Genomic DNA, 72089 nt, shown 5'->3' on the forward strand with positions numbered 1-72089 from the left:
TTGAGAACTTCTGTAGTAGAACTTGCGTAGTAGAACAGAATGTGGGGTAAGAAAACATTTCCAAAAGATTCCAGTGTTCAAGGGGCTTCAGTTTTGCACTGACTGCATCCAAGAAAGGAACACTACTAAAATGTGGAGTGAGGTCTTCACTCTAGCTTAACTTTGTATTCCATGAGAACCTGCCCTTCTAACAACTGCCAAGTGGTACTATTTCATCATTCATAATGATTCTAAAGACATCATGGATGACAGAATAGCTATTACGCAATATTATGAAGGCAACCATTTACTGAATGAAAGACAAGTATGTAAAAGAAAATTGAACTTTGATAAGAGCTTATGCACTATGCTTTCTTTCAAGGGATTTCTTAAGGGAATTATTCTAGCCTCTTCTACTGTGAGTTCTTTTTCTGCATCTTAAGCCTATGGATAGCATGATAAGGGGAAGCATGGCAAGGGAGAATCCTTTTGCCAACAGCAGGTATACTTAGCAAAATGGACAATACTTATTTATTCAGAAGCCTTTATAAGCCTACCTCTGTTTTGGATATTTACTTACGGTCTGATTTGAGACCAAAAGAAGTCTTGTTAAAGCTCCAGTATACTTCAAGGTTCTAAAAGGGACCCTAAATAGTTTCTGTGGTTAGTGAATGAGATAGGAGGTGTAGGGAGAGGTGTAAATATACCCAGAATAGACATAGCTTATAACTGATGTGAAAGCAGACATCAGGGGAACAAAATCCTCTGGTAATGGCACAAAGCTTTTCATTACTCCTGCATTTTTGTCTAGAGATCTATTGTCAGGGGCTGCACTGGTCATTTGCTATCCATACTATTTTTTGTTCGTGTGTTTCCTTGTTTGTTTTTGCTGTTTAATTTTGTTTTGGTGCAATATTTTAATGTTTTCTTCCTCAGGTCATTTAGAACAGTGGGAGTTTGTTGCTGCTAAGAGTGAAGGCACAGCATTTTACTTGGCCCTTCTGCTGCCTTCATTTAAAGTAGAATGTTTGCTTCCTGACAAGCATCAATTGGAATAAGTAAGCCACCATCAATATCACTTAAAGGAACAGAAACACAGCATTCTTAAAACGCATGTTTACAGTCGAGTCTTTAAACTACAGGGGATTTTGAACTACTAGAACTACTCCATATGTCTTACAGAAGGGTTTGGGTTTAAAACCCGGTGCTTCATGTGGTAAAACATTGTACTTTCTGATAACTCTAAGAATAGTAATTGAGTTTCCATCATTTCATCAATAACTGCAGTTTAAAAAAGTTTAAATGGTTTTTTATGAAATCTGTCTTCATTTAAGAAGCAGGGATTTTTCTACAGGCATATGCGGATATATATTTTTAGTCTTCTTTTAGTATGACTTCCTTACATTGTCTGATTTCTAGCACTTCACCTCAAGTCACTTTTACATCAGTGTAAGAGACATACTGGTTGAGATTCATGTTTCCAAACTGCAGTTATTTTTTTCATTTGCAACTTTAAGTATTGTCTTCTATAGCAAATGCAGCTTTAACCAAAATTTGAGTGCATGTTTTAGAAAGGACATTCTAAAAATTAGTATTTATCTTGAGTCTCAAGATGTAGCTCTCATGCCTTTTTATTTAAGTGAGGGTGTGCCCATACAATCAATGCAGGATTTTCATTCATGTCACCTGGAAAGGGAACAAGCGTATTTTCCTCAAAACAGATACCATTATAGTTACTTGAAAAGTAATGTGGCTGTGTATTAACTTGCATGTTAATAATGCAGAATATTAGCTTAAAGAACATTAGGTGCTTTTTTGGACTGTAATACCTAATAGGTGATGTGTGCTACCTGGTGTAAACATGGTCAAGCAAACGAGCATGAAGGGTAAAGATGTGCTTCCCCCCCCCCCAAAAAAAATCTTTGAGTTGTTTTATTATTTGCAGATAAACTGTGGCCTTAGATTGTTTGCTGCAAAAAAAGACAACTAGAATGTGTTTCTTAGGAAGCACCCATGGCCCTTCAGAGGAAGGGTGAAAACAAGATTAAATTCTGCTCTCTGACACTTGGCATAGTGCAGAAATTGATCCTTAAAATGATGACTGTTTGCACAATAATAAGTTCAATATGCAGGGGCTTTGTTTTGATAACTGTGAAACAGTTTAAAAGAGATGAAATAAAAAAAAATGCTGTTTAACATACAGAAACATGATTGTATTTTGTACTAATGAATGAGCCCCATGGGTTCTTTGTTAATAAAAGTGTCAAACCTACGTAGTACTGTGTTGTGGTTTAACCCCAGCTGGTAACTAAGCACCACGCAGCTGCTCACTCACTTCCTCCCACCCAGTGGGATGTGGGAGAGAATTGGGAAGAAAAAAAAAAGTATAATTCTTGGATTGAGATAAGAACAGTTCAGTAGAACAGAAAGGAAGAAACTAATAATGATTATAACAATAATAAGATGACAATAATATTAAAAGAATTGGAATATCCAAAACAAGTGATGCACAATGCAGTTGCTCACCAACAGATGCCCAGTCTGTTCCCAAGCAGTGAGTCCCCCCAGCCAACTCCCCGCATTTATATACTAGACATGATGTCCCATGGTATGGAATATCTCTTTGGCCAGTTTGAGTCAGCTGTCCTGGCTGTGTCCCCTCCCAACTTCTTGTGCCCCTCCAGCCTTCTTGCTGGCTGGGCATGAGAAGCTGAAAAATCCTTGACTTAGTACAAACACTACTTAGCAACAACTGAAAACATCAGTGTGTTACCAAGATTCTTCTCATACTGAACCCAGAACATGACACTATACCAGCTACTAGACAGAAAATTAACTCTATCCCAGCCAAAACCAGCACATGCTGTTCATCTGTGTTTTGGTGTCTCTTAAGACAAATGGCTGCAATGCCAAGAAATAGCCGTATTCTGTCAACTTTGAACACATGCAGATTGCCTAATTCTTTTCTGATCTGGGAACTTTGTCTTCATCTGTCACTGCTTTAGTTCCCTCAACTAACCATAACCAAGAATTAGAACAAATTTATTAAACATGGCCTGCTCCCACCTATAGTTATTATGTAATATAGAGGACTTAATTGCAGGTATCTTGCCCATAATGATTGAAGTGGCAGGATGTGTGCTCTAATTGGCTTCTCATCTCGGGTATTAATCTTACAGGATATTTTACTGTGTTTCCTTTAGACAAGATTATCTTTACTGTGTAGTTCATTGATCTAAATACATCGGAACAACCTTATAACCATAGCACAGAATGAGTAAAACAGAGTACCTCTTACCATGGGGAAAGAGATGACAAATTTTATCTACCACATAGCTCACCTAAGCCGTAAATGAGATGAAGTCTCTGACAGGGTCCTGCCTCCCAAAGATTTGAGGAACGACAGAACAGTTGATTTCTTCTTCCTGTTTCCACTTCGAGGGAAGACAGCAAACCTCTCCTTGGAAAATCCAGGCGAAGCTGCTGTTCAGGATCATGTGTTCAAGCACTGGAGCGTGCAGAAGGGGTCATGACTCGCAGAAAGGAAAGGGCAAAACCTCAAGTTCTGGGCTTAGATTTCTAAAAGGTGTCTTACTAATGATCCTAAAATATCCTATCACTAAGTTCACAGTAGCAATTCCACTTCATCCACTGTTAAGTTTTATAGGGGACTATTTCTGTTGACAAATGTAATTATCTATTCAAATTTGTTTAGTGTTTAAACGGGTAGTAAACAATGTGCTCTGTCATACAGGGATAGAGCAGATGATAGATAGTGCAGGCTTGTGTTTGCAGCTCTGATAATTCTGATGCTTGCATGGAAACGCACAGTTCACATACAGAGTAAAAGACATCATTTAATCAACTCCTGGAGCATGTTCCAAACTACCAAAATAGCATGTTCTGTTACTTCACCACCCAATTTGAGCAGCAAAAGAGAACATCTAAGCCATTTTGTAAAATCTCTACTATATATCAATAAAGAAGTGTTTGGAGACCACAGTTTTCAGACAAAGTTGATTTGAAGATAATCGATTGCTCTACTACTCCCCCCAAAACCCCCAAAAATGCCTACCTTTTAGTAAAATTCCGCTGATTTTCAGTACTCTCCTTAGGGTATTGAACAGGGACACAGAAGCCAGCTTTCAGACTGCTGCATTTTCTAAAGCTGATTATATAATATGTTAACATCAATAGTGATAGTACAGGCTGCTGCACAAAGATTCTCTAAAGAGCTAATTGGGTCTATGAGGAACCCAGTCACTTTTAATATTAAAATTTTATATAAGGCATAGACAGGGTGACAGTCTTATTCCAAATTATGTAGTGGTCATAATTTCTAAACAATTAATATGAAATGATAGTACACAAAAGCTGTACTAGAACATCACCACATTATTGGCATTTTAGGACAACTAGTAAGTCAGAAAAACATAAAGCACAGTTTTATGTGGAATGCAAAATGGCAACTCAAGTGGGACTTCACCAGAGTAGCTGCTTATGCCAGCAACATGCTGTGGGCCTTCTTAGTTACACAGGACAGACTCTTATCTGATTAAGTACAACTGTATTACTGATAAATCTCTGAACACCCATCCCTTCAAAAGAAAAGAGGAAATCCTTCTTAGTTTTGGCTTACATTCAACCATCTGGCTGCCCGTAGGGTGAGGAGAACATGAAATGCGAGTGAAAGTAGGAGCAAGTGCTGGTGCTTGACAGACACCTACAAATAGATTGCCTCAAATAATCTGAAGAATGCAGAGCAGCCCAAAACATTTTTGTACAAATGCACAAGATATTTGCTGTGTCAATTGATGGCAGAGATTATTATCTGTGGTCTCAAATAACAAGTGACTGTGGTCAGATTAAGGATACCTAAGCAAGTAGCACATCTGGCATATTTTCACTTAGCACTCAGTAACTGTGACAGCCTAACAAAAAGCATCACCCAAACATCAGACCAGCCCTTCTGCTTTGCTTCTAGCTCTACTCAGTGTCCCAGACCTCTCTGGACACCCTTGCCCTTCCCTTCCCTTCCCTCTCCAGCAAAACTGCTCCTTGAGTCTTTGCTTGTAGCATAAGACTCAGATGGAAGTCTCTGTAGGCTCACACAGATGGGGAGAGCAGCATAAAGACATTTCTGGTCTTATTAAACAGAAGGAGAATAGAGGTAAAAATGGTAGGCAGCCTTGGTGTGGTGGTTGTGGGCTGGAAGCTGGATGAGTGGGGAAATGGGGAAGGTATGGAAAGCAGAAGGGGTTGGTGTCGAGCAGAGGACACACACATGGCAGCGAGCACTCCTCTTGGAGGTGTTTTAACCTGAACACCAAAACCAACCACTCGCCCCCAACTCCTTTTACTAGCAGGACTTGGTATCAGACATCGTGACACACAATGTGTGCAGACAGGATGCAGATATGTAGGCTAAACACAGCCAAATATTTTTGGCTATGAAAAACTCTCATTATTTTACAGCGCCTTGGAACAGCATCAGCCTTCCCATAAATTAGGCATTGAGCACAGAGAGAGGTGGCTTGCCAATGACAGTCACAGACACCAACAGAAGGTGATTGATTGTACCTGTGTTTCAGTACCCAGTTGTATGATATTTATATCCACATGCAAAGGCTTTTCCAAAAATGAGCAGCATATCTTGTATAATAGCAACTTCTTACAAATTAACTTCAGCAGATCAGACTGTAATTGCGACCTGACCTTCTGTCGTACACATCTTCAGGTCAGACCTGGCAGTGCCGGTGTATTGTGAACAGCAGTACCTTGGTTTTGGCCAACACGAACACACACTTTCGTCAGCCCTGCTTCAGGGAAAATGAAAGAGTCGGTGTAAGGGCTGATGGTGGGAATTGAAGCATGGGCAACAGGGTAATACTTTGACTGCAAGGTCTTAAACAAGATTGTTGCATACCCAGAAAGATCCCAGGTTTCTGTATAGGCCAGTCCTATGTGATGTCATGTCTAGAATCAGGCTGTGTCAGTCACAACATATCAGACCACAGCATGAGGAGAAAGTGATTCTTATTGCTGAACTAATTAGATTAATCAATGCACAAAAGACAGCACAAGTGACAAAAAGTTAATTTTCATTCAAATAATTTAAGCCCTGAAGTGCTTTTCTCCTGTGTCTTAATGTGATGTGACCAATGCATTAGCCTTAACAGATTAGAAGGATACTAAAATGAAAAATACTCTGCTGTCCTGAGTGTAAAATGATAGCAGAAAAGGAAAAGCATTAACTGATCCGACAGATTCTCATGCTACGGTGTCCTGGAGGAGGAGAGAAGTGTCTGACAGGGTTTAGTGTCCATACAGACCTATCAAGTTTTGCATGCTGCGTGCAAGGCTGGTACCACTTGCCCCAACAGCAGCATTTCGGTGTCAGCACATCTCTCCCTCACGCTGAGATCCTAGAGCAGGTTGACCTGATCCTGTATCTGCAATGCAGCAATCAATCAGATCTGCTTAACACAAGGGAGCAAGATCAGAAAGAAAAGCTGTAACACGAAGGAGCCCTCACAAGCTGCAGCCAGTCCCTCTCCCATCTCGTGGCCCAGAGCAGCTGTGCTGTCATCTGCAAGGACATGAGCTTACGCGCAAGCAGCACAACCTGCTCCTCCGACCCCATGCAGGATTCTCGTACATCGGGGGCAAAGAATTTGAGAGTTCTGTTTGCAGGAGGTGTTAAATAGAAAGGTCCACAGGAAGGGCAGCTTCGCAGGCTTTTTCTCATGTGATCCCACCTGCCATCACTGGGAGAGGACTTTACACTCATCCAAACAAATTAACAATTCATTTCCAACCCTGACATAAAGATTAACCCTGCCAATTAATTCCTTAATCTCTTGCTGCCTACAAGGTTCACAGTTGCCATGTGGATGCTTGTCCATTGGGGCCTGAAGCAGGGCCATTCTGTTTAATTAATGCTGCGTCCAGGATGTGGTGTAGCTGATACTCAAACATATTCCAACTACACAAACCAGAGCTGTATCTCACACTTCACTGATGTGCCAGACAGCATTGGATGGATACCTTGAGAAGGGCGTAGATTATCTCAATGCTTATGGCAGCTTTTGCTGCATAAAGGAGATACATTAACCAGTACAGGGTCATTTAGCCATGGTAGAGTTGTAGCAAATGCTTCTTGGTCATTTCCACAATAGATGTGGTAGCATTACAAGTTCAACAGGATTGGAAGTTTTTTTAAGATGATTGTAGGAAATAGTTGACCTTTATGATGAGACAGTGCTGTGACAACAGCAGCCTCCAGTTGAAACACAGGCACACACTGCTGCATTGGGAAAGGCATCCACCCAGGCTTCTGGCAAAGAAGAATTTCTCTCTTATTTTGCAGTTTGTTTGCCTGTGACAGAGAGAAAAAGAAAAGCAGAGAAACAAGATGGCAGTGAGAGCAAGCATCAGGTCTGTAGCCTCGAGAAGAACGCAGGAAAATCATTTTAGGGCAAGGTACTGCATGCCAAGCATTTGGATCCATGAGTGCAAAGTCTTGCAGTATGCAGCAGCATTCAGAAAAACAGCATTTTGCACATTTCCAGTAAGCAGCAGGAAAAGAAAACTCCACAAGACTATGTCAGTCTTCTTCCTGCTGCCTAAAATAACTGACAAGATGTTCGGTTTTGGCTCAGTGCTGGAGGGAGAAGGGGCAGCCACACTGCATGCGGAGGCTGCTTCAGGAAAGAGAGGTTAGATGTGATCTGAATTGACAGGAGTTGAGAAATGTGTGAAGTACAATAAAAAGGGAAAGTGATGATCAGTTACCTCAAGGGCTCTTTGTAAACCAGCTATAACTAATTGGGTCAATTTTCCTTTGTTTCTATAGGTTTTGCCATATACAATTAAAAAGATACTGCCCGTTAAGGTGCTTTACAAAGTTAACTAATGCTCAATAAAATCTATGAATAATTTTAAATTAAAGACTACAAAACCTCTCTGGACATGTAAACCAGGAAATTGCCAGCATATAAAGTAAGCAAGCAACAAAACCCCCATAATTGAGTGCCTGTTACAACTAGTCCAGCGGGTGGAACAATTGAAGGTATCACAGAATGCAAGGAGCGTATGGATTGTATAAACACACAACATAAATGGTGTTTACAGAGACGTGCTGGGAAGGAGGCAGTATGATATACTGGACAGGACTCTCTGCTCCACATAGAAGTTAGGTCATGTCTGGTTTGGGGTTTTGGTTGGGGTTTTGTTACTGTTGTTTTTATGCATTTGGGTACAAGGCTCAATTACACCCCCTCCCTTAGCCCAGGAAGGGTCAAGGTTACCCTGTTGCAATAGCCAGCCAAGCAGAGTGAAAAATAAAGTCTGGATTTCCCTGCAGACCTCTGCCCACCAGCTCCTGACAAGGCAAGAGAAACAACTGCTGTCTCTGAGTTATGAAAGGGGAAACAACATTTGATGCAAAAATTGCATCTACCGGATTGGAACAACCACTCCAAGAGCTGTACAGGTACCCATTTCAGAGGTCAAACTAGAGAGGTATTATCTTCTTTAGTAGATCCTGGTTTTTAAGATGTGCAGCAAAACCAAGAAAGGTTTGAGGACTGGAAGAATCTGAAGCACAGATCGCCATTTACATAGCAGAGGCGTCTTCAAAGACCTGTGCCATCTTGCTGGAGAATCGAGACTTCGTGTCCTCGGGGTTTGTTTCCACAGGATTTGTCAGAAGGACAAAAAGCTCACATAATCTTTTGCATGGGCTGTTGCTTGTGACATGGCATTTTGTGCAGGGCTCCTAAGTTCTCCTTGTCGATTCTTGGTGGTGTTTCCTTCATTAAGTCACTTGGTACCGATTCTCACTAGGATTTTGGGCTACGGGTGTGTGTGGTGGGGGGTTAATTTGCTGCTCTCTACAGGATTATTTGCGATTCCTTGTTTTCTGAAGTTGTAACACTTTCTTCTAGGAACTCCTGCTATAAATAGCTCTTGGGTGGGTGCCAGGTACGTATTTTTTTTCCAGGCAGAAGCCCAAACCAAGCAGTGAAACACTTTACTATCAAACACTGCACATAGCAGAGTGTACTGGTGCATGGACATGGGGAGAGGGAGGTAATCTGGTGGTTATGCACCACGGGAGTTGGTAGGAAAACACAAGCAGTGCTAAGAGCACCATCCTTCCCTCTTGCACTCAATTTATGCTTAAAATTATTTATCAAATGCAATTTTTTCAAAGCCACACCAAACACTGGCAGAGCTCGGAGTCCTGCTCAAGCCATGCGCATACATTTTGTCCCCCATGCTCAGCTGAGCCGATGTGTCACCCCCGGATGCATTAGGGCACAGCACAGGCTGAATGCCCCCACCCTAGTCCCACTCAGACCCCCACCTCACACCAGCCTAACGCAGAGAATCTCCGTGACAACTCAGTCTCCCACTTCTGCACAGATCATCTTCAACCAGCAACCACAGCAATCATTTGCATCTCCTGTCATTAAGCCTTCTGTCTGATCACAGCCAAGCAGCCCTTATGGGGATCTGGCACACACTTACAATCCAAGCATGTTGGGAAAATGACTTCAAGGCTATTTAGAGAGGATTCCCATGCCTACAACAGTTCACAGTTCAAGGGGATCCCCATCTCTGCCTGCAACACACACTGTTAAACGCATGCTGCCAGAAAATTTTGCTTTGGAAGGGGAAAAGCAGAAGAAAGAATGGCCTGACAAGAAGGTCAACAACATCAGCCTTGGCCTGGAATGTTTTAATCTAATGCAGGATGGCAATCCAGGATGGACCAGGCTTGGTTCTTCACCGTCCCCCTCTTTCTCTCCCCCACCCACACTCTCCATCCATTTACAGTGGTGCCACTTTTCCCAAGCATAAGCCATCACCCACAGGCCCGAGCAGGCAGCAATCCCTCCCACTCCTTCAACTGCACCTTAACTACTCCCTTCTTCCCAGACAACTGCACACCAATCACTGCTATCTTGGCTACATCACAACAACAATCCCTGAGCAAAGACCAGCTACTCTATTGCCAGCCCTCAATTGTTCAATCGTTCCCTTCCCCCTCACGCCTAAATTGCATTGATCTTAAAATCCCTGCACAGAGCAGGGGGTGGCAAACAAGTAGGAGGAAGGCAGGGAACAAGGCTTCCTGTGCTCGCAACACAAGCATTTGCTGTCACAGCTCTCCTTGCCAGCTCAACTCATTTGAGCCAACAGTTGAATGAAACGAATAAGGCTGCGTCCCAGTCTCTGCTACACTAAGTGAGAAGCAATCTTGCCATTGCTGGCACATGTTCCTGGCTCTCTGGCAGACAGAGCTGGCGGGAGGCATTGCGGGATACCAGGAGATGCCCCTTCTTGGGTTACCCACCACTCCATCAGCAGCAGGGCAGCCCTTCTGCCTGGGGTCTGGCACCAGGACGTGCAGCTCGCACGCCACGGCAACTGCTTCTGTGCCAACGCTTGTTTGAATAATGATATTTTCAAGCTGATGCCTGCAGAGATGTTTGCATTTTGCTCCCATGCACCTCAGGAGCATTTTCTTTTAATTGATCTCACAGCCTGGGATTTTCCTAAAATACTTAATGGTTTCACGGCCTTGCTTCCAGGAGGAGTTCTGTTCCCTTTAAACAGGCTTCAGTGCAGAGTAATGTGTCACTTGTTCTCTTTAAGATCTCAGGCTTTCTGGGCTCTAGAAATCCAGATGCTGGTTTTCCTGCTCTCATCCCTTGGCATCCTTTTCCTGCTCTCATCTCTTGGCAATGAAATGAAACCAATTTGCAAGAAAATCTACTGCAGACATTGTTGTCTTCAGCTGAGTGGAAACTCCCAGTTCCTTTTGCTGTTACTGGCTTAAGAACATTTGTGATTTCTGGCGTGTCCCTAACAGGTATGAAACTTGTACAACTGCTGAATCATGAGCTGTGCAGGCACTGACGCAACACACCACGCAGTCAACTTTCAGACGTGGCCTTTGGCTGAAAATTCACTGGGAGGAGGGAGAGGTGAACACCAAAAACCTCTGTGGGGATGTGGGGGAGGAAGTGTGGGCCACAGGCCAGCGGCAGCCGGGAAGAGGTGGCCCCAACCAGAAAGGGGTGTGTGGCTCATGCTGCTTGGCCCATGGAGGATTAGGCAGAGCTCCTGGAAGGATGGCTCATTTGTAACACTGCTCTTTCCCAGTGTGATGGCTGCAAACGGGGGAAACAGCGTCACACCTGCCTGACAGCCAACAGCAAAGACAATGCCACTCCTACTTACCAAAATACAAACATGTAATGTCCTATTCTATCACCCCACGCATCCCAGGTCACTTCTAGCAAATTATTAAGGAATATAATTAGAAACGCTCTCTACGAAGGAAAAAGACTGGGTAAGCGACATTTGGACTTGAGCAAAGACACACTTGGAGGGAATTTGGTTTTCTGCATCAATTCTCTAATAGCCAAAAGGGCCCACTCGGCGGTAGCATCTGAAATCAACAGCTGGAAGTCTGAGCTGCTTCTCTCTCTCTGTCTTTTAAAGCAGAAAGAAAGAAATTGCTTCAGACAGACCCTGCTATTGCTAAGCAGTAAGGAAACACACTGGGCAGCTCCTGTTCAAAGGCACATGCAGAGATACTCTATTGAATGAGCAAGGCTGCTGTCTTTTGAAAGGATGAAGGTGTAATACAAAACGATCAGCACCGTAAGAACTTCCTGGCCATGGTGATCTGTTGGCAATGGACCACAAGTATGTGGTGGAGTTTGCATTAGGATAAACAGGCAGCCTGGTAAATTTACGCTGTGTTAGTCATGACAATAGTAGTCACAGCCTATTGTAACATAACCAGAATTCATTAGGTGCTTCCCTGTCATCCATATGAGTAATAATCATAACAACAATTAATACTTCAAACATGAACAAGTTAATCCTGCTCTTTTAAAAGCAAAAATATTGCTGCCCTTATTTTAAGGATGGGAACAAGATAAGCAAGGAGGGTGACCTAATCATTGTTATTCTCTGCAGTACATGATCACTTACGGTGTTTTGGCACCTGATTCATTTAGGTAATTATTTTTGTGATCCACCCATAAGTAGAACAACAGAGACAAAGATTTGGAAATGGAGAACAGACGTAAGACCATGCTACTTTGTAGGATACTGGATACTCTTTTCATTACCTCTGACTGGAGGCAACAGATACAGGAGTTTTGGGGAAGAAAGGCAGAATATGATGGGTGAATGCATCCTGCTTAAATCTTGGCTCCAGACCTAGTGAGCACCGCAAGGTCCACACACATTTTCACTCTACCCTAAAGCTCTTGGTGTAAGGGACAGACACAAAAAGGGGGCAAAGATTTTAACATCTGCCTGGAACTCAGTCTCTTGAGTCCAGAACCAGACCTGGTGTCACTGGGGCTGGATACAACACGATGTGGAAAGGGCAGAGGGCCACCCACCTCTGTTCCCACAACCAGCATGCAAAAACATGTCCCACCAGGCAGAGTCAAGGCAGTAGTTACTAATCACTCCATACTTCTAGTAAGCCTGACCTGGAAAACTCTCCAAATATTGCTTACTGATCAGTGTTCACTATATCCTGCTTTTTGTGCTGAATTCACTAAGCACACAAGTCTGCTACCACTTTTACCTACCTCGCAGTTGTTTATTTCAGCTAGTAGAAACTTCTGCTTTTAGCTTCAGACACCCAAGCTCAATCCCTTTATACAAAAAAAAGTGTAAGCCTTTATACCAAAATCTCCAAACACTCAATAAGCACTACAGTAATCGTCATAATACATATCCATCAGTCCTAGAGTAATCAGAGTAATTTTCATATCAGAGTAATTTTCCTGGGGGATGCAGAAGTCAGTGGACTCCTAAATCCCTGTCTTGCTCTCTAGCACCAGAGCAGGACAGGGGACAGGTCAGGAGCTGCACTCATTTCTATGTAGTGAAGGAGCCATTTCACCCTATGACCACATCAGTCACATTTCAGTAACGCTGGAGGCTGCCAAGCTAGAGAAAACTGCAGTGAAGGAGGTACTCAGAAAGCTCTTGACTTAAACCAACTTATTCCTGACTCTGCTGGAAAGGCCCCTCAGCACACCCAGACTTAAGTCAAGATCCCTCCCGCCAGAGTGACAGGATGCAGTTCATAGGGATATTTCTCACACAGGCAGTTTCATCCTCATGCTAAGCTCAGCCATCCTCAAAGGTCACAGCAGAGACCTTTGATACTGGCGTATGACAGAGACAGGCAACAGTTCATGGGAAGATCCACCCTCTCCCACTCTGCAACTTTTCACATTCACGCCTATGCCCTTACTTCAGCCTCAGGCTTGGCAGGCAGGCAGATAGCTGCTTGGTTATGTAAACAGGTGGCACAGGCAGCAGAATTACTTACTTCGGCACATGCCGCTTCAAGATTTGTGCAATTGTATCCAGGAGTTTTCGAAGCTCTTGGATTTTGCAAAAAAGTTTGCAAAGCTGCAAGAGGCCTTTGAAACCACAGCCCTTGAAAAATCAGCTCCGCCATGTCTCTGTTTCTTGCTTGCTGACAAAAAAAAACCAAAACAGCACCACTGCCAGCCATGTATGTGTTGAACTGTGGAAGAAACAGGCTGTTTTCTTCATCTTCCTGCCCTGTTAACCAAATTGACAGGTGCTGAGGAGGATCATGTGCTTTCTTGCAGGTTGGGGCTGGTGGACGGAGTGAGGGAGGATGGTGGAATTTCAGATTCAGTTTGGACATGTAGTCTAGCAATGCCAAGTAAAGAAATCTCATTGGGTTTGAGCAATGAACACATCTGACAGGGAGCCATGAGAAAGGGAAACCCCAAAGGGAATTTGGAACATATCCAAACTCCATCAGACTTAAGCAGATCTTTTCCACAATCCAACAAGTCAAATCACTGGTCCCAAAGCTATTCCTACCTGACCCTCACCTCATTACGTTGTCGGTGTTGTGATTTGCCCCACTGTGCCTTTCCTGAGCCAGCCGCTCTGAAGCAAAGATGGGTGGTAATGACTATGTCTGACTGCAACATCCTTCCAAGCTTGGGAGCCTGCAAGTCTGGCATATCTCCAGAGCATTACCAACCTCACTTAATTCCCAGGAAGAATATTCTGATGGAATGGCAGATGCAGCTTCTTTCTACCACACTCAGGTCCCTTAATTCAGGAGAAGACCATTGTACCTCCCTCCTTTCTGTTTTCTCTCTTTCCAGACTACAATCCATCAGTAAGGGTTTGGACACCAGGGAGAAGTATAGAACTTCATAAAGGAGAGTATAATGACCTTCCATCCCAAAACCCATGCCACTCTGTTCACCCTGTTCAGCTACTTCTGATGACTGACTTAACTGTAACTTCCATCAGACCTGTTAAAACCATACTTTTGGGGGATTTCTATTTCAAGTTGCACTCAGAAACAGTCCATTATTTGCAGAACTGGTGATAAAAGGGTAGAGTGAATCCTGCCAGCATCCAGATGACAAAGCATTAATTTAATGCATAAACAGTTATCATTGCATTGCATCACACACCCTGTCCACAGCCTGAAGAGGCCGTTTTTCTCCCCAGCAGCTCTGGCCAACAGCAGCCTTCTTTGCTCAGCTCCTGCACTGGGTTTGGTACAGCGGGAGGCTGTTAATCGTCTCTGCTCCGCACACACATGACCTGGTTGGCGCTGCTTTGGAGACCAGCTGAATCAAGCTGTGGTTTTGCCACGTAAGTGATATAAAAGAGCAGCCCTGTGCAGCAGAGGATCTGATGATGGATCAGATCAAAATAGCAAACTAATGCTGGTCTATCCAGGCCACTAAGAATCAGAAATCAGATTAGGGAGAAGTCACTTACTGCACTGTCCTCCAAGCATTACTCAGGGGATATAATGGAAGTGGAAGGACTATTAGAAGTGAAATGACCAAACAACGCTAAAACACAGGATGAAGTCTCTGCTAAGGTACATTGTGCAAAGGATACATTGTTGGGTGAGGACCGAGAGCAGCAACCTTTAATTACCTCCAAACACAACACCTCCATTGCTCACTTCAAATACTGGAGCAGGCAAGGGTGCGATACTGTGCTATGCAATGATGGAGCTGTGGAAGGGTCGGTGGGAAGGAGAGGAAATGAGGCTTTCCTGAAAATGAAGCACCTCTTGCAAATGAAAAGGATTTTTCTTCTGAGTTAAAAGATGACTGACATTTTCTTCCTGTTCTGCAAGATACTGGATCATTTGGCTCCTCACTTGAAGATGATCTTAATCACCTAAGGAAGACATAGGAAGGGCAAGAACACACTGCAGGGAATGCTGTGCTAACATGGAAAATGTGTTGTGAGGCTTAGATCACACTGTCCATGATGTAGGAGCTACCTGTATTTCTTATTTTTGTACAGTACCTTGCACATGGGGTCCTGACCTCCTAACAGGGAATAATCCTGAGGTTCCAAGTTCGGTGGCAGAATCTGACCCTAATGGAAGTGTTGTTCTTAAGCTGAAACTGTTCCTGGATGTGACATCCAGACAAAACCAACCCTATTGCAGACAGAAAAGGGGCTAAAGTTTGCTGGGAGGGCAAGTGGCCTGGAGAGAGAGAGAAAAGTGTCTGAGGCAGCCATCTGTCACGTCCCGAAGTTGGAGCAACTCAGGTTCATGGATTTCCTTTGTCAGAATTAAGGTGAAACGACACCGGAGGAATTCAAACATCAGCATTTATTCAACCTAGCTAACCTTGCCCAAGTACAAGTGAACCTATCAATATGAACCTTGCATCATGTCATTAAGCCGCTGTTTGAAAAGAGAAGGGAGATGTAGAAAAAGAAGCGGAAAAAGGAACATGAAACTGTGTCAGAAGGAGAGCCCTCCCATTGAGTCACGAGGTTCAAAGCAGACCCCCTTGCTTTCTGGACTCCTCAAAGAGGAGCCCAGGGGCGGCTAGATCCACTCCTAGTCTCAGACTTGGTCAATGGTTTATGTCTAAAAGGATGAGGTGTAGGGACTGTGGAAAAGAGAGAAGAAAGAGAGGAAGGGAGGGAGGGAGGGAGGGAGGAAGGAAGGAAGGAAGGAAGGAAAAGAGAGAAGAAAAGGGTTTCACCAGCCCTGGGTCCAGTGTTGGTCCAGCCAGTGTAGAGATCCAGTTCTGTAGGGCGTGCACTGAGAACTCATTCTCCCTTCTTTTATAGTGTGTTAGTCAGTGGTCTCAACATGCGTAGTTCACATTCCTGGGGTTCTCTGGAATCGGTCGGTGAGCGTGGGGTGGGGGCTCGCTGGGGAGTTGCCTCTCTTTCCCTGCCAGCATGACTGCTTAAGATAGAAGCGCAGTTCCATCCTCCTTGGGGCCCCCTCCTCCGGTCACATATGCTGTGCTCCTTCTCATGTTGCTTAAGATAAGGAATTGCAGCTTTGGAGAAGCGCAGTCCCCCCCTCCGTGGGGCCCTCTCCTCCAGCCACATTGTCCTGTTCACAAAACTCCAGCATTTTTACAGAGGCCGTCTTCTCCACCAAAGTTCTTTAATGAATGTTTGAGACATTGACTGTAATTTGTCAGACTGTCACACCATCTGGGTGTTAAAAGTGGTGACCAGAACCATAAATTGGATGGGAACCTCCAAGAGCAGGAGCTAATCTGCAAAGCAGCCCATGAATGAGAGAAGGGACCACCATCATGCCCCAGCTCAGCCTTTCTGCCCCAGGCATCCCACTGATGGGAGAGCAGCAGGTGATTTTCTGGGGGGACAGAGCCTGTAAGTCTCTCTGACCAATGTCCCACTGGATAACATGAAGCGATGGGACACTGTTATTGTGTCTATTGCTATGGAGAGGGGACATGCCAGCAGGATCACGTCCCTGTTATTTTGAGCCTGGTAAACATCTATGAAACTTTTTTCCAGAAAGATGTATGAAGGGCATTTGGCACTATGTAAGATTACATGCACATCTGCTGCTACTACTCTTTAAAAAGTTTTTCATTTCTGAATCACGATGGAAACAGTTTCCTAACATCTCTGAGATAGTTGGAAAAGGTATTAGTTTATATGAGCATATACATACATACAACTGTGGGTGTATAACTGTGGGTCCCAAGGGGAACCTGGAAACCTACCCAAGCAGTGAGACCTCTTGTATTATGCAAGCTCCAACCTGCTTTCCTATTCTAAAAGAGGGTGTTCATTTGAGAGAAAAAAAAAAGAAGGGAAAAAGGGAAACTGGTTTTGGTGGTTTAGGTTTTTTTGCCGCACAACCCTAACTGTCCAAAAGTGTTCAAACAATCCATTAACAAAATAATCCGAAACCGTGTCAGAAAGGTTCAGAGGATATCTATTTTAAATAGTCCAGAACTCAAATCCCCAATCCTTGAAATTCTGCATGTCAAGATCCCACTCCCACAGGTTCAGCCCACAGTTAATGTGACTCCGCTCCCAGGGAGACTCCTGCTGGCCAGGAGCCTCCTCTCCATGAATCACCCATTGCTCCCCATTCAGAACAGAAATTGGCTCCCTGTGGAAGGGACTTTTCTGTGCCCTTGTATCAGATAATAAGAAAGTCCACATGTTCACTGGTTGACCTGCCCCAGCTGACAGCATTGGGGCACACAGAGAGCTGGAGTATTAGAGGGTCTGGCTCGGCAGCCAGCCAGCCTGGTGGGCAGCAGTCTTACATTGGAAAGCACCAGGGGAAACAGAATGAGTCTCAGTCAAAGGCAATGTGGCGCTCACTGTATATAAATAGATGAACTCCAAAAAAATCCAAAACCCAAATGAACCGTCAAAGCTCTCTTCCCTTTACTATCAGCTATACTTTGTCTTAGGGTGTGGGAGACTACAAAGCTAATGACTGGAGGGAATAAAACAGAGTTCTTGATCAAAATCCAATCCTATTATTTTCCAGCTTGTGGAACAGAGACAAAACAACATTTAAGTGTCTGTCATTTACCACTGACCTTTGAACAGAAATCTTCTGACTGCCCTTGTTTGTGTTTCCATCAGGGATGGGCTGTTTCACAGAATGCCAGCTGTGTGCTGCAGAAGTGGTGAAGCATATGTGAACCCACAGAGGTTTCGTTTTTTGCAGTCATCTGAATCCTAAAGTAGTTTAAATATTATTTAAGTCTTTGCCGTGTTAATGCTTTGAGAGTCACACAGGTCAGCTGAGAAGACATAAATATTTCACGGACTGAAGTGGTCATTGCTCTGTGCAAAGCAAAGCAGTCCAGTCCCTTTTGGTCCCACAGAGCTTAGAGTATGAACCCAGCAGGATTAATCCCCCCCAGTGAAAGATTACAGAGTCAATGGTGCTTTCTGCAAGTGCCAAACACACCTTTGAAAAACAAGAAATGTACCCCAAGCAATTAAAACTGAATATTATCATTATTAATTGTAGTCAGCTGAAATCACGAGGACCTGACAGAGCGTTGTCATGAACAGCAAGTCTTCCAGATTTGACAGTGTTCAATGCTAAGCATTTTCTAACTGGCTGAAAATACTGAGATGAAATTTTTTAAAAGATGTGCAATTTAGAAATAATAATGCTTGGTGAAAAAGTTGTTTGGTATTTAGATAAAATTTAACAGAATAATCTTTTGTAGAATATTTTTTAAAATAGTGTAAGATTTATCGAATATAATCCTAGAGAAGTCCTTAACTATGTCTTAAATTCTACTTATCAGTTTTAATTATTCTGTTAAAAAACCCACACCACCTTCTATGTTAAATAAGGTGTTAAAATAAAAATGAGCCTCTGATTTTGAGCAATTTTATGAAATTCTCCTGGAAGAAGAATTTCAACCCCTGGTCCTATGCCACTTCATACCAGTCTCACATAGCTTTTCTTAACAATCTCATTTGTGAGGCTGCAGTAACTCGAGGCTTTGTGAAAAAAGAGCTCATATAAAACAGAAGAACCACCCCACCAAAACCCACTTTGAGACTTAGAAATGTAGAAAGCCACAAGCACTTACGTCAGCCTCACGTGTCAAGGATGCCCTGTTCATTCATACTGCCTATGTGTGTGGCTGCATCCCAGCCATGCTCTCAGCCACAGCCACGTGGCCAGTGCTCACTGGTGGGTCGGCCTTGGACACACCGGCTGCCAGCCCCCATGGTCACGCAGCTCCTGAGAGCCCGGGAACTTCATGGATTTCGTACAAGCTCATACACCGCCTACAGCAGTGACTTAGCACTGTGGGCGCTCAAAGTGAAAGGGGAACCGGAGGTGGGTTTGGGAGAAAAGTGATTTCCTTCTTGCAAAGCCCATCTGTGAGGTTTAGGTCACCTCACAGAAGAGATTTTCTGGGCAGTATCTTAGCAGCCACAGCAAGACAACTATCTCAGCGCATTGTAAATAAAAGCCTGATGTCTGTGAAATTAAAGGTTTTCACTCCTGGAAAGACCTAGGACACATAAGATGCATCCAAAGCAGCATGGTGTGAATCCCCTCCTTTCCAAGCCTCCTTTCCACTTTAAGATACAGCCATCTGAACTCAGATGGCATCCCAGAAACACTAACATGAGTAAGCACTGGCTCTTTCTTTTCTCAAACAAAGCAGACCAAAGACATGGATGGGACTCTCCCTCAGAAACCTGTGGGTCCAATCCCATCAACTGGCCCAGCCAGACTCGGCTCTTTCTGGAGCTCCTGCTTCCAGCAGGAATGGCAATTGCAACGCTCCTTCACAGACTGCACATCTTATCCTTCTGATACAGCCTTTGAAGCCACAACCTTCATTCATCGTCTTCACCCCATCTGTGTAAGAAACTCACAGAGACTTCAGGTTTCCCTCGGAAGCACAGTGGAAATGAGGTGCCTGCTTCAAACACAGGGTTTTCTACTCTGCTAAGGAGCGTGCCAGGGTTATTGCAACTCTAAGGTCACAAAACTGCAGCTGTGAAAAGCTGTCCCTGGACTACTTTTTTCAAGCTGGAAGCCTGTCACCAGCCCTGCAGCTGTTACACAGGGTATTTTCTAGGTTTATTTATCTTCCTTCCCTCTCCCCCCATGTCTGAAGCATCTTCTTCCAAATCCCAAGACACTCAACCAGTGTATCAAAGAATGAATTGTGTTCCTGGTGGACTATGGGTCATTTTTCATCATATCCAGTGTGGCAATGCAGGGCAGATGCTTAGTGATTTGAGTTACAGTTCAGACACACTAATCTGTCTGATCTGTGAAGAAACTCCTGGTCTTTCAAAACATTCACATGGTTTCCATGAGCAGATTATATTGCAACAGGAGTATGTGGTTTTGTTTCTTCATACTGTGACACTGCTGGAAAAAAAAACATTTCATGACCTCAGGATGAAGGGGGGAGGGAATTAAAAAAAAGTACAATAAACAATGACACCCACCCCTCCCATATGCTTTAGGATTCTCCTTCTCCTGCTCCTTTTTTCACTTTCAGTATTTGCACTTGGATGTGCTCACATGTCTGGTGAGTTCAGAGGTCACAGCACCAGGCAAGCAGCTTGGTAAAGCCTCATTTGCAGCCCGAATACCAATCCAGCTCTCAGCGGACATGAAGACCAGGATTGCCCAGGATGACCGCTGACCCTGGCAACAGGCTGCTTTACATACACTGAAGAAACAAAAAAAAAAGAGACCAGCTCTACTACTGCAAGATATCTACAAAGCCAGAAGCAGTCTTCCTCTTCCTGCTTACCGGCACCAAACAACGACAGAGGTATATTAAATGTGCCTTTTTTTTCAGAGAGGAGACACTGCCTAGCGGAAGCAAAAGCTTCTCAGCAAAGCAGCTCTCAAAGGCTCTCATCCAGGCTGCGTTGCTTTGACCACATTTTGCCAACATTGCTAAGAAGCCCCGAGCCAGTGCTGAAAGGTTACAGCACATTTTATGCCTTGCATGAATTTTGAACAGCAGTGCACAAGTCCAGATAGCTCCAGCTTTCATTCAAGAGAGCTGGCTCACCAGCCACAGCCCCAAAAAGCCTGCAAAGATATAAACCTCCATACCTGTTCCTGGGAGTCCCACAGCTATGGGTTTATCCCATGGAAGCAGAACAGCATTCTGGTTTGTTTATGGCTTCATAGGCAAAGACCAGACCCAGAGACAGGACAGAAGTGAGGGGTAAAAATGGATGGCAGATCCTGAGAGAAGTATGTGTCCTGACCTGGAGCAATTGACTCTCACCCATCCTATAGCACAGCACAGTGGCAAGGCAGTGTTACTTAGCAATTTTTAGATGGCATTTAAGACAATCGTTCCCTACAGGAAAAATGGGATTTTTTGTTCCAAAAATATGTTAGTGAAACTTTCCTGCCAGTTCATCTCTTGTTCTTGGTGTAGGAAGATGTTGTAGGCTAATTTCCTGACAGCGCACGCTAAAACAGACCAGGAAACCAGCAGATTTCTCCTTTTGGTTTTATCTGTAGGAAAGGGATTTCTCTGTTGCCATCACTGTGTTTTCCAGTGCCACTGTTTTAGAAACCCAGGCACCTAGGTCCTGTAGACACTGTCAGCAGATGAACACCAGAAGAGGACTTTGATGCTTCAGAAATCTTATGCATTTGGACTCACAGGGAGCTAAGTTCCTTTGGGGAGTTTATCCACAATTAGTGAGCCCTTGCTGGAATACTGGAAGCACATCTCAGCTTGGACACTGGGACTAAATCGAACTGGCAGGAAGAGAAGGAAAGGGAACCAGTGCATGGAGCACAGAGTATCAGAGACAGGAATGCGACCCAGCAGGCAGATGTGACGGGTGCAGGAAAAAGCAGAGAGGGATGAGGAGAGAAAACACAGCCCTGCACACTCTTACTCACAATTATAATCCTTACTTGCCTGAGAAAAGGATTCAATCTTGCAAACCGTATGAGGATTAGAAGTAGGCTTCCAAGCTTTCCTTTACATAGAGTTATTAACATGTAGCATTATTTCCCACACTGTACTGGGACTGTTAGGCATTTTCCAGAGCATTCAGAACTATCAATAAGACTTCGGATTCAAAACCAAATCCACTTTGGTTTTTCTTTTCATAGATGTCCAGTACTCTGATCCTAGCAAATGACCTAGATTCCTTGGAGAAGAAATTTAATCACTCTCAGGGAGCCCATGCTGAACAGATCACAATATTTGTTCTCTGATCCAGTCACAAAGACGTCATCAAGCTTACAGCATGCCGACTTCTCATGACTAATCTGCACAGAAATATCATCCAGGCAGCTCTTTACAGAGAACAGGAAAGTGCAAATACTATGCTCAGGTTTTCAGCTAAATGGGCATGTGACGCTGTGTTTTAATTTTATGTTAAATGTCCTAGCCAGAAATCTCATGTGGCAGCTGGTCCTGAGAATTCTGTAATATGATAATTAAATGTCTGCCTATAAACAAAAGTGTTTGTATTACAAATGCTTTCCCATGGCATTTAACTATGCAGCATGAATCAGAGGCAGGCACAGAAGCAGTTTTTCTTGGGTCTGAGCAAGTCTCCTATTCTATCCCAAGAGAAATAGAATGGCAATAATGTGATCTTTCCCCAGCAGTGTTGCTCAGCACAGTCCTAGCAATAAAAATAATTAGATCTCTTACATTTATACAGTATACGTATCTTTTATTCCAAAGAATTCTCAAAGCTATTTACTAACTACAAATCTATCTCAGCATTTGAGATTGCTGCTATACCATGGGTCGACTGCAACAGAAAAGCCTCATGTGGACTTTGCAAAGTCTCTGACTCTTCTTTTGGAAAGGAATGCAAAGACTGGTACCAAAATCTCTGGCAGGAGAAAGAAATTCCCATGCCATTAAATCCAGCCACTTCTGAAAGACAGCTGTGTACAGAAACACAAGAGTCCAGGACAGATCGTGAGAAAAAGTGCCACAGCCAGCTGGAAGCACATGTTGAATTCAGGTGGCTGGGATATTACCTCCAAGGAGATGTCCACACTAGAGACTTGATCTGAGAAGTGCTCCCCACTCTCCTAATGCACACCAGCCAAAGGCTTGCACAGGAATCTACCAGCAATTTTTCATTATGTGGGTATTGAAAGGTTGGAATAAACCTGAGAGCAAAAAGCAATAATACAAGGACGCTAGCTGCCAGCTCTGACAGTGTCTTTCCTCTATTACTTCCACAGACTTTCTCATGTGGGTGCAGCACACAGCCACCGTGGGCTGGACACTACTCCCAGGCTAATAAACCCTCTCCAAAACAGCAGAGCGGTGCAGAGGATCTGAACAGCTCCTTGCAATTCCCCCTCCTAGCTGGCTGATCTGGTGTTGAGCCCAAGTTGACCCACACGAGCAATGTACTTGTGCTCACATAACCTCGCATGTAAGCTAACAAACTCTGACAGATAGTAGCGTACTGACTGCGTGTAACTCAAATAACCAGAGGCCTGACTCTGGTCTATCGACACCAATCTTACCCCAGCATAGTGCCACTGATTTCTGTTGAAATACTGCCAAGGTTAGACCGATTCAGGAGACTCCAGATGTAATTCTGCCTACTGAAGGCAGGACTGCATTTTAAGCGAGAACAGATTTAATTAGTGCTATTTTAACATGATGAGTTGAAGAATTAGGAAAGGGGGAAAATAAAGACAGAGCTCCAACAACTATAAATTTTAATCTTCCCACTGCGAGCTTAAAAAATGCAGGAGAGTTGAGGAAGGGAAGAGAAATTACCAAAGGGAAATAATGTCTCTCCTAACAAGATAATGCAGGGTTTGGGAAATAAAACCAAATAGAAAAAGCCTGGAGTTAAGAACCCTGCTGCTTAAAAGCAGCACTGAATTCCCATCACTGCAGGTTATAATGGAGTGGTTCTGCTTTGCTTTGTATTTAACATTCTACATTTCACTCCTGTTCACAGACCTCTGTGGAAAGCCAAATTTTGTTGTGGGATTACGGTGCAATGGCTGATGACCACATTAGCCATCTGGTCTCTTGCAGGTCCGAGCACAAGTCCAGGTCTTTCTCAGCCAAGAGTCGTTGGGTAAATGAAGTGACATTTCTGATTTGCGTGTCAAACTGTTTCCACTACTGCATGCACATGAGCATAGCTGCGGTTTGCTGTTTAGCACGGTTGAATTGCATTCAAGATCTGCAGGAAGAAGACTTCCAGCCGAGACCAGCCACTAATGGCTCACCTGGCAGAGCTGCCACCCATGGCCTAGGCAGCACTTGCCAAGTTCAGACATGGCTTGTGATGAATGAAGAACACATGCAACAAGTCTAGCCACAGCTAAACAGATTCAAACACCTGGCCAGGAGCCAGCAGATGCAACACCACACATTTTACGACACACAGGGAGAGAGAGTGTAATCGTATATCTCCAGCAACAGACTAGGCTCAGCATCTTTGCTCTCTTATTTATGGGAAACCTGGTCTGCCCAAGGTTTGCGCTCCAAAGAACTAAATATCCACTGACATAAACTCCAAATGATACCTGAAATCAGACTGAAACACGTTCTAGTAATTGGCAACAGGCAAGAACTTTTATCTGCTTTAAATCAGAGCAGAAAGGAATGAAGCAGTTCCAGGCGGATCTGCTATGTAGTGGAAATGCCTAAAATGCCCAGAGGAGCACAGCGTAAAAATGGAAACAGCCCGATATAAAGCCTCTGACGTCAGAGGGGCTGTTTCCTCCAGCCTCAGCCAGTTCTAATAAAAATCCACTGAGAAGTTCCAGAATAAGAATTTACTTTGGAGTCCAAAAGACTTATCCAGTGTCTGCTATAAAAACAATTTTGAAAACTTATTCATTGGAGCTGGTGGTAGCCCTGGTGCGGTTCCTAGTGCCTCCTGTCCTGCAGACAGACCCACAGCCAACGGATGGCTGCCAGGCCGGTAACCAGCCATCAGCTGTGCTCTTGCTCTCAGTCCTCTACTCGTGGGTAAAAAGCAGTAAAATAAATTAATAAAGTGCATTTCCTGGAGGCTGCAGTAATAATTTCTTTCTTTCACAACTGCAGTAGGTAAATCCCATGTTCAAGGCCTACTTCTGTCATATCGCATCACTCTGCAGAGCTTCATAGTCCCCCATGTGTTTCTCTGTGCATTCCCAGGCAGATTCAGTGACATGAGGGCTGTTACATCTCACAACTCTCCCTAACTACTAGTCACGATCCTGGATATTTTCCTCATCTTCACATTCCCAGTCCTCCTCCAAAAGACCCAGGCCTGGATATTTTCTCCCCCCCCCGAGGGAAGGACACCCACTGGGGAAGGGAAGAGCTATTAAGTGGCCTCCTGACATTTTTGTAAGGTATTTGAAAGCTGAAAAAGTAAATAAAACCATCCTGTATGGGGGAACTGCCTGTTTCTCTCTGTGGTGTTTTCTACCACCTCTTTAGAAAAGGAGACCAGCTGACTGCAGGCCCAGTACCAGGCAAAGAGTTCCCTGCAGAGCACACGTGTACACACCCCCAGCCTGCACCGTGCCCACAGTCCTTCAACAAGAAATCAGGCCGACTTCCAGAGTATTTATAGATCTTGAAAAAAAGCCAGAACCCTCTCTCCAAGAGGATGCACAATTTAACATTGTGCAAAGTCATTAAGCCTCACAACACTGACTGTACAGCCCTGATCTGGTAACGGGGCATGTGAGCAGCCCACTGGACTTCATTAGATTAGTTCACATACTTGCAGGCACACTAAAATACCCCTGCAATTCTACTGCTATCAGAAATACAAAACAAAACAATTACTGACAATGGTACAGACATAAATGTACTCCTAAAGTTTAGCATAGGCCTTTGCTGATGGCAAAGAAGTCCAACGGTAGAGACATGAATTTGCATTTTGCATTGCACAACAGTTTTTCTCTGCTCCTCCCTTTATTTATCAGAGGAAATATTTTACAGTTTCTCACTTTTATTTTATATTTTCACTCCATTTTGAAGGAACCCCAGGTTTTAGCCCTCCAACACATGCTATCCCACATGCAGAAGGCCTTTGCAAACAGCCCCAGCTGTTAATGTGGATGAGGGTGATGGTCTAAATTAAAATAGTTCTCTTGTACCCTTGGACTTTCTTTAGCCTGTCTGATAGAGGAGATTAAGGCAATGTAAGACGAAGTAAAAGTTCACAACGGATGATTTGTCAAGGGATTTCCACAGGTTAGCTTTTATTTAAAGCTTTCTCAATCATCTTATCTTACTGGGCTTTAAAACTGGAACAGTCACCTTGGCACCTACATCTATTCCCTGAAGTGTAGTTATAAAAATGGCTGGGGAGGCCACTTGAGTTACCAGGATACTGACAGCCATCTGCTGTGCTAATGAAGGCAGATAATCAGCAGGCAGTTGAGGCAGCCATCACAACCAGGCTGAAATAAGGTCTACGCACTACAGCCCTTCTTCCAAGAGTCACAGGCATTGGAATCCAGCAGATCCCAATTTTCAGCTTCTCAAAAGTGCTTTTATCATTCTCTAGATTGTAAGACAACCTTGAAACATGAATTAAGCGTAACAGGCAATATCTACTTGGCTCTGCCAAAAGCCCAAGTTACAAGCTCCAAAACCTGAATTCCCTTAAGTCCTTTCTCAGCAGAGCTGCATCTTTTCACACGGGACTGCGTGTGCAGCAAGCCGGGTGATTTTTTAAAATTTGACCAAGGATGTCAGGTTTGCACTCTGTTTCCCCACTCCATTCCCATGCATGTGTTTCTACAGCGTCTGAAATTTCTGGATGAAGAGTATTATTTGAGTCCCAAGGAGTATTACTGCTGGTTAGGTTAGTTAGGTCAATGCTCTGGGACAGTTTCGCTGACCTCATTGGAGCTCTACCAGAGATGAACTTAACCTGAAATCTCCCATCTGGGCTTGTGAGTGAAGCCATTAATATGGCTTCATTCGGCCAGACTGTGGGCATCTAACTTCAGGCCCTCTATTCCACCCTAAAGCCTAGGAGGACCTTTGTGAACAACTGACAAAAAGCAATGCCAAAACCTGCCAGCACAAGAAGGCTTACTGGGAGCAACTTCTGTGTGAAGCATGTTAGCACTATAAGAAATGTTATTTGTTCTTTTCCCTTAACATCTTTACTGCAGTCTGAGCAAACTGCATTTCATTGCTGCCCACTACTGCTTTAACAAAAACAAGTTGTTTTAATTAAAAAGCGGATATAAAGCCTGAAATCCCAAGCGATGGATAGACAGATAGACATATTGACTGAAGGCTCCTCAGCTGTTTCGGTGCTATGCCATTTTCTGACTCTGTAGCAAAGATCTGTCTCCTGAGTGGCAAGTAGTGAAATGTATTTGATGTCTGTAGTTATCTGCCGCTCAGATTCAAGTCATTCCAAATCATTCCCGATACCACACTACGGAGATCTTTCTCTGCCACAAGGGGCTATGTGCATCCAATCTCCATGCATTTACAGTTTGTAACTGTAGCTGTCTAGTAATGCTCTACATATGGGCTTGAAAGAACATTATTGACAGCATATTGCTTAAACTGGGTGAGAAACTACTTCTCAACCTGTTTTCAACCTCATAATTCAGCAGTGTCCAAATTAATTTTATGATAATCTCATGCATCAATAAATTCAACTCACAGGTGGCTGACAGAACCCAAGATTTTGAAAATTATGTGCATTCCCCTTCAGGGAACAGACACGGGCAGAAGCAAAGGCTTGATTGCAGCCTGTGTATTTTTAGACACGTTAATTAAATCTGCCACATCATTTTAGATAGATGGCTCTGCAACTTTAATCCCAAGGTGCCGCCTTTCAGAGGGATTCCTGCGGGAGTCAATTATATTTTGTTTGCATAGTGTTAACAGGTGGTACCTGCAACTCTAAACTCTGGGCATGGAAATGAAAATCCAAAGAGCAAATTCTGTTCACTTCACTAAACCAAATGTAATTGCAAGCAAATATCCAAAAGCCCCCCTGGGATAAATTACCTTTCTCAAACTCCTCAGAAATATAGTTTGCCCATCTATCCAAGGCCAACTGCTGGTCAAGCCTGGCTCCTTGCTCAAAGAAAACTAGGATTGGTTCCCCTTTTTCTCCCCAAATCTCACTGCTTCTGGTTTCTTCCCCAGCATTGGTCTGCCAAAAGTCTTCCCTCACAGGTATGGGAAACTGATGAATTATGTCTTTCAGCAAAACCTCGGTGAGGTTGAAGAAAAATTAAAATAAAGGGGGATATCTCAGGCATGACATTTTACACGCATGACTGAAGCTCTGAATCCACTAAGCTAGAATATAGGCATGGCAAGAAAGACAGCAATCAAAAGAAGTATTTCTGCATTGGTTGGGATTTTTGGAGCACCCAGTGGAGTTAGATCACACTCACTAATCACTCGGTTAAAAAAATCCCTTAATTTCAAAGGCCCTGTGACAGTGATGAAGTCGCATTGCCACGCAGTACAACAGATGATTATTAGAAGGCATGTACGCGATAATCACAACAAGAGTCAGTAGGATTGATTAGGATTTTCAGGATAATGGTGGGTTGGGCTCAAGTCCTTTCAAAATAACTTGACATGATTTCTGCTGCTGGTGAGACAGATTTTAGGCTGACTTGATCTGACAATGAACATCCCACAGTCCTCTCCTTTGATTTTGAGGGGATTCCCTTTCTTGCCTAATTTTTCCACAGACTTCTTTTGTTAAACCTGATCAAGCTCACAGCCCATTTAGATGAAGAAGGTCCTCTTTACTCTGTGGACACACAGCAGCAGTTATCTAGTATAAGGATGAGCCCATATTTTGGCTGTTTCTAAACTGTGATGGGGAAAGGTTCCTCCCTTGTTTTCCCATAGTTTGCAGTTTCTATACTGTATGAACACATTGCTTGCTTCTGACGCTCAGCTTTTCTGGTTACTGCATACTACACTTGTGGATTCTTCTCTGATCAGCCAGTGAGTGCTCTGTCCAAGCTTTTAAACATTATTATTAGTCTTGATTTGAGCTGTGCATCTTCCAAGACCACAGGTCTTCTTCAGGAGTGCTAATCTGTTAAAAGCAATGAGTTTTCATCCTAAATTCACTGCCAAAGAAGTTTGCTTGGCTGTAGAAGTCTTACTTTAGCCAGAAAATTTTTTCATGTAGATGGTAGAAAGGTTTGATATAAAACCAGGCACAAGTTAATAGTACAGTCATATCTCTCCAAGTCTTACTGATTTGGAAGACCCAACAGGCAGGACAGGGCTGTTCTCTGATAAGGGAATTGTCAAAACAGGCCAGATACTATCACAGAAATGAGCAGGAAAAAGACCGGTGAGGTTAGAGAATCCGTCCCTTGGAGGAACAGTAATATTCCTATCCACTACTGTACATTTTGTAGTGAACAGAAATTCAGTCTAGCATTATTGTAAGTGACTCAGGCAGTGAGGCATCCACCACATCCTTTGGGACGATATTCCAGTATCTGGTGAAAAGTTCAGCCTAAGTTCAACTTTTTCTTAATTACATCCTTTTATCTTTGTTATATGCTCTTTAGGTCACTGTAAGAAAAGTTGCTCTCCTCTTGCTGAGACAGAATATACAATAAACTTTTTGCATTTTCTTCTCAATCCTAAAATAAATCTCCTCAAAATACTATTTAATGTTTACTTTTGCTACTTATACATAAAAATTCATTTTTGGTCACATGACCAAGGCCAAGGAACACAGTATAGCATACTTCATAAAAGGATCTCCTTGTGATAATTTCAACATAGCTAAATATGGGAAGGACCACTGCCTTTATAGACCCTCAACTTTCAATCAACAAATCAAAGAGACTCAACCACATTGTCTGGTGACTTTGGAAAAAAACTCTGCCCACATGAAATCAGTGGGAGTTTTATCACTGACTTCAATGGGAGCAGGATTTTTCAAATGCACATTGCATTAAATGGAGTTTCTGTGATTCTCCAACCTCTAGACGTGAGCTGGATTTGGAGCACGTGGACAGAGTTGAGTTGATCCCCATGAAAAACAAAAGCATGAACACAATCTGCAATTTAAAGAGAAAAAAACAAGCTCCCTGAAAACCGTGGTAGGATAGGGGATGGTGCATGATTGCAGGGAATATCCTGTTCTGACATCAGGTAAGATGCACTTCCCTCTCACTTTGTACCTAAGCACATAGCATCTGCTCAAAGTTTCTCATGTGGGAGTCACATGCTTTCTGGTTCCTCAGGCTTCTTCTACCACAGAGGTCCACGAAAGGCCACAGCGTCCCTCATGACCATGGACTGCCCCAGGTACCATCTGGATATTGCATTGCCTTCCTCATCCATGCATTACACAGTTTCCATGTTGCTTGCCCACTGCCACGAAAAGCAAGGTGACAGAAGGTATGTGACAGCATCACTGACCCAGAGATGCCTCTTTCTCTCCAGAGCTCTCTTTTATCCATCCAAAGGTTCTTTAGCATATCATGTCTATTGGAAAGATGCCCAGGGGTCATTCATATCAGCAAGTCATCTGGGCTGATTTGTAAATGGTGTCAAGTAACCCTTTCACACCCAGAATCCAAATACCCCAACAGGCTGTTTCAGGAAGGGAAGGGAGATTTGGAGCACAGACATTATTATCTTATCAGCTCTGTTGTAATTCTGCCAAGCTCCTCTCCTTAGGTTTTCTTTTACTAAAGGTTCCTCCATACTTAGATTTCAGCTCTGCATCATTTTGCTTGCATATCAAGTGGGAAGGCAGATGCATACATGCAAACACAAATGGCAAGTCCTCTGTACTTCATTGACTTTCAGATCTGAGGGGCATGAAAAAGCAGAACAAAATCAGGGGAGTAAAGTGTCCAGCCAAATTACATCTGCCTTGACACTAAGATTCCCACAGAGGTATCAGAAAACCCCAGGAGAAATGTCATCCCAACACATTAAATTCTTTAAAAGAAGAATGAGAATGGAACCATAAGTCTATTTCACACATAGTATGATTTCAGGCCAGTTCCTGGCTCACATTTATCGTCAGCACTGAAGAGTGGGGCCCAGACCATTGAAATTCATTCCATTGAATCTGGATTTTTATTCCTGTTCCCACTTCACACAACTGCTGGAACTGGGGTTTGGGTTTGGCTCATTAGAGTCAGGAGACTTGGGGTGATCTGGCTTAGACTTCAAGGACTGAGCTGCTTCTCTATTCTGCACCTTAACTGAAACAAGAATATCATCTGAAAGATGTTCCCTTTGACTTGCTTTCTCTGTCTCCAGTGGAAGGGCACACACACTATTAACAGATGGAGCTTATTTAATTTAATAAAGGCTGATTTTAATCAGACTTAGAGTCCATAGCAATTAACAATGAAGTCCTCAGTTTCTGCAGAGGTCATCAGCCATTTCTCTCCCAGAGAGCTGGGAGAGACATTGCGGGGTGCAGGGAGGTGACAGCCAACCCACACTGGCCTGTGTGCCTGGATGAGGGAACAGCAACATGCTTCCTGCATGCTTTTTGAGAAGAGCAAGCCTCAGTAATAGTCAATCCAATGAAAAGTACTGCCCTCACCCAAAGCCACTCTGCATTGGGATAAAGCTTTTTCCTGCGCATGTTAAAAAGCTGCACACACACCTGACAACCTGCACAGGAAACTAACACAGAGAGGCTCTGCTGTGAAAATGCAACTTTCCAAGTATTTATGAGCTTCAGCTATTTATATGTTTATACATAGCATCCTGCACAAAGGCTTATGCTTGAGGGCCAATGGACACCTGAGGCTATCCTTGCAAACCTGCTAGATGTGTCCGCTTCACCAATCTGCCCCAGCCAGAGGCAGACTCAAATATGGTCATGAAGCAAAGGAAGCATGGGAGCCACATTTCTGCACTGAAAAACTACAGCCTGCTTTGCGGAACTGAAAAAAAAAAAAAAAAAAAAAAAGAAAAAAATAATCAAGCTACAGCGGTTTTCAGAAGCCGAGCAACTCAAACCCTCAGGTCATTTCTGAGTTGACTTAGCAGGAGTACCTAAGCTTGCAAAGTGACCTGCCTAAATCATACCGGCAGTTATTATCCTGCCTGGTCCCCTGGCGCTCACTCTTCTCTGTTTTGAATAACTTTCCTTCCCAATAATTCTGCTGTTACGGTCAATGAAAAAACCCACCAATATTCAAGACGAAGAAGGCGGCTTTTGAAATAACAAATGAGGGAAATTACTGTCCCAAAGAGAATACGAAAAAAAACAACAGTGAGAACTGTAAATACTATAAATTTGCTCCCTGTTTTCCCACTACATTAATAATGTTAGGATTAATGTCCACAAATCTGTGTATTTCAAATGCCTGAGAACAAGGGGGATTGTAAAGCTGACCTGTTCCTTTGCCAAGTCTTTGATTTCTGCATTATGCTTCCAACAGCTCATGAAAAATGTAATATAAAGCTCTAGATGGTAAACTGAATTCTATTTTTTCCAGCATTCAACACAACTCAAAGCATAAAAACAAAGCACAAGGTGGCATTTTCCCCTTTTGTGAAAGTACACATCTTTTCCTCTAAAACAACAGCAAAAGAAAACCTTTTATTTCTGCTGCCTTGCTCCCCTTCTGGGAAGAAAAGGAGAGGTGCTGTTGTCCCATTAAACAGCATGTCCACCCGCTCAGATAAGGCAGGCTCGCTCTTGAATTTGCATGTGAAAATTACCCTGCTTCAGCTCTGGAAATTATGCTTGTAGGTGTAAAGAGGGTAGCTTTTCTGCTTTGAAGTTTGCAAGGCAGCAACGATGAAGGCAGGAATTAACTCAATACCGATTACCAGCTCTTGGTCTCCTCCACATCAGACTTTTGAACACAGAACAGAAACACACCGAACAGCCAGGTTACATTTCTCTTTGCGATCCAAAGCCCTCAAAGAGAGGAGACGAAAGCTGTATTTGTTCCTGGAGCCCAGCCTTTCCTCTGAGCTGTCTGTTACTGACTCAGGCTTGCGTTGGAAAAATAAATCTTCAGAGAAGTGCCAACATCAAACACACGAGAGATTTTACAGGTACACATATTGAGGCCTCTCTGTGAAGTGCTATTTCCCAATGAAAGCATGACCAGGGGAATGCACTGGAATATTTTAATAGTAAGAGGGGCACTCACATTCTTCTCTGGGCTGCTATCAAATATGAGCTAACCTTTTTCTTGTTTTTTTTCTTTTTTTTTTTTTTTTTTCTTTTTTTTTTGCTAATAGCCCCTTAATTATCATCACAAAGTTCTAACTTGGATCCTCCACCAGGAAATCACTTAAGCATGCACTTAACTCCATCTTCATTTAAACAAGCAAATAAACAAACAAAAAAGCTCATGCTTCACATCCTGCAAGCATTATCCGTACTGAAATAGCTCGTTATACACTTCCCTAAAAAGGGGATGCAGTGCCAAAACCAATCCTGAAATCCACCATCTCCGGAGCAAAAGGCATCTGTTAACAAATGCTCAGCAGCTCTGGCCAGCAGTGAGGGGGGGAAGCACATCCCAAGGCTGCCAGTTAGATACACTCTCATGGTGGAAAGCTGTAAGGTGGAGCTTCAGAGGTTTATGCAGACCTTATTGGTCCCCTAGCCTAACCCACACTCTTCTGCAGGGGTAAGAAACTTATATAAAGAGCCCTGGCCACAATGTGCCTTGCTTTCTGTAGTTGCTGTCCTAATTTCTTGAGGACTTCTGCATTGCTCTGTAACAGATATCAGTCTTCCTGGTGCTCTCTGTACTAGATAAATGCCACTCAAATAAAGACCACCTAGAAAATAGCTGAGAAAGGCTCGGGTCCACTTTGACATTTTTGTCCCCCAGTCCCTGAATGCTCAGTGCACTCTTCAGCTGTGACTTACATACACAGGAATGATTTTTCTCAAACAGTCAGAAGAAAAAATAAAATGATGTGGAAGGAAAATTAAATTACTCCCTGATATTTTATTAATAATGATCCCTGAAAGACAACTTATTGGATCAGTGCCTCTGTATCCACCTCAGTTTATGAAATTAAAACCTTTGCAAGATTTAATAACTAGAGAAAGAAGAGTTTTGGGGGAAAAGATATGCCTTCAGCCTATAATTCTGCTCTTTTCCTTTTTATAATTTCCTCAAGCTAAAGAGGAAGAATACAATAAAGTAGATAATTCTGTAGCTTGAAGAGTATGCTCGGGAGTTCACTCCCATCAATAAGCAGTGTGTTTCCTGACAGTATATGTCACATAAGTTTTGAAAATGTAGTAATTAGAGACAGATAAGCCAATCAAATGAGAAATGTGCTGAAACACTGCCCAAAATCTGGAATAAACTGCCATAAACTGACCGCTTGCTGCCTTCTACCTTGCTCAGTGTTTGCTCTCGACCATCACAACATTCTCCCTGAAGGCTGTTACTGAATGTCATTCCCTGAAGATTAGACAGCCTCTCCCTGGCAGCCTACCTTTCCTGGCCATTATTTGTCTATTTGTTCTTGTGTTTACCTTTGATGTACTCTTGACAGCAATCGGAGTTAGGCGCAAATGTTGATGGGCTGAATGAGATGAGCTCTTTTGACCTTCCCATGCAGGCTTAGCAATTCCTGCCAGATAAGGATGTTGAAGGTTGCATCAGGATGGATGTGAAGTATCTCACGCTGTGCCTCAGCCAGATGTGTGCCTCTGTTACAGCCCCCAGCAGCACGGGCAGAATATTTGGGTCATGGTTTTGTGGAGACTTGTGACCGCAGGAGCAAAAGACCCCTCTCAGTCCTGGCTTAGTTATCTATGTTAGTGACCATCTATCACCAGCAATCTTTGATCAGAGTGTGGGAAGAGGAGGTTAAATTGAACCAAGGGCTGATAACTGAGAACAGGGATGTGGTAAATTCACAAAGAAAAGGACATAAATACTCAGGCTGAGCATGCAGCTTAAAATCCACACTGACACCTACTGAAATTCTGACAGCAGACAGCCTTTTCCCTTTACTTGCAGAATGGCATGTGTTCAGAGAGCTCTCAAGGCCAAAATTCACTTCTTCAGATTGGCTAATTTGAGTTGGCCCATTAAGTATTCCTGAAACAGTCTTAGATAGTCAATTGTAATCTAGAAATGTTCTGTAGATAGGGCTTCAGCAGGAATCCTTGAAATAAACCGCAGCAAAAAGAGAAAATGATAGTCCATAATAGAATCACTCCATTCAACATAATAGAAAATAAAGCATAATCAGTGATTTGAAGAGTGACACACTGCACTAAGCACTACGCATTACTCATTCTCTTCAAATGATCAAAATTGCCAGGATTTTCTCATGTCTAGAGACCAAACAACCCCCTAAAGAAACTGCTGAATATCAAGAGGAAGATTTTTCTCTACCAAGAAAAACCCTTTGGCGGCATTAAAGTCTTGCAGTCTGCATGTTAAAGGCTGCAGACAATATTCAAAGGAACAATTTTAGATTTAATGATAGCCACAAGTGAGTCCCATTACACCTCTAAGCCAGCTTCCCAGCCTCCGGACCTCACTGAAGGATCATTTCTAGAACATAAGAGAATGAGGAACATTAAGCTCAAAGTGAGAGTAAATCTACCTGATGTATTGTTAAACTTGTCAAGCCTTTGTGATAAATTGCCAGTATCTAACCTAGAGTGCGAGTCGCCATTGTCAGAGAACAGCATTTGTTGCACAGTATGGTCTCGCTGCCTCTAGCACAGCGCACACATAAATCTTGTTAGTGAACTAAGCATAACTAATGCTTCGTGTAAGCAGTTGTGTGTATGATTTGAGTATTTAGGAATTCAACCTTCCGAGACAAACTGGCTTTCACATATACCAATGGTAGCTACTTAGTCAAGCCAGTAGTTGCGAAGCAGTCTTGTGATGTCAGTTTTTCAGCAGAATTCCCCTGATGTCATGTTGTGATGCCGCGTAAGGAAATACAAAAAGAGGTCTCATTATTCCTAAATACTTCATGCTCCAAGCTCTGGAGGTTTACGATTATTGTGCAGAACAGTCAGACCCTGATGTGTTCACCTGGGAGAAAGCATACAGAGGTCTGGTGTTCCCAAGAAGCTGGTTAAAGCTGGGTATGAAAGAAGCAGCAATGCCATCTTCCCTCCTGACAAATCCCCAACTCCTCTTGAGAGCAAGTCAAACAGCTAATTGAGAGAGCATCCTGGAGCAACTGGCTCCCTTCAGTGCTGAGCAAGAGCCTATTCCAGCATCAAAGTCACTGTGTCTGAGCCAGCCATTGGCATTCCTGTACCATAAGGAACTGTAAGCAGTAAGCAAGAGAGGATATAAGAAGGTCTACGGGACGTTTGATATTAGCTGTGCAAATCTGCAGGATTTACTGTCAGAGCTAACTTAGTGCCTGATTTTCCCAGTGCATGGATGCCTTCAGGAGTTTAAGCCATCAGCACAGCTCCACAGTTTCTTCCTAGTACAATAAATATTTCTGCAGCACATGTGAAAACTTGCACTGGAGACACTTTACCATGTTATTAGAGAAAAGCTTGAAGGGTTTAAAGGTCCTGCCAAAACTAAGGAGAACAGACAGATTTGCAAGCCAAATACATATTTCTACCAGAGCTTTGATGTTTATGTTACCAACCACTGAATGTCCATCTAACTGTCTTTTAATCAAATGTGTCTGGCTCATCTTGTCTAATGCACTGCAAAGCAGTCTATCTTTGTCTAAGTGACCTGTATGAATTACCCCCATATCTGAGCATCTCATGATCTTTAACACATGAATTGTCACAACACTCCTGTAAGGTAGGGAAAAGATGTTTTGCAAACAAGAAAAGGAGGCCCAGGGATGATCTGTGCCAGACTTCCATCAAAATCAAAGTTTACCTATGCAGATCTGCCAAAGGGCAGGGAGAAGATCTGGAAAGTGAAATTCTGTTAATTCCCTCGGCTAGTCCCCAAACAAGGGACTGTTCTTGCTCCCGTCTGGAAAATAAGATAGATTATTTTGTTCTGTCTATGCAAAGTTGCATTTATTTGTTGCGAGATCAGAAGCTGACAACAAAACAAAGATGATAAAACCTAAAGCTGTTCCTCTGCTGGTCTTCTGTCCCCCTCAGCACTGTGGAGTCCCTTGCTCTGCCTGCGCTGTGACACCTGACAGGCCCAGAACCCCCCTTTGTGATTTAGCTCAAGAAGGAGATGTTAGTGTTTTACATGAGATAGTCGAAATTAATCCACACTTTCTCATCCTTCTAATGCACTACACGGCTCTTCAATCGATATGCTCCTCCCTGGGAGGGAGCAGGTACATGTTCCAAGTTCCGCTTCGCTGTGTACCATTGTGTGGTGAAACCGGAGTCTGTCACCCTCTTGTCATGTTAAGAGAATAATATAATTTAATCTTTCCAGGCAGTTTAAATGAAGCTGCTCTACCCTGAAATAGATACATGGGTGTACAACATGCAAAAGACAGATCCTTCGATAAACATGTTACCTGTGTCTCTATCACACCCGGCGATGTTAAAGATGTCCAGGGTCGTGCCCGCCCCCAGCACAGAAAGATGTCACCACACATGAAGGGGACCAAACTAGTATTTCTTTGTGCCACTTCTGGAGGTCAAACAGACTGACCTGCAGGTTTCCCTTTCAAATGTTTTTACTTTAGCAGAGGGCTAGCTTCACTGCATGAGACCTCCCTCACACCCAGGGGTGCCCATGCCACCAAACATGACCCTGCTCTCACTTCATCACACAGGAGAGATTATTCTCCTTCCCTCCATGCTCTCACACAAGATATTTTCCACCCTCACACTTCTTCCTGCACATGACACCAGCTATCCCAAACTCTTCCCATTAGAGTACTTCCACTCATTTAAACACAGGAGAAATTTTCTGGTCTGCTCTCATCACACAGCGACTCCTCATCCTAGTCCTGTATGATCATGCGTTTCCCACTCCCCCCTCACTGCTTTGCTGTGCTGGGAACTGGGAGCACAGCTTCACCGTGGGAGCAAGAATAATCACAGTTTGCAGTTATTTGTACTAGAGAAATAAAAGACATAAAATTTTAGTTAACGGAATTTGGAGCACAGAAATATTAGATTCATACTCAGTATATGGCCCTTCACATATATAAAATGAGCTGAGAAATCTGCCTTTTGCAACCCTGCGCCTGTTATACAAACTTAATTTCTGTTGCTATAAGCACCCACACCTATCACAGAAAAATCAGCTGGTGTGGCATGTCCCCCATGCCAGGCAGCAGGTCAGGGTTCCCAGTGGGGAAGCAGGATTTTCCAGAGCCAGTGAGCCCTGACCATTCCTTGCAGTGACATCTTTGCTGCCTGTCTGAGGGCATTCTAAAAACATTGTTCAAATATCATCAAAGACTCCTTACTTCAATTTCCTTCTGCTTCAGTTTACAGCTAGACAACACACTTGTCGTCTCCAGTGAAAGAAAGAGTTGCAATCAGTTTGAAAAACCTTACACATTTCTGAGTTGGAAAGTGTAATCTCCCTTTAAACAAATACTTATTTTCTACTGCTCTAACATACTCTTGGCAACAGCACTTAGATTTGGAAACAAACTCCCCCTGCCACCTGAGAGACATAGTTTGTGTATTTGGTTACAGAAGGCCAACAAATGGCAGGCTTTCAATGCCAGAGACCCTTGGAGCAATCAGTGGCTTGTAAAAGAGTGTTTCTGCTTGGTCCTCAGTGGTTTGGGGGGTTTTATACATTTGTAAGTGATTTGTGCATTTGTGGTCTTGTGGGACAAATAACATCACTGGAACCAAGCAGCATGACTAAGTATAACACAAACTTCCTTGCAAACCTCTTCTGGCACAGCTGAAAATTCACCTCCAACAAGGCAGCTGTTACAGCGAGCACTTGGGCAGATCTGAAATGAAGGCCAAGCACAGGCTCAGCTGTAAGAGCTGAAGTATGAGAGTAAATAATCTCTCTAGGGATTAAAACAGATTGCTAACTGCGGAAAGCCTCCCAAGGCAGTTTTAGGGACAAGTGACCAGGGCAGTTGCCCAGAGCCATGGCCTATGAGACAGCACAGCTAAGCCACATTAAGTGCCAGTCACTCAGGAGTGGTACTTGCCTTTAACCACAGCTCAGCATCATTTCAAGCCTAGAGGCAACTCCACCTAATCAAGACCTATTCCTTGTTTTCTTCTAATGGAGGTTTCCTGATCACAGGCAGGACAAATCCACCACCCTTGGTAAGCTGTGGCCCCTGCTAGAGGAATGACACTTGTACTACTTCTCTCCTTTGTGGAATTTATGCAGTGCAAGCCTGCAGCAGACCATTACAGCATTTACTCCGACATCCCGTATATCACCACCTCCTAAAAATCACCCCTAATCTTGTATGGAGGCCAAAACTTGTGTGGGGGAAAGCTCCTCTGCAAGAGCAGTCCCAAGTGTTACAGCTCCTGTTCACATTGCTGACATTCGGCAGGCTTGGAAGTGATTCATGAAGTTGGTTGTTGAGAGACAAGCGTCTGCTGAAGTGGTTTCTGATCTCACTCCTTTGAAGAACGAAAAGTGACAGTAACACTGAATAATCAGCTTAACAAGTGTCTTAGGTTCTGCCCTGCAAAGCCCGAGACCTGCAGGTGTGGAGCATCGCTGAGCCCTGGGACCCACATTTCCAAATGGACGGCTGCTGAGGGGTGCAGAAATCTGTATGCATGTGTCTGCCCCATGCAGTGAGTGGCAATCAAGAGAGGAAAGAAAAGCAAAGAATGAAAGAATAAGTGCTGCTCTGGAGTTTCCAGTCCTTTGGGGGTTGCAAGAGACTGGAGCAAATGTTTCAGGTGCAAACAGTGCATGGAGATACTCAACCTTAACGGCTGGAGCATGGCCCTGTGGGGTAGTATTACACCATCTGTATAATACTCATGGCCATGTTCAAACATGCTTTCTCTGCTCAACCATCAGAGTCTTTACAAGCAATATACCAGGTACATTGCAAGAGTACAGCTTATTGCACAGTGGAAGGGGACTGTAAGCCAGCCTAGTGCTCAAGAGATGGTTGTGCAGTCAAGGGCAAATGAATTGCAGCAGCTCTGTGCTTCACCATCCATCAGTAGAGCTGCAACAACTACTCAGCTGCGGGCTCTTAACCTGCCCTGGTCACACAGTGAGCTCTGTTAGCTAAACCTCAATAAAAGACATTCTCAGAAAATACAGCAAAGGCTGTTCCAGTTCCCGAGCACTACAAGGGCAGTCAGCTCCCGAAATAGAAGATGCTCCATGACTTTCTGGTATTCATTGAATTGTTCCCCACATCCTAGAGCAATCAGTGCAGAACTGGTCAGAAATTTTCAGGCAATACACCATTTCAGTAGAAGATGCTCTTTTGCTGAATCCAAACATTTTGTCAGAGATGCCATGTAAACTTCCAACACATCGCAGTGGGTCCGTGGGCATGGAGTCCAAGAGGGCTTACTGCATCGGAATCCTGTTTTCTTCAGGCTTTGCTAGCAAAGCTGGGCTTCCAGGCTCTGTGTCAGGAAACTCAGCATCTGGAAAAGCAGGCAGCGCTGGTGCCGCAGCAGCACACAGGAGCACACGGGAGCTTGAGAGCGCTCCAGATGGGACTACAGTGAGGGAGTGCAGCTGTGGAGCTGTGCAACACGCAGGCTGCCGCAGCTTGGGCATCCCCGCTACCTTTTCTTTTAGAAACATCATGTGCCAGGAGTTCTGGGTTTTTTTCCTCAATCCCCAAATTTCTGGGTTTGAGGGATTTGTAAACTTTTGGCTTCATTTTTTGATAAAATCAACTTTCAGAAGAAGGAGGTTAATGCATCACCAACAAAAACATTTCAGAGAATTGGATGTTTTTCACGACAGGACATTTGCAAGATTTGCCTTAGACTTTGGAGCTAGCACTAGTGCTGGGCTTCTCAAAGCAGAGGGAATACTGTATTTCAGTCAGTCCTAGCCAGAGGACTCGACCCCAAAAGACTTTGTAGGTACTAAAGAAGTGACCAAAGTTAATGATGGATAGAGCCACTGAGATATTAATTTTCAGAAGGAAAAATATTTCCAATTCTCTAGCCTCATCTTGCTGACATACAAGAAGCTGTATTAATTCTCAATAAAATTAAGAAAAGAATGAGGTGCCTTTTATATCAAAAAGCCTGTAACTACAATAGATACTGACCACGAATATAAATGGGAACATATACAAAATTAGGCCAGGCAAATTAGCTGGTGCTAAAAGCCTAGATATAGCCTGCATATGCCAAATGTTACTCTGGAGAAATCTTGTAATTGCTTTAAGGATAAGCTTAAGATACTGTAAGTAAAAGCCATTCAATAAGCAAGCAGAGTACATAGCAGGCAGCTACCAAGAATATCATTATGTAGAAAATGCTTCTTTCCATCTCCATCTAGTGGGTCAAACGAGCTATTGCTTTATCCCACAATGCTTTTATGGCATCACATGCGGAGGTTTACCCTCATTACATAACCAGCATTTCAGTCCCCTAATTCTTTCCCCATGGCTTTCTGCTATTCCCCTAGCTGCATCTCTCTCCCTGTCTCTCTTTTGATAACAAAAGAGTGATTCTCTAAGTTTCTCCAATTTGCTTAATAGTATTCATTGCACATTACGGCCATTTTACAATGAGATTTACAGCAATGTCATGAATAGAGAAAATTGTTGTAAAATAACCATGGACAACATTATAAAATAGCAATAAAATCAGCAATAATGCACAGCTGTGTATTTATGTCTGCCACCTGTTCACTTCACTTTTTTTTTTTTTAAGCTACCTCTAATCAGATCAACCAGTTCAGCAAAGGAATGATCTGATCATGTTTAACACAAAAGCAAAGGTCCAAATTTCATGCAGCTCTCCCAGCCTTTATATACAGATGCAGACAGACAGCAGTCACTGTACACATGTGTACATGTGTGTCAGGCACAGAAACATAGAAGGTGCATCACCCATATTGCTCATGCGTGACAGTTATCAAATAACCATCTCTACATGATACACATGTACAAAAACATATATGCACACAGAGACACACATAATAAATACACACCTGATCACCTGCTCTAGGCACATATATCCACTGGCTTTGGCATTCAGAGTCCTAAACCCCTGTTCCCAGACTGCGATCTATAGGTCCCATGTGGTGCAAGAATTTCTTGGCCATGGCCTGCAGAGAGATGGCTGGTCATTAGGACAATTCCTTTGTGTAAGAAGAAAAAAGATGATGTCAGCTTGATATTGCATCAGTCAGTGACAGTGGGTTCAGTGTATCCCCACCACCAGACAATAACCAGTGGCCAAAGGGCATTCAGCCCAGCAGCCCTCGTGTTGGGTGACAAGGGCTGAAGAATGCGTAGTGGGGCTGAAGATTGCGTAGTGAGGCTGAAAGAGAGTAGGTTTGTCCTTCAGTCCAACTTCCAACCTGGACCATACATAATGGGCTGCATTTAATATTTCAGCTCCGAATATGCCTTCTACTTAGTGCTAGGATGGTTTGCCAAGACCATCCTTCTCCTTGAGCAAGTGAGAGTGAACTGAGACCAGCCACTACTTGCAGAGAGTGGATTTCATAAAACTTGCAACTTGCTTTCCACCTCTGGCAAACATTTCTACATCCAACACTCCAAAATAATTGCTGTGGGATCTGTGAACAGCCTGGTGCATTTAGATATCCCAATTTGCTTTATGGATCATTTTGTGATGAAGAAGGGGAGAACAGCCACCTTGCATAACATCCAACCACCAGTGATAAAAAGCAGCCCTGTATGCTGTACCACCTTGGAGGAATGTGTGAAAGGGTCTGTCAAAAAACATTTGGATTAACTATCAATAACCCTTCTTGTGCACACCACAAAACTCTCTGGAATGGAAAGCACATGGGCTGAATTTTAAATGTCCTATCTTGACACAGTCAATGCTGTGGCAAACCATTAATGGTTACACTTAAGGCAGTTTTGTCTGGATGCTGTGGCTCTGCCTGTAAACGATGCTGCCTGATTAACACACATTTTTAATGGTCACCACTGAATTAGGAGGCATTCTTCATTGCACAGAGACCCAGTGGGCAAAACAGAAGAAACTGCAAATGAAAGCAAGTGTAGAGCTGGTGAAAACTTTCAACTGAAACACAGTTTTAACTGAACAACATTTCTCACTGTCCTGGTTTCGGCTGGGATAGAGTTAATTTTCTTCCTAATAGCTGGTACAGTGCTGTGTTTTGGATTTAGCATGAGAATGATGTTGCTAACACACTGATGTTTTAGTTGTTGCTAAGTAGTGCTTATCCTAAGTTAAGGACTCTTCAGTTTCCCATGCTCTGCCAGGGAGGAGGTGCACAAGAAACTGGGAGGGAGCATGGCCAGGACAGCTGACCCAAACTGTCCAAAGGGATATGCCATACCATAGGACATGCTCAGTATATAAACTGGGGGGAGTTTGTAGAGAGGAGTGGATCACTGCTTGGGGACTGGCTGGGCATCGGTCAGTGGGTGGTGAACAACTGCATTGTGCATCACTTGTCTTTCTTGGGTTTTATTTCTCTCTCTTTTTATCATCTTCCTTTTCATTACAATTGTTATTATTATTATATTTTATGTTATTTCAATTATTAAACTGTTCTTATCTCAACCCACGAGTTTTACTTTTTTTTTGATTCTCCTCCCCGTTCCACCAGGGCGGGGGAGAAGTGAGCGGGTGGCTGCATGGTGCTTAGTTGCCAGCTGGGGTTAAACCATGACACAATAAGGGCCTGCTTTCTGTGAGAGAAGGTGCCTCAGCAGGGATGCAGTGAGCAGGTCTCGTGCTCTCTCCTTTTTCCACCTGACGGATTTTCTGATCCCAGTTCCATCTTCCATGATCTGTCAAAACCAGGTAACCACAGCGTGACTGCAGTGTGTCGTGGGAAAGCAGGTCCCCACAGGGAAGGGAATGGAAGAATACAGTGCCTGAATTACAGCTCTTCTGAATTTCAGTCTTAATGATTTAAGTACCCCAACATTTTGGTTTTCCTCCTAAATATTTAATTATCAGAAAACTCCAAATTGTCCAAGTTTAGTAAAACTCAACATCTTCCAGCCAAGAGGCACAGAACAACTCTTAGTTAAACAAACAATAATGATATTATCACACAGCAAAACATCGTACGAAAGAACTGCTTGAAGCCATATTAGCCCTGATTTTATTCATCAGTGAGCCAGACGTGGAGGGAGTGAGGCACGAGTTAGGCTCCAGGACCATTAGCAAATGCTTTCCTTTCTCTGCTCCTCAATTCACCCACCTCTGCCCTGGGCATAATGAAGTTTTCTCTAACTCACAAGCTTCGAGGCTAAATACATTAATAATTGTACACTCTTCCCTCAGTAGCTAGATGAAAAGGATATAGAAATTAAAACAATGTGTACAAGATTACTATAATAGGGATGTTATGAAAGGCCTTGTGGAAGTGCTTGAAGGCCATTGGATAAAGTCATTCAGTGATGACCCTAAAGCTATAATGAGCTTCTCATCTTGTACAGCTTCTCCAACTAATATAATGTGATGGTGAAAAAAAGGAATATCAGGCTTTTGTGGACCGAAGCCTGAAGGCAAATCTTTCCTTATCAGAAGTTCTGCAGGTCAAAATGGGATCAAGAATCTTCATCACTCGCAAGCAAATAATTACCCCAAAGGTGAAAGACAAGTAACTGAGGACCCATCCAAATTACATGGAGCTAGCACAGCACAAAGCAAAAGATTTCTAATGTGGTGATCTTTCTCATGGTTATTTGTTACAAGTATTCCTTTATCTGACGGTTTCTGAGGAAAAGAGAAGGATCAATTCTGGCAAAGAAATCTCTACCCTTCAGTTGAATTTTCAAAGCTATGATAGATCATATGGACATTGTATAGAAATGAAAAGAAGGTCAGAAAACACATGCAGCTGAACAGTTAGTGTTGCGTTTGAGATGCATGAAGGATCAAGCAATGATAAGCTGGATACTGTGTTGAAGTTAATAGGAAAGTACACAAAGCAATAATGAAGCATATACTTCAAAAGCATGACCCCACTCCTGTCCACAAAGGCACACAAATTAAAACTGAAGTTTGCAGTAAAGCTTGTGAGGACTCTATGTGTGCAAGAAGGGGGGACATAGAAATTAAAACCCACCATTTTCTACTATTTAAATGTCACTGTTCAAAAATCTGTAGGAGAAAAGAATCAATCCACCTCACTGCTGCTAACAAGAGCTTTCTTAATGCAAAAACCTTTTATTTTTTATTTTTCTTTTCAAATTTAAAATTCTTACAGCATCTTAAGTTTCAGACATCTCTCTTCTGCACAAAATTATCTCACCAGGGCTCGGGGTGGTTCAAGGTACATTTAAAAAAAAAAAAAAAAAAAATCAATGAAATTCATTTTGCCATAGCCTCTAGTCTTTAAATACTGTTCCTTAGGCAGACAGCAAGCGACCTGACCAATTTCAGCCACCTAATATACATGACTCCTGCTCTTTGGTGCTACCTCTTGCACACATAAGATGCATAGCACTGGGGTGATATGAACAGGGCATTGGAAGATGGCTTAACTGTCCACAAAGCATATGATAATAAAGAAACTTAACGCTGAGTTACGTAGCCTGCTAGCACCAGTGATAAATTACAGCCTGTGACAACATGCTTCTCCAAGTTAGCAAATCACAGCTTTATTGCTATTTTATTTGGCTGCTGCAGAGGGAGGCATTTAAAAGCTTAGGTCAACATCAACCATTTTTAGAAGTGACAGACATCCACAGTTAAGAGGAGCTTCAGCTGCAAACTCAGCTCTTCAGAGTCAGGCCATAACATGCTTCTCTGGACAGACACCCAAAAGTGGAGGCACTCAAACCCAAGAGCTACAGCTGGAATATTTGGCCCAGGTGTTTATTTCTCCCTGACTGTCGCTTTTTTTTTTACTGAGACCAGAAGATGGACCAGCCAAGAACAGATGAGCAAATATAGCACTCTGGGCATTTTGTCATTCCAATCATGTTCTCAATGAGTATGACATCATTTCTTATCACGGCAGGCAAGATCCTGAGGGAAGGAGGAAACTAACAACTTTGACACACGCCAAGGATCTGATTCACCCTTGCTTCACACCAGCTTTCTGTGCCACTGCAATTCAGTCAAAAGCTGTGTGAATCAGACCTGATTTTTACTGGGGATCTAGCTGGCTGTTTAGTTCTAAAACAAAATAAAACATGGTGTTTATAATTATGCTCCTGCTGCCATGAAGAAAACTCAGAGTTGTCTTCAGACCAGGTCTGAAAGGGACAGATTTCTCCCTGTTGCAAAGTCACCAGGCTGCTGAAGGCAATAGGGTCTGGATCTGCCTTAAGGACTGCAGAGGTGACTTAACTCAGTCCACCTTCACCCCACTGCTTAGTTCCTTGTCCATTACATTTTTTACCACCTTGTCAAAAGCTACAGATTTTGTCTAGCAAGCACAAGCCAAGGGTCACAGCTCCCCTCAGGGGTTCATCTACTGAAAAAAAGTGGCTTTTTTTCCATTTTTTTCCCCTCTGGTAACTTCTCATCACATACTGGGTTGTCTCCAAGGTCCTCCCCTATCCTGCAGGGCTGACTATCATTTGCATCCTTGTCAGAAACACAAGAAATATCTGCAACCATTTTGAGGCAACAAGGAGTGAACCTGACAGATTTCAATGAATTGGATGTGTCCCTGTCACCACAGGTTGCAATAGGGACACAGAATCCCAAAGCCAGTAAAATTCAAGGTAACTTGGTGTAACCCACATGTGTAAAAAAAAAAAAAAAAAAAAAAAAAAAAAAGAAAAAAGAAGGAATAGGAAGGGAGAGGACCACGCAGCAAAGAGGGGGAAACATACTTACCTGAGAACTGCTATCAAAAGCCACCACGAAACCTGCAGTCTACCACATGCACCAAGATGTCACTAGTAGCGTGGGCTTGCTGTTGTCTTCCTCCTCAATGTAACTGCAGCTCTGACTCTCAAAAGTCCCTCTCCTCCTTTTCCCCTTAATCAGGAACCTTAACCACATGGAGTAAACAATGATCTTGGCCTAATTTGCAATGCTTAGCTAAGATCTGTCTGTATCTAAGTGCTATGTCAGTGTATTTGCTGTAGGTATTAAGACAGTTAGTCATCTCTGCTGCTGAGCCTACAGCAATATTTTTACAACTTCAAAGGCCCTTACAGAGAATAATATCTTTTGGGTAATTAAATCAGGATATAATGTAACAAAGGGGGGTTTTTTTCTTCTTTTCCTTGAGTTTCTGCTTTCATAACCTAATCAGGCATTTTACTGGGTGAAACATCTCTATTAAGCCTCTCATTTCTCAGCCACACGATACAAAAACAGGATGATAATTGAGGCTGCATAATTGATGTGTGCAATGACAGAATATAGAAAAGGGCTCCATTAGCCAGGTCACATCATTAGCATACATTACGTTCAACAAGATTGCTCTTTTCACCTCCTATTTATTAATGGGTTAATCCAGTCCCATCAGCCTGAATACATCATTGTTTAGGTCCTTTCCTGTAAGACGCAGTAGCTCAGTTTTACATTAGGAAAGAATTGCTGCCAAGGGCAATAAAATCCCGTAAGTGTCAGCGTTGCAGTGGTGCTATTTGCAGAAGCTCTCGGTTCCCCTAAAAGCCAAGGCTGCAATGAAGTCTGCAGCGCCAACATGTCCTTGGCAGCACAGGCCTAAACAGAGAGGCAGCTCCTGCAAGGACACATGTGAGTTTTTGCCAGACCAGACCACACATGGACTCCTCGAATGATCCCAGCATCTAGTCTGTCTTCAATTTCCTGTCGTGGTTACCACGTTTCTCAGCGAGAAGAGGGAGTTTATTTCCTCTGTCACTGACGTAGAGAGGTAGTAGCTCCTGTATCATGTTTCAGTCTTATATGTGCTCTGCCCCCCTACAGTGGTGAGGATACCTGGTTACTGCATTGACTACGTCTTTCGGTGAACCTGTCCGAAGAATTTGCTGCGGGGTTGAATGCAGCTGCCCATCATCCCAAAAACTCTGGAAGAGTTCACATCTGCTAGCACTGATACAAAGGTAAAAGCCCCGTCTCCCACAGTGCTCTGGTAGCTGCTGGAGGGAAAAGCTGTTCCTGAAGACAAAACAGAAAAACTTTTAGGTGCTGCAGGGGAGCTTTCTACTTTGGTTATACCATGATGCTAGAGAAACTGGCCTTATAAATTTGGTATTTATTTAGGTTCCTTAAGTTAACCTGTATGAATACCCATCATTAATTCATTGAGCATGGCTGTCCAAAGAATAGATGGTGTTAGTGGAATAATTCAATTGTCACAAGCAAAAAATGAAATGGGATCCCTAATCCAGGACTGCCTGCCACTTTCCTCCATGTCTGAAGCCCAGGGCCTGGTTACAAAGTCCCTTGGGACTTCAAACCTGGCAATTCAGAGTCAAGTCTTGGCCAACTGAAATGCTCATTCCTGGGTTATCTTTTTGCAGTAACCTGTGCATGACATCCCAAACTGCTATTATTACTGTACCTTTTCAGTTTATTTTTTAGCACATGGAGGGATCAACTGATCTCAGAGCTCCCTTGTGCTAGATACGATATGGGTAGCCAGATAAAGGACAGAAGAAAGAAAGCACTATTTTTCCGATTTTACATCTAGGTTCAAAAAAACCTGCGTGACTTGTCTAGTCACACAGAAAATCTATAAAAGAAAGGAAGTAAAGACAGATATTTTTGGTTGTAGCCATGCTCCTTACCTGTGCTAATTAACCTGCCTCAAGGCAATAATTATCCCCTTCCTTTCCTGGCCTATCATGCTCCCCTCCACCAGAAACAGAACAGAACCAGTGAGGCCAATCTCTCCGCTTAGGCACGATTCACTTACTGTTCCTTCAGGAAGAAAACAGTCTTCGTAAATTGACTTTTTCTTATTCTGGGAATCTGCAGATCAAGCTATTGCATTGCTTGTCTGAGTGACACCTCTACAATACAGACACTACCAAGACCACACAGTTAATCATCACTGCCAGGTACACTTCTGCCTAACAGTGCAGCCTTCTCAACTTAGCTACTTGAGTAGAGTAGATGCACAAAACATTCTCATTTTCATATCTCATTCAGAAAATGTCACAGAAAGACTTCTGCGCTCGAAGCTGGTGATGCATTGATATATTTACTAGCGTATCATCATCAGTACTGTGGCTGAGACATGAACATAATCAATCTGCTGTGTTGGATCTTTCAGACATGTTAGAGTTATGTTAATAAGACAGCAGGTTGTCAGCTTTTCTAGTGAAGTACCAGAGTATTTTTTTTAACACCTAATAGTAGCAACTCAGAGTTCAGAAGCTCTGGAATAAAATAAATGCTTGTATCTCTTAACTAGCCTTTCACTCATACTCCTATTCTTTTCTGAGGGTTGGTATGGCATACAGCACAAAATAATTACTCTGAAGACCTCCACTAGAGCAAAGCTCTTATACCAACAAGCAAATGGAGCTTTCCACCTATCCAAGATGCTGAATTAAACTATATACAGTCCACAAAAGTCTTCAAGTGCCATTGTAAAGTAAAAAGGAATTTATGTAGTCTTGTTTTAAATGAAGTTGGCATTGTCATTCCAGCTGGTATAAAAAGGGAAAGGAGGATCAAATATCCCCTTTGTTGCTGGACCCTCTCCCCTAGTCCTGCACCATGAAATTGATATAACTGTTTTGCTGCAAAAATATTCTCCTACATTCAGCTAGCATAAACTATTTGTCTATTTTATATTTATCTTTAATGTGTATCTTTTAAATAATTTTCATTCTGCTTTTGATCAAAAATAGTTCATATCCGAAGCCAAATAAATCCTCACTGAAAGTATTTTCCCTGCAAAAACTCAATGATTATCAGAGCTGAAATCGCAATCAGCATGAAATAGGACTGCCTGATTTCACTCTTCAACCTGTGCATCTTGATTCAAATCTCTGCCTAGGCCAGGTGATGACAAGGGAATTGCCCCAGGGCTACCCAGCACCACCCACACCTGAATCTCTCCAGTACTGCATTGACTGAGCACTCCATCAACATTCAAACTACAAACCCTGCTCTGGTTTAGGACAGGATTTACTCAGCAAATTCTGGCTGATTTGCATGGCTGGTGGCCCAGGGACTGACTGTGAAAAAATTCAGAATCTGAAGGTTTGGCTTGTCCTAGAAAGGGTAGATTGAGGTGTTAACTGCCAGTCCTGACTAAACAACCGTATCACCAACAGAGCTGTATGCAGCAGAAAATAAGTGAGGCTGGATGCACAGCTCCATCTGCCTTCTCCCCTCTTCTGAAAGGGGTAAGCAACCAAGCCTATATATCTTCCCATATGTGCAAGACCCCATGTACTCACATCCTGGAGATGGCTATAAAGAGCTGGGATTTCTTACTCCCACATTGAGTCAGATTTTAGTCCTGAGGAGAGTGGGTTTAATCTCTGGTAAGGTCAGCATAGTTTACCCAGAAAAAAAGAGAGAAAGGAAAGGGCTCTTTTAATTGCATTAATTATGATACATTCTCTTTTGTTTCTGATGACTGTTGCATTTTAGGATCCAGGAATGGTATCACTGAATTTTAATCAGAGATCTGAACAAGCTACTGAAATATGATTAGTTTTTCTATCTGACACTGTGATTACTGCTTAGGAGACATCTGCTGTTGCATAAAATCAAATCTTCCTTTTCTGTCTTCCATTGTGTCAACGCGGGAGCTTTTATCTTTTTTTAAAGTAGGTGGAGACAATCTCATGAAACACCCCAGCAAGGAAGCATGCTCAGCCTTTAGCACCGCATGCCCTCCAACAACACTTTTATACACCCCTCTGATGGTTTTTGCCCTTTGCAAGACCTCTAGGCTGACAGATTGCCCGCTTTTGCAGTGGGGAAGAAAGCTTTATCACCGTGCGTGCATTTGCATGCACAGAATGTGGCCCCTCTCTGTATTGCAGTGGGGCTGCCAACTCTTCCCATTCTCGTGGCTCGACTCTTCTCATTGTCCTTGTGACACCTGGTCACAGGAATCAGTTGAACAGCCTACAGCTGGGTCTCTGTTCCTGCTAGCTAGTGTGTGCTGCTGAAACGCTCCTTCAAAACAAAATATGTCGCTCTCATCTATGCAGGTGAAAAGGCCTTTTTCAAGATGATTTCATCAGAGGGCAGATGGTGGCTTTAGGCTACATGTTAAAAGACTGATCTTGTGAGGTGTTGATCTCAACCAGGGTTGAGGGCAGCTCTCAGCACCTTGCAAAGACAGGATCCAGAAACTAAAGGTAGCAGCAGAGGGGTAAGAGAGGGAGAGAAGAAGAAAAGGAAAAAACAAGAAAGAAAGAAAAAAAAAAGGTAGTATTTTTCACATCTGGCCTCAAAGCTGCTGGGACTGCTGTGAGGTATTTTTCCCACTCAGGTTAGCCTGTTCTAAAAGGCTGTGGGCATCAAAGAGAAAACATTATAAAATATCTGTCTTCCACTCGCCTGCATTTTGCCTGTAATAGGTCTCCCACTTACACTGTTATTTTTTCCCCCCTCATCTCACCATAGAACAGAGGACGGCTGCTCACAAAGCTCATTAATATGCATAAAGTGCAGTATAATTAGTTGCCACAGGTAACCCTTCTATAACTGTGTGAATTGAGCTAATGTGCAAATATATGAAGCACTGCAAGTAGGATGGTGTAAGTAAAAGTCCCCCATTTCATAAAAGGAAATATTTGAATAATATGCAAATGCACTGGATGTTATTAACAGGATGTCAAGGTTTGACAGTCCATGTTATTGTGGAAATAAATGAGTTTTGACACAAATAACTTAGATATGCATTGATTTTTTGAGCAAACGTTGTAATGAGATGTTATGTATTGTAGTGCAGGTTTATACAGATTTTGATGACTATTAGGGGAAAACATAACAGTGGATCAATTATTAATGTATTCATTAATATGCTCCAATGTGTAACAATAATTATTTTCTTTCTTTTTTCCCACCCTCCCCCCTTCAAAATGCAGTTCCTCTTGCATTTTTAATATACCTGCTTGAAAGTATACAGAGCAGAGTCAATATAGCATTCAAATCATAGATGTCGGGAAAGATGAAATTGTTCCAAAAATAAAAAGAGACTGTGCCTAACAACCACTGACAAACACTACACGAATGCTCCTTATACTCTGAATTTCTTCATTATAAGTCCCTGGAGGAGGCATTAGCTTCTGTTCTTTCAAGGAACCCAGTTTACATGCTGAAGCCCATCGTCAGGTCAACACTTCCTAATGTTGGTCAGTGAGCTTATGTGAATTTCCATTGTGCTGGCATTTGCTCCTGAGAGGCAGAGGAAAGATGCATCCAGAAAGCATTCAATGCCTAAGGACAAACATCTGCTGAAATAGCTTGCTGGCCAAGTTCACCAACAGGGGAATCTGCAGTTGATCCATTCTGTTGAACCTGCCAGATGTCCCTTTTTTGTGCCATCCCGTCCTGATTTCTAAAAGGATTGTCATAGAGTCCCAGTAGGTGTTTTGGAGTCCTGCATGGAAGGACTGTCAAAGCCCTGCTTGCTGTACTGACTGCCACATTTCAAAGAGTGCTCCAAAGGGCATTAGTGCGTGGAAGGGGACAGACACATCAGCATGGGCAGCCCAGCAGCAAGAAATCCTGAGCTGATGGAAAGTGGTACAGATTTAGCTTGACTCATTTTGGCTTTCTGCAATGCTATTTCCATAACACTGAACTTGCACAGCCATTTGCACTGGTGCAAAGACGATGCAGTAGGTATGAAATACTCCTTCACGACAATGACCACAGGAAGGTGTCCAAAAAGGCCAATTAATTTTTAAGGATGAAGATAAATGATTGAGCCTTCATTTCATTAAGATATTAATTTATCTGTCACCTGAAAAAACTTATCTGTGCAGTAAATCTTACTAATTTGTAGGATCTTCTCTAGTATTCTCAGGTTAAGATGTTCTGGCCTTGAAAGGTTACACCATAACAGGATCAGACACAGAAGTGAAACAATATTTCTGGACAAACTTTTTCCCAGTCATTTCATAAACAGTAACAAAGCAGCAGTTGTTCTGGAATGTGGCCATTTGAAGAGAAGTAGTCAAGCTTGTGAGTCTTGTCCTTGGCAATTTTTCAAGAGAAATTGCATGATTTGGGGGGTGGTCAAGAGAGCTGCTTCTCTCAGGTTAAGCTGGCAAGTACTGCTGAAGGGTTTTTGGCTTCTTATGAAAAACGGGCACAATCCACTTCTTAAGTCATCTGAAAACACACTTTGCAAAATTCCCCAACTTTGCAGAACTACAGGACACACAAAGCTCAGTGCCTCCAGCGATATTCCTGCCACATAGAAGAGAAACTCCTTGCTGCTCAGTATTAAGTTTATTAAAAGGTACTGGGAAATATATTCTGACCTGTAGAGTGTGGAGGCAAGTGAAGATGTTCTGTTGACCTTTCTCCATAATAGATGGGATTCATCTCACTTAACTTTAGCTCAGTTTAACAGCCTCTTGTCTATGGTGATTCATCCTAAATAACTAAACATACCTCCAGATAGCCCTCTCCCTCTCTCTCAACTGGCAATAGGTGACGCCTGGATCAAACTTGATGCCAACTTTCAGACAACTTTCCTGTATGGCTGCTGAACTGAATGACCCAGCAGTTTCCAAGACCCTTGTAAGACTGCGGAAGTAAACATCTTTAAGCTGATCAACTATGACTAAAAAATACTGCACTAGGACCACAGTTAAATAAACTGATGAGTTCATGAGGAGCTTTACATTTATTACACTTTCTCAGACTCTAATCCGAGACAGAAGTTACCCCTGGAGTACCAAAAGTTTCACTATGATGCTACAAGAGCAGCCATACTTTCTATTTAGTCCTGCAATATGGACCACCATGACTAGGTTTAATTGCTTTTAAACTATGACATGAAATGCTGGAGGCAAGGAGGGAAAATAGCCACAGAGAACTAACCTAAGCCTGGATACCCCAAGTCCTGAAAGTGAAAAAGGAAATCCAACATCAGACTTTAAATTGTGGCTAGAATCACGGGTCTAGAAGAACTAAGCACGTTTGCTAATCATGTGCATGTCATAAATACTGTGATAGCTAGAGATTCACTGCTTAAAACACTCATTTTATACAGCCAATTAGCATGCTACCTAAACCATTATCTAGCATTACTGTGGGTATCACAGTGCACAATGAAGACATTCATGTAATTATAACATGATCCAGATGACCTTTTGTACCACAGGTATTACATTGCACCTCTTACACTGTCTAATACTGGCCAATGGACTTGAGACAACCTTGAACTGTTAAGCTATGGACAAGATTTCAAAACTGTTTCCAGCCTTCAAGCATCCAAAATAATAAGTCATTTGAGGTCTTGTGTTTTCAAGAACAGGTACTTATTTTCAGGGGCAGATTAGATGCCTGAACATTTGAGGCTTTTGCTTTGGAGATAATAACTCTCTGATGGATTTTGCTCACAGACAGTCATCATCACTGGGTAAGTGAATCTGAAAGCAGCATGAGTGTATAATTGACTGCACACTAGGGTCTTTAGCTCAGCATGGCGATGTAACCAAAGAACAGTGAAAAGCTTCAACTGCCAAGAAAAGGAAATATTTTCCTTAGCCCATAAAAAACAGTCCCCCAAAACTGCAGGCTTAAACTCAAAGCCAAGGTTTCACACATGACTCCCAAAGCTAACAAACTCCCTACAAATCATTCCCCTTTTCTCTTAGATATTTTAAAAATTCCAATATCACTCTCATACACAGGTGAAAATAAAGCTGTCCATTCCTACTAATACCAATACTTTTATAGGCATAGCTTTTAGGGCTACAGAACATGTCCTGTGTTTATCATTTGCATTTATTTATAAAGCTGTTGTCTCCCATCTCTGGGTAGCATCACATGTTGCATATTTGTGTAATGCAGCAGAAGAGAATAACTGGGATTCCTGCTAGAAAACCTAAAGAAATCATTTCATGTTGGTTATTTCCAAGCCAATAATAATACTGTACAAAAATACAACACTTTTCCCACAGCAATATTATGAAGTCTGCAAAAGATCATCTCCCAAGGAACGGACTGACAGCTCAGAATTAACCCAGGCAATGCCAACCAGAATCAGAAAATACTTTTGAATAATAACTCCTACTTATTACTTTGCACTTTTTGGAGGGAGATTTTCAAGTATTTTTTTAAAAGAGGGAAAAAATCTTGCCTGCTCTTTACAGGTGTGGAAATCAAAGCAAGGAGAGGTGAAGTGAACTGCCAGTGATCATCCACCTGCAAAACAGGGACAGATCAAAGTCTTCTGGTCATCTCTAAAGTGAGCAGCGAGCAATGCCGCAGCACGCTGTAGGGCTCTGGTCCCCACTCATCCAGTTAGGGCACCTGACAAGGATATGTTACAGCTTTTAATATTCATGAACACACATTTCTTTTGTTCAGTAGAAAGAAAAGTGCAGGTAGGGACAGGAGACCTGGAGAGCGATGCACAGCTCATTTTTGCCCCTGTATGCAGCCTGGAAGCACACCTAAGTCTGGCAGCTCAGAGGTGCTCCCAGGCTTCCGCAGTCTGGATGGTGCCTCTCAGCTGCTTCTCCGTACAGCTCACCAGCCAACAATATAACCCTTAAGCTGCCTTGTCTGATTTGAAGAGACATCTGACTCACTGTTTGCTTTACCTGAGGCATCTCTCCTCCTGCTTGTCATAGTGATATGAAAATTGAGGCTGTTTCTAGTCAGTGATATCATTATCACCATTACAGCTCCATCATGGAAAGAAATAATGTTCCTTCATCCTAGCAAGGACTGGTCCGTAGAGAGCTACACGTTTTCCCCTGCTGAATCACTCTAATTTGCTGTGTCCAAGACTGAGTAAAGACGATTATGATCACTGTATTTTCAACATCCCAGTCCATCGAGTGCCTCCTAGACTTTTTCAGATCTCAGGTCAAATGACTTGATTTCCATGAGCTGACCCTCAGTTTTCCCTGTGGCTTGTGTCAAGGTACACCAAGGCAATTGCATGTACTCCATGAAGGGTGAAAAAGCTGTCAATGGGATTCCTCTGAGGAGGAGTTTCCAGAAGAGAACAGATTAATTCAGAGCATCAAGAAATACTACAACACTCTCCACTCTATCCTCCTTTCCCATTGTAGCTGCAGTACATAGTTACAATAGACAGAGCCTTGTTCTACAGAAATCGGCACAAGACTGTGAACCTCACCAGGGCCATTCCCCTACCTGCGTAGTTTCTTACAGAAGGGTCATGGATGACAGGCAATCAGACAGCTAGGGACAAAACTTTGATCCATAAAGAGACTTTTTAGATAATTTCTAATTATTCAGTAGAATAAAACACCAAAAAGCTATCTTTTAATCCAGATATGAAGTCTGTGAGAGGATGTCTGGTTTCAATCAATTTGAGCTGGATTTTTTTTTCATCCTTTTACTCTCTCCGTCCTTAGTTCAGAACCAAAATAGTGACAGGAAAAAAAAAGAAAAAAAAAGAAAAAAAAAAAGGCCAGCGTACAGGGAGAAAAAACAGGAACTGAAAACCAGGCCAGAGAGATACATCTTTTCCATTCAAAATTTCTTCTTTAAAAGTAAGCAATCAGTACATTTTGAACATTTGTGAACAATTTTTTTCACAAAACAGATTTACCTTTTATATCAGCTCCAACAGACAAGCAGACAGATAGCTGCAATCCTCTAACTGAAAAGCTTTGCTCAGGTTCTTGCCCTCTCTAATGTGATTGCCAATAAGGAGTGACAGTTGGTACCATCTGCAGCACTGTTTTTTTCTGATTTGAATAACTTCTTAGACTTCCTATGAGACAAACAGGTCATTTCAGATTAGACATCAAACTTCACCAGCTTTTGGTCACTTCTGCCCTGGGTCACATTTGACTACAACCTGTCACTTGCAAGACATCTATCAACAGGTTGTGCCTACCTCCAAAACCAGCAAGTTCAAAAATGCATGTGGTAAACCACAGACTGAGCCCCTGTATATTTTAAAATACTTATTTAGATGAAGGAGGATATTTAAGGAAACTTTTTAGGGCCCTTTTTATTAGTCTACTACTTCACAAGAAATTTGTTTTATTTGCTGAGGAGGGGGGGAATTTGAAAAAAAACTAATATAAACAAAAGGAAACTATATTTAAAAGGGTGCTAAAATTCAGTGTCAGGCATAACAACACATGGTAATATAATGCGGAAGTGCAGTTCAGACAACCTTTTTTCCCTTGCTTATCAGATGAATGATACATGGCCCTCCATTAAAAGTGCTTGCACAGACAGGCCTCCAAGGTCTTGCCTTCAGCTCATTCAGTAAGTGCAAAATAAGGGAATCAAGAACACCAGAGCACCAAATGTGAATATTTGCAAAGATGTAAGGACTGCCCATGTAATGAGATGCCTGCACTGTGCACAACGAAGGGTCACAAATTTGAGAACACAAAAGTGGCTTTATACAGTTAAATAATTCAAGAGTTATTCCTATTTAGAAGCTGATAAACTCGGAAAACATTGACAATACAGAAGTAGGAGGATGCCTGCAATGTCCTGTTTGCCCAACATTCATTCATTACCATGTTAATAGGGTCCCCAAAAAGTTAGTTTGATGATGCTGGAACAGACCTGCCTTGCTTTCATGACTGGCTGGTCCAGGGCCCGTTTCTGGGACTAGCTACAACCATCAGATGTCTCCACTTCTGCATCTTTAACATCACACATCACCTTTAACATCACACTTTGTCTTGGTTCAGTGTCTCACCCTGCTATTCTACCTAATTTCAGACCATTTCCTTTTTATTTCTAAAGTGAAAACCAACTCTGTCATCTGAAGGCACTTCATATGACACTGCTTAATAATATTTTAAAAAAAAGAGTTTAATTGCTTAGGCCAAATTCTCAAATGTGTTTCAATACCTTCAACATCAAATTCCACATTCTTTTGTGGACTCAGGTCTAACTCACTTGAAAGCCTGGACTATGAAAGAAGAGAAAGAAGAATGACTACTTAGGCCTGTATAATGCATAGGGCCCCTCTCTTCCATGCCTAACAAGAAAACACCAAGGAATAAGTATCTTTTTCAGAAAAGCTTCTTGTCTTGATATGGAGACAAGAAAAAAAATTTCACCATTACCCTTAACTTGCCACCGCTTATTTACCCTTGTTGAGATAAACATATGCCTGAGTCATTTCACTTCAGCATCCAAACACTGGTTCTTGTTATACTTCACCAATAGATTAAAGAACCTCTTACAAACTAGTGTTTTTCTGCTGTGGAGGCACTTAACACTGAAGACAAGTCATCTCTCAATCTTCTTTTTGATAAGCTAAAAAGATTGAGATTATCTCATAGCAAAGCATTTTCCCCAGCCCTTGTATTACTCCAGGCATCTCTTTTCTGCATCCTCTGCATCCTCTCCTATTTACCAGTATATTCTTCAGAATGCGAGCACTAGAACAATCAGATAAAGTGCAGTACCATTGGCTGCCTAAAGACAAGGGTGAAGTTGCCTTCCCACTTCACTGCCACCCTGATTAAATATCCATGAATCATGTAGCCCTTGCAGAATTAGCACAGAAACATGTGTGTAGACACATCCATAGAGAAGCACAAGTAAATGAAAGCTAGATGGTGCCACATATTCTCATGGATTCATTTAAGGTTATTAAAAACTATATATTCTTGTGGATGGGATCTACTTTGCTGTAATAACCAAACTGCAACTCCAAGAAGGAATTTGCTTCACGACTCCCTTTATTGTTCTGAACAGCCCTGCTGGAACTATATGCCGACTTTTTGTACTGACATTGTTACATTCCCTTTTTTAGCAATGGACCGACAAACATGTATCTTAATCGTGTTTCCATGGCTGCTTTTACGGTTTAATGGCGTGTTATAGTTTCAATGGTCACCAATTGAATGGGCCTTGTTGGTTTATGAAATAGCTGTTAATATTAGATTGCACAGTTGGGAATATTACAGTGTGCACTTGTGCATTAAATATTAATTTGTCTGGTGAGAGCTGAGACTATTTGAAGTGTAAGAATTGAAATTTGGGCAGGGCTTCAGTGTGTTGTTGCCAGTGGCTCAATGATGTATGCAGTGTGCGCTAGCCTGAGTCTTTGGGGTACCACAGCCTTCAGTTAAGGCCCTTGGCCTGTATTTTCCATTTTGTCCTTGTTCATGATGAATACTGAAATAAAGACATACAGATTTCTATTGCATGTTCTTTCTTTTAGCCATTCCAGGGCTTTTTCCAGATGATCAATCTATCCTTGCTCAAAGTGGGTCATGCAACACAGTGGCAAACATAATTTTTGCTGCCAGAAGCCTCTTCATAGTAAACTATGGGTCCCTGAGGATAGTCTATTGCCGGTGTATACTCCTCTTTTGTGTAATTCTTATTAGAACAGTCAACATAAGATTGTACTGATCTCTCCAGTATCATCAAATGAGATACGGGGGGGGGGGAGGGGGGGGGTGGAATCAACCACAGGAAGTACTCACATTGAAAGGGTTTGTTGTATATGTCAAAGTTAAGCAGAAATGGGATGGATGCATCTGAATAACTCGTGAACGAGCAATTTTTAACTTAGTACGAGTTGCTAATATGTAAAACTTGTGCAACAGCATAGATATTGAAAGTCTTTTTACTGCCCAGATATCAGTGGGCACACTGTAAACTAAATACAGAGATGAACCCATGCCACAGCTAAAAATTAACATATTCCATTCCATAAATCCAGAATCTTGTTTTTAGTAAAATAAATACAAAATGAAGAGCTGAGTGAAATTGTTCAGAGTTCACCGAAATTAGCTAACATGAGTTAAAAATGGACTTGGTGCCTTGGCTAATCCGTGAGTTATTTCTTCAGCTGTATTCCTTCTTCCGGTGTTTACCCATCCATGAATGATCTGAATCCTGTTAGTGTAAAATCCATAACCTACCAAAGTGTCTGTTAGACTGTGGAACACCTGAGACATCTCCCTTTACCACATCAAAGTCCTGCCTGACAGCCAAAGTTATTTCAGGGTGGTTTTATTATTATTATTTCTTATTTACTTACTTTGTTTGGTAGGGAGCTGGGGCAGCACAATCAATATTGGGGGCACAATTCTTCCAGAAAAATATAGACAGCTCCTCAAGTCATAAATATGTACCTTGGTAACTTTACATACAGTCCTACTGACTTCCTGCAGACTATCTGCATGGTTTACATTACACATGAATACACATTGGGAGAGTCAGAGTATATTATCCTGGAGACTGCAGAGGAGTAGGACATTTCTCTGACTCAAACCACTATATATTTAAAAGCTTCATAGTATCTTACTCCAAAGACATTCAGCGCAGCCTCTCTAGCTGTAAAGTAAACTTTACAATGCATGTTAGGCTGCTCTGCTGAAAAGCAGTTTGCAAAACTGCGTGAAGTAATACCATTAGTGAACTTCTGAAACTTGCTGCCACAGGAGGCTGTAGAGGCAGACAGTATCTGCAGAATTTAAAGGGATTAGAGAAAACCATGGACAACAGGTCCATCAAAGGGGTAGGCAGGAATGTACCCTCTAACATCTTTAATCCAATGATTATAGATGTTGGAGGCATTTGAAGGAAAAGGGCTGCAGAAGGTGGCTAGAGTCACACACTCCTCCTGGACAACAACTTTTGGGGACAGGGTCAGGCACCCAGGCTGGATGAATGATTGGTCTGACCCAAACTGTATTTCTTAAGTCTGTCTTAAGTTTATCTTATAGCATTTTTTAATTTTTTTTTTCTTTTTTTTTTTACCTTGCAGTTGAATCCATTTTCAAAGCACTCAGACCTGACTGTACTTAATAGGAGTAGTGTGCTCCTGCCAGTATTAGGGGGAGCCTTATGGTGAATGATGCCAGCATGGCTGCAGGTGGCTTAAATATCAAAAATGCAATAGCAGTAGCAACAGCAGTACTGCCCACTTCATCCAGTTTTATGACACTTCTGGGGTTTCTGATAGAGTTCAGGACGCACACAGAATATGCAGAGACCTCATACAGCTGCTCTGATTTCTCTCTCCGTCTGGTGAGTCAAAGTCCCTCTCAGAGGAGATCTCTCAAGGACTACTATTTCTCTGATATTTCCTGATTAGCATTTCCAGGAGCAATTTTGCTTTATAAGGAAATTCAATGAATAGAGTTACTGATAAGCCTGAAACTTGCTTCCCATGTTTTCAAAAGTGACTGATGATTTTGAGTACCTCTGTTTGCAGCTGGACACTTTAGGATGTTTTAAAGAGCCCTCAATTTTAGAGGTCAGATGTTCTATAGAGTGGCAAACTTCTGCCCTCTCTCCAGCACCTCAAATTGTGCACTCCTCTCTGCCAAGAAAGAAAACAAAAATCAACCGCCTTTGGAAAAATCTAAAACTCAGATTTTGAGATGAAGCACAAGAAGAATTAAATTAGAGTTGCCAGAAAGGAAAAACTTCAATACATGCCTTCAGGTGAGCAGATACTTCAGTCCTGATGAAACACATGGCTTTATCTCAAACACACCTTTGACATTTCTAGTGTATGTGTTTGGGTGGGGATGGGTGTAAAACAGAGCACAGTTCCTGTAAAAAATGGAAGCAGACTTCAGAGCTCGATGGGAAACACATGGTGACACCAGATAAAAGAGACAGACAGAAAATAAAAAGAGCAAAAATTCTGCCAAAGGGGAAAAATCACAACTTGCATCCTCTGCTTTGGAGATGGCTCAGCATGATTACAAGCATGCTGTGAATATGGCTGTTCTGATAAAAAAAGTGTGCACCATTCATACAGGAAAGTTCTTCGTTGGGGGGTAAAATATTCTTAGCTTTTTTTTCCTTTACCCCACAGCTAAGTAGCTTTTGGGTACAACCAGCCATGCAACATGCAAAGCCCTGCCTACAAGCCAATACCCAAATGCACACCCTGATTCCTAAGTGCATATTCATTTGAACCACAGTGACAGCCTCATTTAGAAACAAATTAGGGGTTAACTAAGAAGTCCATGACAGAGGCAGAATCGAGTTTCCCTTTTCCCCTCACTGTCTGTTAGAATTAGGAAGTGTCTATGAGCAGTGTGTGTCAAGAATATGAACATGAGATGTCATTTCTCCTGCCTCTAATTGAAGCCAAGATAAATGAAGTGGAAAGGCGGCGTCCAATCCAATCAAAACATGAAAAAGGTATTTTGACATGTAAATTACAAACTTCCTGTGTATTTTGTCTCCCCAATTACACCCTCCCCTGTCATGTTTTTTTAAATTATATCTTAATCTCCCAGTCTCCTAATAATTATGTCATCATTCTTGGGCCTTGAACACTGTGTAATGGTATTTTATAGGATGTGCCATTCATTATTAACTAAACTCACTCTCTGTCCCCGGTGATGCTATTTCTCATGGTGTTCAAATATGCATTGTGTCAGTTCTCCCTTTGTAAATGTTAGGCCAGTTCCACTCACTGCTTCTTGATTAAATGGTATGGTGTAGGCAAGATACTTTCAGACAGTTTATTCTGCCCATCATTATTTTATAGGCATGCACACTGCCTAGTATTTTTTTAATGGAATGGGTGAATGGTTTCAAATGTAACTTCCCAGTCAGTTTGGATCACTGAAAGAGCTTCTTGGCTTTCATGGTGTAATTGACTGTATTTTCTCTCCACCTCTTGAAAGAGGAGACAGTATTGGCTCAAATTAAAATGCACAGTAAGGGATCGGGAAGAAGATCAATGCAGTATATAACTACACCTACATGAGAGTATTTCCATTGACTGTAACAGTCGTTACATCAGATCTAACAGAATGACACCAAGGATCAAATTCATCACATCTATATTTAGATGTTGTGAATGCTACATCTAAGGTAGCTGGCAAGACCAAAATAAGCACTCCTAGAATGCTATTCATCTCATTCCTTTAAACATCTATTTTCGGATTAGATTAATCACGTCTTAGAAGTGCCTTTTTCTCTCGGAACACTAGAACAGGAATCCTCATGACTTGTTCAAGCCGTACAGTCCACCAGAAAAGGAATCCCACCCCAAATGGAAAGGATCCTGTCCCTGGAGTTAAGGACTGCCACGGTAATGGGGGAGAGATGACTGCAGGGAGAAGGAGAATTCAGGTAAGTCTTGTGATACTTGGTCTTGTTATTAATGCAATTGGTTACAGGTTATTGAAGAACAGCACTAAAATAATAGTTGCTTAGGTTTCTGAGCAATGTCTATGTAGAATACCATTCAAACCATTAAAAATTCAAGAATGGTAGCTAATTAGACCCGACATCAGACATTGCATAAGCATGCCATAGTTTTCTGTTCTAGAGGTTATCAGACAAAAAAATGGGTTGCCTTTATGATGCAAAAGCAAATATTTAGTTAAATATAACTAGGTCAGCAATATAACTTAACTCCTGATTTTGAGAGCACAGAAAGTGCTCTCCAGAGGTGACTTGCACATAAACAGCTGGAAAAATTACAAAGAAAATTACTAGCTTGACTGTATTTAAAAGTGATGTTAAACAACTTCTGTCTACACATAGAGTTTTATGTTCTCAATCAAGCCTTCAGTGAGGCAGAGAAGCCTCTGAAATGCTTTCATCCCAGACTTTCTGTTATTGAACACAGCATACACACAAGTCAGTCCTGTTCTTCAGCATCCACCTGCATGACAGGAATTTTGCCCTGGATTTGAACTGCTCGTCATCTTTGTCTAAGCTCTGTGTAAGTGAATAATGATCCCAGTATCAAAGATGCAGTTTGCAGATGAAAGTTTGGCTTTGGATACACCTGGGCGATCTCTCTTTATTTATTACCATAGCCAGTGAGTGCAACAGAGGAGCTGTGCAAACTCCTTCACAGCATGAGCTCAAAAGTGAAGGAAATGGAAACTCCTATTGAGTTTCAGCATCCTCTGTCTTTGCAAAAAGAGCTGTATCGCTGGAAGAGCTCTGGTCTACAGCTGCACAAATAAAAAGCAGGAGCCCTCTCTCCCTCTCTTGGCAAACATGCTGCCAGAGCTGGGTCCCACCTCATCAGGCCTGGGAACTGCCTCTTCCCGAGGCCTCCTGACAAAGACATCTCTTTACTCTGGCAAGGACAAAAAGTATCCAGCTCAACAAAAACTATCAGTCACCCCAGACTTACTTCTTCCTGGTGTGTTTTCTTTTGTCATTTTCCCCAGATCTGTTGAGTAATATTTCACCTGATGTGAGACTGCTGTAAACAGGGCAATCTCCTCTTCCTTCACACAGGCTATGGAGGGTCCATATGTCTCTCCTCTGCTCTCCCTCCTCTACAGTGTTCTTTTTTTGTTGTTTTTACTGTTCCTGACCTCTCTGCTGTAAAAGCCTGCACTTCTGCTCACCTGTCTCCAAAGCACTCAAACAGTAACTTCTGTTAAATTAACCAGCAAGCTGGCTTTAAGACTTAAATATCTAAGGACAGAGTCCACCTGCTGAGGAGATTCCACTGTTCTCAACCTGCTCTGTGCAGATGAGCCTACAGAGGCATTAAGCCTCAGAAGGCCCTTTGTAACCATCCATCCCCTGCCGGGAACTGGCTTTTTGTATATTCACAGCACAGCGTTGCTGCCCTGCTCGTGATCTGGCACCTTGTGCACAAAGCCCGGCTTCCCTGGAGATAAGCAAGCCCTCATGTGCCATTGCAAAACACCTTCTCCAGCCTCAGCCCCAAAGCCTGGGCCCTCTCCTGTCAGGCATATCCAGAGGCACACACACCTTTCATCCAGTTCCTCAGGGAAGAGCTCACCTTTCATGGGACTGGACAGTTGGTTTTACTGGAATTGGATTGAGACAACAGAACTGAATTGTTTTAGCCATCCTGTCATCTGAAGGTTCCCCTACCTGAACGGGAAGCAAGATTTATTGCATCTCCTTCACCTGAGCTCCTGCAAGTACCCATCATGCTTTCCACCACACTGCAGTTTTGTAGCACAGGTTTGCCAAGCTGTGTTAGTGTCAGTCCCAGATGTGCATACACACATGCATGTTTGCTCTTTGGAAAGGAACAGTGAGGTTCCTGCCAAGTTGGATTTAATCCATTAGTACAGGATGCTCCATGTTCATGTAGCTGGCCTTCTAGCGCTAGATATAAACAACAGGCATGGTAGCACCAGTCTCACCTTAATTAAAGCCACCTGAAATTACTGAGAGTCTTTTTTTTCAGTTGCACCATTCTTTCTGCACAGGGTTCATCTCTCCATCCAGGAAGGTTCCCACACAGACATAAACCTCATCCATCTCTTTGGGTTCTCCTTTAAGTACAACACACATCTCTACCCAGATGAAGCTGTGGTTGGGGTATCATCTCTCCTCTCAGTACACACAATAACACAAATTTACATCCAGTCAGAATAAGCTGGGTCAGTTTGTCTATGTCCAGCCAGTTTGTTATGCTTTTGTTTCATCAGCATAGTTTTTAACAGATTTTTCTATTTTTTTTATTTACGACAAAGACAATTCATTCACAAAATTATTAATCTAATAGATGCCAGAGCACTTGTTCAGATATGGCAGCAAAACCCTTGACCTGTGTGTTGTGCCTTTAGATGGAAACACATGAAGAGAAAGTTTCCTGCAACATCTTTTCTTGTGGCACAGCCAAAATGCATTTGCAGCCTGAGTTGCGCTGTTACGATATTACTTACACAGCCCGAGTGTCCCCATAAAAGTACTGCAAGTACCAGGCAATGACTTTTTTAGGCACTCTGTTATTCTGAAATGCCTTCATGTGTCCTTCTCCCTTTCCACATGCTCCGAATATATCTGCACTTTAATGGATTTTGTCATGTGCAGCCTAAAGTGCTAAGCTCGCTCAGTTGCAGTTTACCAGGCCCCTTCCTGAGCAGCACTTCTGTATCGGTAATAGAAATGCAGGCAGGCCCATCGGCACTGAGCCGCTGCACCGCCAAACGGCTTGGCAGGATTTGTACCCAAGGCCAGCAGTGCTATGCAAAACACAAAATAGGTCCTCTTGGGCATGGAGAAAGACACTGCTGGTGAAAGACCTCCCCTGCCTCCCCCTCCAGCTCTCCACAGCTCCTGCAATCACATCACACGTCTGGCAGCAAACCCTCGGCACAGCCTCCGGAAAGGCAGAGTGCGCAAGAGGAGAGCGCAAGAGAGGATTTCGCAAAATAAATGCAATAAGAGCTTGTACAGAGCTTTTCTCACAGAATTTCTTTCAGGGACACTAAACACGTAAATAGGGGCTATATATACACACACATATATGTATACACCCACATACACAGGCACACTGACCTCAACCCCTAAAGTAACTGAGGATGAACAGCCGTTTCACGTTATATCCCTACCTATCACAGCCTCCAACAGCAGAATTAGCCGTGTTGCAGAAATATGTTCACCAATACACAACAAAGAAAAATTCCACCATAAACCAGTCTGTGACAGCAGCCCTGGCTCCGAAGGGAAACCCCTGTGGCTGGAAGCCCAGATTCACCGCAAAGAGCCATCCCCTCACTGGAAAACCACTGAGACCTCCCCTGGTCTCCTTTTGGCCACAGCATACCCAACCCTGGGCACTACAGAAAGGGCTCCACCTGCTCTGAAATTACAGGCCCCGCTGCATGAACTTAAAAAATTTGCAGTTTTAATACAAATAATTCTCAGCCCTCTACAGAAGGTCACACTCCCCCTGCTAGCAGCCAAGGGCACCCAGCATGGATCCCAGGCCTGAGGTGGCTGCCCAGACCTACCATGTGCTGAGGAAACAGCCTTTTCTGGCTCTTTTTTTTCTGTGACCTCTGATCCCAGATGATACTTCAGCCACAAAGATCCTAACCTCGCTTTACATTGCAAAAACACATAAGCATGCAATAAAACAACACAGGAACTCACACCTCAGACTTCTGATGATGAACCCTTCCTTCTTGTGGATATGCTGTTAGTGGTTTTCTTCTATTATTCATTCATACATTTGCATTGTAGCATTGATTTTAATTCATGGGTACATTTATTAGAGTGGACTTAAAAATAGATAATATTTCTTATATATTTTTATCAGTGAAGAAATTGAGAGAGGGAAGAAAAAAATGCTGGTGAAGAAAATACAGTCTTTTCCCCTTCACAATTTCATAAAGAAAAGCTGTCATTTATCAACCATTACCAAATACATAGATACCAAATACCCCACCTAATCCATAGGGTTTGGATTAGAATCCAGTTGTAACCAAAAAACCCTTTATCTTCATCAACATTACCCCTACAACAGTGCTTTTGCTAAAAAGAAGACATGAAGAGTGAAAATAGTGGATGCCAGTATCTCTGCAAATTCCTCCTTTTCTTTTTTTTTTTGCTATCAAATCCTTGATTTTAATTCCAAAGCACAGAATTCTAACACATACAAATTCAATACTACATCAAAAAGCAGATTTTGTTCCTATTGGGCCAGATCCTCTACTGATACAAATCAATACAGATCTCTGTAGCCTAAGTGCATTTACATTGTGAATCCAGCCCCTAGGATCCTTGAGCTTACATACAGGAAAAGTCTGCTTTTAATTAAAAAAAATAAAAGGCTTTGCAAATGTGGGCTTACAGAGGGATGGGGCCCCTTTGCAGGTTTATTCTGTTTTGTTTGTATTTTTGTAGCTGGAAATTCACGGCCAAACCAAGAGCCTGAATGGCCATTGCCTTGGTTGAAACATTCTCATGATAATTTCAGTTTTGGCAGCACCCATCTTCTGGGAAGCTTCTCCCAGTTTCACCAAACTCTTTGCCTTTGAGATAGGAAAGGAAACAATGTTTAAAACCCGTTGTTTTGATATGTACAAGCCAGAACTGAACTACAACTGTTTTGTTTGGCAATTTCCTTTAATTTTATGTTAAATGATTCAAACCATCCTTAAAAGCAAAGCATTTATGGAACAAAACAGTTGTTTTGGAGAGAAATAAAACATTTATTTTGACACAAAAGAGTCTGCTCCTTCCCTTTCACTGTTTGATTTCCTAACTTTTTTTTTATTTTGCTTCAAAAAAAACCCATATTTATTTTAATTTTTTTGCACTGCCAAAGAACAAAAATAATCAATTATTCACACTGCTCTAGATAAACCATGCATGAATCATGAATAAAAACATACATTAATTGCCTCCACTGTAAACTACTATTTGGTGAAAAGTAAAACATAACAGGAGTCTAAACTTATTCTCTGCCTCCCTTTGTCTTGTTTTTCACTTACAATTCAAGTATAACAGCTTGGATCTTGGGACAACCTTAGAGCAGCTACACTCCTTCCGTGTTGTTATACTACCATCTACTGATAAAAGGATGCTACTTCTCTGGGATCTTATCTCCTGTCTTAGTCACCTTGGTGCAACAAGCAATATTTCAACTCAATCAGAGCTCGAAAATGAGCATTAACTGCTACTTCAAGCATTATCACCTGAACGCTCTTTTCTGCAATACGAACATATTCACAGAGTAATCAGCTGCACTCCAGACCCCTTGTAGAAAATGAGGTATTGGGGGATTTATATTTGTTACTTCCTTTGTTTCTTTCAAGGGAAAAAAGCTAAGGGGTGGGAAATGATCATCAAAAGCTTTTTGTCAGCTTGAAGGAAGGAGGCTGGGTTGGTCTTTTACTAAAGTGAGGCAACATTAAATTGCTAGTTTAAAAGAAGCTTAAAAATGCACTACATTTAAAAACAAAACAATAACCAGATTAGCCCTATAAAATATTAATTGTTCCCTGTTATTAACAGCAGGAAAGGCAGTAGCTTAGCTTTTTGCAGTGTTCCCACACCCCTCTAGGGGGTTCTCCATGCTTCCAGCAAGCTGTATCCCGTCAGCATCCAGGAAAAACAACTCATCTGGGATTACTGTTCTGTTTGACTAAGGAATGGAGAATAGAGAGAAGAGCTGAGGACTCTTTGCAAAGTCTCCAGATGAAACAATTGTAAGTGGCAGTTAATTTCATATCCTTTGCCCTTCTCAGGTATACCCAAAATAGAAAGAGTGGCAAGGCACCTTTTATTTTAATCAGTGTGCTACAGTGATTTGGGGCTAATTAGATGTTAGTAATTAAGAAAAGACTGCTGTGACGGATGTTTTTACAGGTTGCATTGTTGATTCAAGAAATAAGATTGTTCACCTTTAAGTATTGTCAGTCACATTACTTTAGCTGGGAAGAATTAAATGTCAATTTTATCTTGCTTCATCACTGCTCTTTAATCAATGTCGATGCATCACTTCCCCCTATCATTCCTCCATCAAACAATGACCTGGAAATCTGACACTGAGCTTTCCAACAGTAGCTCAGCTAATTAAGAACTTTGGTATTCCACCTTCCATCTTTTAAAGAAAAGTAAGAAAAGTGCCAAAGAGACTCTTGCTTTCATGTGGAAAAGCATCAGCAGGAGGGTAATAATAATTATTAAAATGACTGACAGCTCGGGCTACTCTGTGATTTGGTCCAGCCCTGTAGTCCTGTAGTCACAGAAAGGTAAAAGCTAAGAAAAGTCAGACCCTGAATTACTACAGTGAGTAAATGGGATTTTAGGAAAGAAAACAGCTTTCTACCCTCAGACTACAGGAACAAACCAAGATCATCTTGTAACCTAGAAAGATGCTGGTATTTATCTTTGCATCTAACCCTTTCAGCATGGTAGCCATATCCTCATTAAATCACTGGGTGTGCTAAAGATCAGCCAAAGGAGCACTTGGAGCCTTTCCAAAGCAGTCAACCACGGACAGTGTCGGCCACCAGCAAGGAATTAAAGGCTGGGCTGAGCTATATCCAGGTAGGTTTACTGGATTTTCCTGCACGCAAGCAGAAGAGACTGTTTAATGCTTGTACTGCCATGAATTCTGGGAGTCCTAAGCGCAGATTAAGATCCCAGTATTCTGGGGGCTGCACAAAATGACAGCCCCAGTCCCACAGATATCACAGCCTGAGCGTGATAAATATAAACACCATGTGGAGGCAACCTGCATGTGGCAGCGCATGAAAAAAATGGGAAAAAAAGTAAAAGCAATGAAGAATTCTTGATCGGTACCATGCCACTGCTCCTCTGTCTTCAACAGGCTTTTAGTGGGAAAGCAAGAAAAGAAGCGTAATTTAAATATTACAAAAAATAGGTACTTTTGAAGATATTCACTACCTTTCCCTGAGACCATGGGGAGCTCATAAGGCCAGATACTGCAAACGTGTTTGCTGGAAAACTTCGCTAGTAGAAATCAATTAGTTGTGGCCTGTCAGAAGTGGGCATAGATTTGTCAATACTGAGTAAGAGTGATAAGCAGGATGGATATGGGCTGTGAAGGCTCTTCAATAAAGAGAGGGTCAGGACTAGCAATGAGGACTCAAGAGGCAGAGGCAGGTCAAAGCCTCTTGGACGTGGAATCCTGCAGCAAAGCAAATCTGGGCAAGAAATCTGTTTGTTTCTGCTGTGCTTCTGGAAGAGAAATATTAGGTGCATTTTCTGAATATAAGCGAGAAGAACCACCAAGGCATATATTTGGCTGATATCAGTGTTTTCCTATTCAACTGCAAACAGTATCAGAGGTTCAAATTTGGTTGGTCTAACTCCTCAGAGGTGGGGGAACAAAAGCACACGCACTTGGCACAAACCATTGCTTATATTATCTCACCCAAAAGACCTCTAGACCTAACAATTCAAGCAGACTCTGAAGGCTTTCACAGGATTATTCATGTGAGAAATAAATTTTTTTTGCATCAGAATGAAGAATCAGAACTCCAAATATATTTTAAGGACCAGATTTCCACTGAAAGATGAAGAAAAGACAGAAGTGGCACTCTTTATCTCCTTTTTCAAGGCCAGCATTTTCTTTGAGAATATTTTTTAGGGAAAAAATTGTTACTGAGTAAACCATGCTTCTTAGAATGCTCATCACCCATCTCAAAGTCCTCTCCTAGCTCCAAAGCAGGTACGTGCAGCAGTTCCATCCTGAATCAGCCCTCATCCTAAGACTCTGATTCAAGCAGGACTCCAGGCAATTCTAGCTCTGGAGGCCCCCAGTTCCCAAAACCAAATCCTAACACACAGCAGGGCATGGTAAGCCCCCTCTCAGCTGTATTTAAAATCCATTGAATTACAATACGCTTGCAGGGCAGCTCAGATTTCCCAAGTTTTGAAACTTTGAATTTTTTTCAGTCCATGAGTGGGACATCTCAGGGATAAAATGCTGAATGGAGGCACTGAGAGGGTACATTCAAGTCTTGGCACTGCCACACACATCTTCTGAGACTGCTGGTAAGTCACTTAAATTTCTCAGGACCTCAGCCTCTCACCTGGCAAGTGAAGGTTCCTTAATGTGTAGATTTTGTGAAGATCAATTCTTTAGTATCTGTGCAAAGCATCATTAGAGTATCTACAATGGGATCTTGGTAATACTGTTGTGTCTTCAGTACCACCTTATGGTATGCACTTTTCCTGGAGCACAGTAACCTTGATTCTGCAAACTGTGTAAGCATATACTTAAAGTTTAGCTGATTTTTCAATGGCTTGCAGAATCAGTGCTCATACATCCATCACAAATATATCCAAACACACAGCTGATGAAATAAATATCTTCTTAGTGTTCATATTATCATCCAGTGTTTTGGGGCCATCTCATAAAGGCTCTTACGTGCAACAATGCCTAAGCAAAATGGGTTGATTTAAGAGGGCTGAGGGAACACTTAGCAGAGAATTTCCTGGCTTCAGTTAGTTGCAGTCAGAGCATTAAGATTATATTTCAGTGTCAGTATATTGTTTTTATTTGCTTTATTAAATTTGCTTTAACTTGCATTGACATTTTCTTTCCCTTGTTACTCAATCTCTCAGCTGTAAAGATTCCATTTGCTGAATTGTTTTGCCATTTGTATCAAAATAAAAGTTAATGCAATAGGAATTTTTAAGGAGTTTTTTCCACCAAGAAGTGAAATCAAGCCCCAGATGCTGCTGCTGCTTGACTTCCAGTCCCAGCTTGGGCAGACTAGTCAGAAGCTTTTGATTCAAAGGCAGCTGCACCACCAATACACAGAATCTGTCCTTCCAGAACACACAGTTACTGCAGTTGGGCACCACTGGCTACAACCAAAGTCCTGTTTAAATTCACCACCCCTGTCTTGCAGATGGAGCAGTAGTAGTGTTAGCAACAGCACTGCTGAGACTGATTGCAACTATGGACAAGATCACATAATGCCAAGTTTCCTAAAGATAACTGTGATTTCAGC

The 72089-nt window shown here is 42.4% G+C and overlaps 1 protein-coding gene across 1 annotated transcript in view; it reads left to right on the plus strand.

Annotated features, from left to right (window-relative positions):
• Positions 1-1885, plus strand: part of ARRDC4 (arrestin domain containing 4) — an 8195-nt gene extending 6310 nt beyond the window's left edge. Inside the window, exon 9 of the mRNA XM_010572302.1 lies at positions 1-1885. This exon is cut by the window's left edge and continues 424 nt beyond it. The gene's annotated coding sequence lies outside the window, so the exon portion shown is untranslated.
• Positions 1886-72089: the final 70204 nt, after the last annotated feature.

Source organism: Haliaeetus leucocephalus, unplaced genomic scaffold, assembly GCF_000737465.1.
Source record: "Haliaeetus leucocephalus isolate CR32 unplaced genomic scaffold, Haliaeetus_leucocephalus-4.0 Scaffold339, whole genome shotgun sequence".
Taxonomy (NCBI): Eukaryota; Metazoa; Chordata; class Aves; order Accipitriformes; family Accipitridae; genus Haliaeetus; species Haliaeetus leucocephalus.